The sequence below is a fragment of the Pogonomyrmex barbatus genome, unplaced genomic scaffold (assembly GCF_055798465.1).
Source record: "Pogonomyrmex barbatus isolate J1 unplaced genomic scaffold, ASM5579846v1 scaffold26, whole genome shotgun sequence".
NCBI lineage: Eukaryota > Metazoa > Arthropoda > Insecta > Hymenoptera > Formicidae > Pogonomyrmex > Pogonomyrmex barbatus.
Genome location: NW_028297123.1, coordinates 191,279 through 263,367, shown reverse-complemented (window position 1 = coordinate 263,367; position 72,089 = coordinate 191,279). Strand labels below are relative to the sequence as shown.

The following is a 72,089-nucleotide window of genomic DNA, read 5'->3' as shown; positions in this document are numbered from 1 at the left end:
GTTGGAGGTAGATCAGAGAATAGTTTTCGCTACATTGTTGCGAGAATTTCGCTACATTGTTGCGTGACGTGTTTTCGGAGCAAGCTGTTGCAGGAAAGTGTGAAGTCCTTCAACATAAAATTGAATTAACGGATTCTCGTCCTATCAAACAGGCTCCTAGGAGAATTCCAATTCATATGCGTTCATAAGTTGAAAAAATTATGGAAGACATGAAAGAACAAGGGGTAATTGAAGAATCTTCAAGCCCTTGGGTTTCTCCAGCAGTTTTGGTAAAGAAAAAAGATGGATCTCATAGATTTTGCGTTGATTTTCGGAAATTGAATGCGGTTACAAAAAAAGATTCTTATCCGCTAACAAGGATTGACGATCTTCTTGATCAGTTATCGGGAAATGCTTGGTTTTCCACTTTGGATTTGAAGAGTGGTTATTGGCAACTGAAAATTCGTCCCGAAGATAGGGAAAAGACTGTTTTTTCTGTGGGGAATGAACTTTGGCAATTTGTTGCAATTTGATCTGTGTAATGCCCCGGCTACCTTTGAACGTCGTATGGAACGGGTGCTTCGGGGTTTACTTTCGAAAATTTGGCCTGGTTTATTTAGATGATGTGATAGTATTTGGCAAAACCTGAGAAAATGAAAGAGAATTTAAGAGAGGTTCTTCTGAGATTTCGTGCTGCGAAACTTTGTGTTAACCCAAAGAAATGTGATTTATTTAAGAGACAAGTAAAATATTTGGGTCATGTTGTTTCTTCCGGGATCGCTATGGATCCTGAGAAGACTGAAGCGGTCACTGAGTGGCCAGTTCCTCAGAATAAGAAACAGGTCCGAAGTTTTCTTGGATTTTGCTCTTATTATCGGAAGTTTAGGGATTATATATAGATTATATATAGTTAAGGGATTTTCTTCAATTGCGAAGCTTCTGTTTAAGTTAACTGAGAATTTGACTAAATTTGAATGGACTGAGCAATGTCAAGAAGCATTTTTGAGGTTAAAACAGACATTAACGTCTGCACCTCTTCTTTCCTTTCCGAAGGGGGAAGGAAAGATGATTTTGGATACGGATGCTTAGGTTTTGGAATAGGGGCGGTACTTTCACAAGTTCAGGACGGCTATGAGAGGGTCATTGCTTATTATAGTCGGGTTTTGAACAAACCTGAGCGGAATTATTGCACAACAAGAAGAGAGTTATTAGTTTTAGTAGATTCGATGAAACATTTTCATCATTATTTGTACGGAAAGAGTTTCTCTATTCGAACTGATCATGCTTCTTTGAGATGGTTGATGTCCTTCAAAGACTTGGAGGAACAATTGGCTCGCTGGATGGAAAGGTTACAACAATACGATTCTGATGTTATTCATCGAAAGGGGATTATACACGGTAATGCCGATGGTCTTTCGAGACGCCCTTGTGTAGAAGAAAAATGTAGATTCTGTACTAAAGTGGAAGTTCAGAGAGGGCTTTTTGAGGATAAAGTAGTTGCTTGTATTGTTTTGCGTGAGGATTCTTCTGAGAATTGGCGAAGGACTCAAATAGAGGATCAGGAACTGGCAATGTTTTTACTTGCCAAAGAAAATGATTTGCGACCTTCTTGGGAGGAAGTTTCCTCGAAAGGATTGTCAGCCAAGATTTATTGGCATCAATGGCATGCTTTGGAAGTCCAAAATGAGATTTTGCATAAGAGATGGAAGACTCCTAATTTGAAAAACAGTTTTCTTCAGTTGATGGTCCCGCGAAGCAAAGTGAAGCAGATTTTAGAAGAAGCTCATGATACTCCTTCTGGAGGGCATTTCAGGATCAATAAAACGCTGGAAAAGGCCGGAAGCGTTTTTATTGGGCAACCTGTAAAAAGAATATTGAGGAATGGTGCAGAACCTGTAAGATTTGTATTGCGAAGAGGCGTGCTGCAGATAAGGGGAAATCTCCTTTGCAGATCTTTAATTCGGGAGCTCCTTTTGAGAGGATTCAAATGGATATTTTAGGCCCGTTACCCGTTTCTTCTTCAAGCAATAAGCTCCTAGTTGTTGTAGATTGTTTTACTAAATGGGTAGAGGCTTTTCCTTTGAAAAATATGAGAGCTACTACGGTAGCAGAAATTTTTGTTAATCAGGTTGTTTCTAGATATGGGGTCCCGTTGGAACTTCATACTGATCAGGGAAGGAATTCTGAATCACAGTTTTGAAGCTATGTAAAAAAAAATGTTTACAAGTGATACAAAGATTTTAATGAGAAGCAGTTGAACCTCGTTCAGGAAGACTTTCCACGTCAACCAATAAAAAAAACATAAAATCAAGGATCTTATAGTAATCGCCGATTAAGTATTAGAGACATTGTAGATATTACTAGAATATCATTTGGATCAATTCAATCAATTTTCGGCGACAACAATTTTTAACAATTACAAAAGATGCTATAATTTTTAACCTAACAAGTGAAACGATATGAAACTTCTATCAGATGTCAAGGACAGTTATATCAATTTGGAAAACAAATGGTTATATCGATACGTAAAACGCGCGAATTTTTAAAACGAAAGTCACCTTACTTTTTGATCATAGTAGTATTAGGATTTAGAAGGCATTAACTACTTTAAATTCTACGAGGAGGAGAACGAGCAAAGCATACAACGATTGAAGCGCTTGTTGACGGAGCTGGTTAAAGAGGCTCGATCTAAGCTTGTGGCGATCACTGCCATTCGACGTAATCCCGCGCAGCACAGTGGTTCGCGCGCCCGCCATTAGATGGCGAGTCGGAGAATCATTTTCTCGCATTCAAAGCGCCGCATCGGGACTATATAAGAGCGGCACTTAGCATCGCTTTTCGCCTCAGTCGCCTCCAGCCTGTTAAAGGTTAAGAGTTGTACTGCGACGCCCTCCGAGCTCTGAAGGCCAACTCTGGCCTCAAGCTCCACTACACGGCAGTTTTTCTGCTGGGAAAGACCGACCGATCTTCGACCGTATTCCCCGCGGCAGTAAACGCCGCGGCAATCCGTCCGTGTCCGGACGCACCTCTCTGACGACCGTGAAAGCTGCCACTCCAATCCGTCCGTTTCCGGACGCATCTCTCTGACAGCCATGAAAACCGTTCAATCCGTCCTTTCTCCGAGCGATCCTTTCTCCACGGTGGTTAACGCCGCGACTTTCTTACGCGGCCGTGAACGCCGCAAACAGCACGTCCGGGAAAACCTCGCACGGCCATACAATCCGCCTATATCCGGGCGACTTGATTCGACTCCGCACGGCCCCCGTCGCTTCAATCTCAGTCGCCTCAAGAAGATGCCGCACGCGGATCTCCGCAGGCGCCTGAATATGTGTATGTCTCTTCCGGCACAAACAGATGCTGAGGGACGGCAGACAGTGAACCAGGCGCTCGTCTCGCCGGTTCAAACAGCGACTCTTGGACCTTTTCGGGTCAGCATCCTCCCCGGAGGCTAGCCCGCCGAGACCGCCAACGCCGTAGGAGGAGCCGACAGTGACCGAGCGACCACCCACTCCTGGTCGCTCTCTGGAGCAAGGCCACACGCCAGAGAGGCCATGGTGCCTCTACGCCATCGAGCTCGCCACATCTCCAATCAGCCACCGCGACGCAACTCTCGCCACTTTTATTCCGAAGTCGCCACGCAAACCGAGGGCTGCCGCCGATCCACGCTCCGCGGATACGCACCGCCCGGCCACGACGAGGAGGAACCGGAGCTCGGGAAAGGCGCCGAGAACGACTATAGGAGTTCGCACGCCTGCGAGCAGAAGTAGATGCGCTAGACGCACTCGCTTTTCTCGCGAGACTCAAAGTCCTGATAACCGAACGTATCTATATCGGTTTCTGTATCTGCCTTATCGTATAGAATATATATCATGGCTTTTGATTAACTCTGCAATTTCTTGATTATTGAGCGTGCATGCAACTTTTTTTATCCCGCACGTCCTTCTGCTTGCGCTGCCGCCACAGCGAAACTTGCGAAACATAGCGACGATTGGCTGCTTATCTTTCCGCCTTGCTTGGCACCGACACCTGCATCGTTGGCCTGTCACAGCTAGTCGAGGACTGAACATCACTCTCGAGAAAAATCACCAGCTGTCAGCCTATTCAGCCAATCGCGGGCGACGTAGTACGACAGGTCACACACACACACACACACACACACGTACGCACGCACGCACGCACGCACGCACGCACGCACGCACGCACGCACGCACGCACGCACGCACGCACGCACGCACGCACGCACGCACGCACGCACGCACGCACGCACGCACGCACGCACGCACGCACGCACGCACGCACGCACGCACGCACGCACGCTCGCTCGCTCGCTCGCTCGCTTCTCACACATTAAGTCTTCGTCTTCTCCCGAGACGCGTGGTGATACACAACTCACAAACAACTACATATCCACATTTTCTCCCCATAAACTTAAATCGTTAAAAAAAAAAAATAAACAAAATTCTCTTCTTAAAGGATAACTGTACGAAGCAGGAATAGCAGATTAGAGGTAAATTTAAATTTATTTAAATTTATTGTTTTTATAAACGAAAAAAAGTTACTTAAAACTTTAAACGCGTTTTTCTCAAAAGGACTTTTTTCCGAAATAGCGGACACATAATTCAAACAAATATTAACCGATTAACTTGAAATTTGGTGTGAATCTTCAAATATATATATCTCAGAGAAATATGTAGGGATTTTTTTATTAATTACAAATTTTTCTTTTTATAGAACAAAAAATTACGATTTTTTTCCATTAAAATTGAATGTTTTTCAAGAAAATCTTCACTATTTTCACAAAAATCAAAATTTTGAAAATTCTCTACGTAGTTCCCTGACAAATTTAATGTAGCTTTCAAAAATCTTTTTGTTTTTCTTTTAGCTCAAAATTTGCAACTGCTACCTGTCCGTTAGTACCGCGCGATCTTTCAAATTTGGTGGTATGTTTACAGATTTTCATAGACTTTAAAATGTATAATAAAATGTATAATAAAAGACAAAAAGCGAATAATTGTTTACTTTATTTATTTTTATACAAAAGATTTTCAAAGTTTAGACCCCAGGGTGGTGTTACCCCTTAAATCTACGTGTGATATATCTTAAGTAATACGTGTGTGTGTGTGTGTGTGTGTGTGCGCGTGCGTGCGTGCGTGCGTGCGTGCGCGCGCGCGTGTGTGTGTGTGTGTGTGTGTGTGTGTGTGTGATGTCTCATTTCGTTGACGTCTTATTTCGTGGAAATAAACTCAAATTTTTGAGAGTTCAGATTTCCGTTTTAATAATTTTAGAGTTCTTGATAGGTTAGGCAAATAGTTCTGTTAAAGCGAAAAAATCGGTTAAAGCGAAAAATTTCGGATAAAGTGAAACGTCAGGTTCACGCTGCATCTCACTTTATTCTAAACGAGTTCCGACATCTGTCAACGCAAGATTTTAAAAGATTTACTGTTCTACAAGAGTTCTATAAGAAGTTCTGCCAAATGAAATCTTAAAAAATTATTTAAACATAAATTAAAAGTGATCATCAATGTAATAACAGCCAGAGCTGAAATACAAAAACTCGGAGTTCTGATTTAACAAACATACTTTTTGTGTAGCTCTGAACATATTAAAGCATTTTTTAAAGAATTCTGGACACTGCCGATGATGTAGGATTTTTAAATAAATAAAAATCGGCCAAGTACTAACAGAAAAGTATAAGACGCTGGTTGAAATGTAGAAGATTTGATTTAAAAAAATATACTTCTATTACTTTTTTTATTACTATTCTTTGTTTATTTACTTTTATTAATTTTTTTTACAAAGAAAAATTGGGGGGAAACTAACATTCTCTCCGACAACCTGCGTGCGATGGAAGTGCCTGAAATACTTCTTTTACAATGGTAAAGGTAAAGGTCTCTTCTATACAAAAAAGTGTGCATTGGTCACGAATTTACAGAATTTTTTACTTTGTGCATTTTTTTTATCTGAATGAAATATACTTTTCGTGACTTGGTTTGGTCTCAATGTCTGATTTTTTCGCTTAAACAAACAGAACTATTTGTTCAATCTATCAGGAATTCTAGAATTATTAAAAAGGAAACTAAAACTCTAAAAAATTTATGATTTTCCATAAAATGAGACGCTAGCTTCACACAAACGCATGGTGTGTGTTCACTCATGTGCATATGTATTTAAACATTCTTGAATATTTATAAATAGTAATACATATTAATATATGCATATGTAATACATATATACATGTATTAATATATATATATATAATTAAAATCATAAAAACATGTTATATATTATATGTTATATATATATTAGATATTATTATGTTTGTTTCAGAAAAACATTTAAGAAGAGGATCAAGATATTGTATTTAGAATTAAACAATATATAAAATTATTTAAAATTACTTTTTAATATTACAGTTTATATTATAAAAATTAAGTAATTTAAATTATTTTTTGTTTAAATAGATCTTGATATTTCAACAATTTATATATTTAAAATGAAATAAAAATCTTTAAAATTTTTAATATAATAAAAATATTATTGTTATTGTTCTTGAAAATAATATTGATAATGATGACAAATTAATTATTAATTAATGATTATGATAACATATGATGATAATATTGATAATATGATGATATTATATGATGATAATATGATACTGAAAATTGATTATTAATTACTGATTATTATTGGTTACTGATTATTGATTATTGATTATTGATTGATTTTTGGATATTAATTGATAATTAATTCATTTTTGATTGATTATTCATTGATTATTGATAATTATTGGTCCTTGAAAATTGATTATTGGTTATTAGTTATTGTTTATTAATTAGTAATTATTGCTTATTAATTATTATTTATTAACTATTGATAATTATTATTTTTAAGAATGTTATTATTTATGGAAACTTTTTCACAAATTTATATTTTAAATACCTGAACGTAAAAAATTAATATAACAATTATAAAATAAGAAACAAAAATAAGATTCTTTTAATTAAATAAAATAAAATATTTATATGTCATTTTAAATAAGATATTTTTATATTTAATTTATAAAAATGCCAAGACGTAAAATAAATCGCACTTCAGAAGAAGAAGAACAATTTCAACGATGACGTCTTGAAAAAAACATCGAAAATCAACGTCGTCGTCGTCAAACTGCAAAGACAGCAATTACTAATATTAATTTACTGAAAACAGTTCATCAAACAACTTACAATGTTTATATGAGTAACACAATATATAATAACCAATATATAATAGACAACGCAATATATAATAGAACTAGATAATGAAATAGTTGGACAAAATTCTGCAAATAATATATCATTAAATGAACACCGTGCAGAATATCAATCCCATTTTAAATCTCAGAGAAAACAACAATCTCATTTAAATAAATTTAAATAAATCTCATTTAAATAAATATTAGTAATACAACATCAATTAATGAAATAGTTGAATACTGTTACGTCCACACCCCGGAATTATTAGTTAAAGGTTGAAGGGATGGGGCAAGGAAGGACGCACCGAATATCCTCTCGCAGGTGGCCGCTCTGGAGCGTACCTGCGAGTCGAACGCACCGTACAAGTCAACCGATACGGGTCAACGTCTTGAAAAAGACGCTATGACTCCGACTGCGTGACGTACATCCGTCGGTCCGTTAATTTAAGCAAGAGAATTTAATTTCTTTTGCCTGGGATAGGACCATATGCGATCCCCGAGAGCGGGCGGGAATGAGCATGACGAGAGAGTTAAATTATTAATGAATAAATTTATTTTATCGTTAAAGTAATCATTTAATTAATTAAAATGAAACGAACAAAGTACAAAATTAAAACACAAAATACTTAACATAAAGGAAAAATGATACGCATAGTGATTACTCGGTAGATAATGATAACGGTAATATCATTTTAATAATGGGCGCATGAGAGTAGAATAAAATTACATGTAAGTGTAGCATGCGGATGTTACAAAAGTGCGAAAGTCGTCGAGCAGTTCGAGGTAAGGCTCTACGTCAAAATATTTAGGGCCATGCCCGGTTTTTATAATATAAATAAATGAACAAAAAAAATAATAGAATATTTTAAACAAACAATTATATAAGTGTAAAAGTGTTAAACCTTAAGCACGATAGGCTCTCTGAGGCTCAGAGAGCCTATCGTGCTTAAGGTTTAACACTTTTACACTTATATAATTAAGAAGGAGGAGAGCAAGGAGGAACAATTGATATTTAAGTGTTGATGGGTAGATCATATTAATCCATGCGACTTATGATGATTATAAAGAAATGTCGTTGCAGGTTGATCGGCTAGAGGCAAGCGGGGGTCGGAACCAGCGGCCAGTAGTTCTCTGCGGTGCTCCAGAAGAAACAAGGGGCGCACAAAAAAAACACTTTCGTTTAGAAATAAATAACAATTTAAAGGAATTACAAGTTTATTTTAATTCACCCATCTCGATATTAGTACTTGAATAAGACTCGATATTAATACTGAATCTGCGGTTACTTCGGCGAGAACCGACAAAGCTAAACCGAGAGTTAAAGCGAATGCGAAATGGACGGGCAGGTACACGAATGTCCAAAAAAAAAAGATTTAAGATTCTTCGTGAAAAAAACTAACGAATCAGAGCGCGTGAAAACTGTCGATCAAAGAGCAAGTGCGAAGTGCGTTTTCTCCGGGGAGGATTTTAATAAAAAGCTGTCGCGGGGTGGAGTTTCGGTTCGGGGATTAAAAATATTTCGCGAGTCTTTAACGAATAGGAATTAGCGAGGCATTAGGGATGTGGGGGGAGTTAGCCTATTATAGTTCAGAATTTTGGAAAAAGAATCTGATTGGTACGGGGAGAATTTTTAGGAATGATAGTTAGGTAGTGGGCCTTTATCAACATATGGCATTATCTAAATATTTGTGGTCGAATGGGTGGTCGGCGGATTAAATAACCGACGCCGGCTGTTCGAGTACGAAATCATGCCATGAGGGAAAACAGATACCTACTCTGACGATTTATGATTTTCCGTCGTCGCCAGTGCACTAAGGATTTCTTTGCGTTCGGCATATGACTCAAGTGTTATTTTAGCTTAGTGTCAATTCAATCGGATTTTATAGTTTATTTGTTAGTTCGAAAAACGAGCCGTCAACAGTCTAAGGTTCACGTGTTCGGCAGACTTGTATCCACGGAGCTAGAGCGCGTAAAAATTATCTTAGTTTACAGAATGATTTTTTTTAATGCTGTATCGGAGCTCGCTCGTTCGCTCCGAAAAGAGAGAAGAATCGTGAAGTCCGCCGAACGTAACAAATACTATATTGGTTCTATGGATATACTTTGTATCCATTGCAAAGCAAAACATTTTATAGCAGAAAAAATATCTAATAAGGGAAATTCATTTCATGATTGTTGTAATCACGGTGCAGTTTATTTGGAAACCATTATCTCCACATCCATAATTTCTTCGTAGTTTATTCGAAAGTAATCATACAAAATCCAATAATTTTTTCCAACATATTTGTAATTATAATAGTTCATTTTTATTTAATGCATCATTTAATGCTAATTTGATTAATTTTCATAGTAGGCGATCAGGTTCGTATTGTTTCAAAATACAAGGACAAATTTATTATCAAATAAATACAGCATTATATGCTATTCAAAATGAAAATCCAACTTATGGTCAGCTTTTTATTATAGATTCTAATAAAGCGATAAATTATCGTCTTACAGAAAATTTAGAATTAGATTTTGAGAAATACAAATCTTGAACATATAATGCGAGAATAATTAATGTATTTGCTCAATCTTATCAAATAATGGGTGAAAAAATAGAAAATCAACGACGATTAGAAATAGAATCTGGAGAATTATTGCTAGAATTATTGCCAGAATTACAATTATTATTTACATTAAGATCAGGTATGGATCGACGGCGATATAATGTTCAAAGGACTAATGAAGTTGCAGCTGTTTGAACTACTGCTAATGGAGAAATTCCAGAATCTTATGTCACGATACGTAATAAAAATACCAAAATTTTACAAAGTATTAGTACCATGGATCCAAATATTGAATTATGGATATATCCATTGTTTTATCCATATGATACTCAAGGATGGCATTGTAATTTAACAAAATTAAATAGCAATAAACGAATAACTAGAAGTCAATATATTATATTATTTCATGCTAATTCTGGATCTGAATTTGGGCGACACAATATTTTTCTTGAATAGCACGTTTATGGAACGACATTCTTGCTGTCCCTTCTCCTCACTTTATTGCGCCTAGCGATCTAACGCTAGCCCGAGCGCGCTTAACTGTTGCCCGCGGGCATTCGGGCACCCGCAAGCAGTGCCCACTTGTTAATCCCTGCCTTAGAACGTCCAGTTATACTTGTGTACGTACACAACTTTTATCAACAATTTAGCTTCTTGATACACCAAATTCCTTCAGGTTTGTAGCTAATTTTCAAGCTATAAAAGTAAAATTAAGCCTAAATAATACTTATAATAGATGTAATGATATGCCTTCCGCGTACTGTTTAATTTAAGTGCGTTCAGATTTCGCGCCCAAAAACAGCCGACGCGCATTGAACGCGCCGACCACACGAAAACACGCGCCCGCTACGCACGCGTCGAAACACCGCCGACAACCCGCAAAATATTCGACATCAAGTCAGGTATATAAACCCGGCCGATTTTTAGGAAAAGAAACCAGGCCGATCCGATCCTCCGACCTGTATCCGTCTCCGACCGATACTAGGCATTATCAAGACCAGGCATTCCTGATCTCCACCAAGCATACTCGACACTAATATACATCCTCAGAGAGAAAATCGGAACCGAATATTTTCAGTCCCCGTCAAGCATACTTATCTCTCGCTTCTCCGAGAAATAACTGAGCATTCTCAGACTACGGATTCCTTCCACACAATCACGAGACGGATTATTCTCAGTCTCACGTCTCCTTCAAAACACGAGCAACCTCAGTCCCCGGGGACAGAGCATCCTCAATCCCCGACAAGCATACTTGTCTCTCATGTAAGAAGTTAGAATCAGGAGCGACCATTCTCATTCCCAATATTCAAACTTTCTCATCTCATGCGACAATCCGCACGGCAAATACCGGGTGCGTTTCTTTATTCACTCTGAGTATTCATGCTATGACGTAATGGAAGTGTACTGCAACTATCGTTCCGTTTTAATTTCGTGTGCTTTCTAACTGCTTCAAGATTATAAAATGAAATACAGTTGCAGTACGTTTTCAAGCTCCAACTGAAAATGGCTGGCATATGTAATATTAAAAAAAAATATAATTTTATTATATATATTAAATATAATATATATATTAAATATATATAAAATAATTAATAAAAATAAACAATAATAAATAATAAAAAAATTAATACTAATATTAATATTAATAACAATAAAAAAATAATAATAATAAATAATAATAAATAATTTCATATTATATAATAATTTCATAATTTATATTATATTATTTCATATTGTACTGTAAGAATTAGACAACCGTAAGCGTCATGAAAGAGATTCGGAATATAAACAGCTAACAAAGAGGAGCCGTCGTGGTCGTTCAGACTAAATGTCGGATTGGTAGACGAGGGATCCCGAGTTCAAATCCAGTCGGTCTCTGTTAATTTTTTCCGAATCTAATAGATATCTTTCAATCTCAGAAGTGGGATTCAGCCCATGTTACCTCAGAGAGGATACAGCCTATGTTACCTGACAGGGAGAATTCAGTCGATTTTGTGTGTGTCGTTTGTGTGTTGTTCGAAATGAACCAAGTCGGGGAGTTAAAATACTCCAATGTCGTGTCGATCGTTCAAAAGTGAACGGAAAAAGTCGTGGAGTTAAAATACTCCAAAGTCGTGTCGATCGTTCAAAAGTGAACGGAAAAAGTCGGGGAGTAAAAGTACTCCAATGTCATGTCGATCGTTCAAAAAAGTGAACGAATTCGGGAGCAGAAACTCCAAGTTTCGGATAAAATACCGGGGGCTCGAGCCATGCTTGATGCAATCTCTCCTGTCGTGCTCCAGGAGGATTATTTGTATATTTGCCAATGGCGTTGGAGGGTGTCGCCGCTGCAGTCCGACCTGCATCCATCAAGAGAATAGGACCATCATCTCTCTGGAGTATCGGTCGTGGGGATTCGAAAGAATACATGTATATATGTATATTGTAATATATATATATATATATATATATATATATATATATATATGTATCATTGTATTGTTGACGTGTTATTCTAAACACGTTATTTGCGATAAATATCATCACATGCCTCGGTAGTCAAAAGAATAAGATGCCTGCCCGGTAAGCAGGAGATCCAGGTTCGATTCCTGGCTGAGGTGGTATTTTTTCGCAAAATAATTACGAGTTTTCACGACTGGTTCGTGGTCGAGCTCCGCCGTGACGCACACCCTCCCTTCTTATTTCCGATAGATGAAGACTCGGTACATTCGGGACGAATGTAATACCAGAATGGCCGAGCTGTAAGAATTAGACGACCGTAAGCGGTCATGAAAGAGATTCGGAATATAAACAGCTAACAGAGAGGAGCCGTCGTGGTCGTGCAGACTAAGTGTCAGATTGATAGACGAGGGATCCCGAGTTCAAATCCAATTGATCTCCGTTAATTTTTTCCGAATCTAATAGATATCTTTCAGTATGCTTCATTTTCTTCAGCATTAATCAAGGTTATTTCAGTTTCCATGGAAGCAGCCATCTTTATGCTCTAATTGCTTTACCTCGCTTGCAGTAGCCGCAACAGGAAGTAAAAATCAATGACATCATAGAATTCAAAGCAGTACTTTCGGAGTGCACTATACTTTATCGGAATGCTATTTGTAGTACTGACAGTACTTAGAATGAATAAAGAAACGCATCCACTGCGAGTCCAACGGATGGACTAACGCTCGACTAATCGGGTCAACTCGCCCGTTAGGCCACGTAGTGAACTTATAGTTCGCCCCGACGTATGCGTCTGGCGTCACAAGGTGCGCACTGCACATCTTACGCGCACTCCGAGCCACATCGCAATAAATATATATATATATATATATATATATATATATATATATATATACATATATTTTTTTTTTATATAAACAGAACGCAACGCGACTGTGCTGCTCATTAATTTCTTTTCTTTTTTTTTTACATAAATGTATAGTAACAACTTAAATAAACTGAGATTCACAGCGCTTGAACTGTGTAAAAATTCTAAATGCTGGCCTCTGTGAGTGACTAGATCAATCGGGACGTCAAACGGGTGTCACCCAAAAAACTTAGTGTATTCAAAAACCTGAATCATATAATTCAGTTAAATACCGAACCCCGACAGACCGACGAACACATCCGCGCATCCGCCATCGCACCACTGCACGGCGAGGACAGACCGTTATACAAACATATGAATTTCCTATAGATCTGTGAATGAAAAGTTCGATTTGGGCAAATCTTCTTTGAATGAGTGTGTTGTCCAAGCGTTAAACAATATTGCAAGTAAAATTATTAGATGGCCTACAGATCCAAAATTGATACCAAAGAGGTTACCAAAGAGAAATTCATGCTTCTCGGAAGAAATCCTATGCCTGGTGTAATAAAGACTATTGATGGATGCTACATGTTTATAAAGAAATCAAACATTGAAATATTTTCTTTTTTTATATTTAACTGTTATTCAATTTCTGATTTTATTTGAATTTTATTTAATAAAAATGTAAAGGTGTATTTAAGTATACTATATCTAACTTTACTATATCTAACTTTTTAGTTTTTAGAAAGTTGCTGTTCGTTATAAATGTAGAAAACTATAATATGTTGTAATTCTGCAGACATCTAAGATTTACTCTTTATACATTGTTTTGCAAGTTATCCAGGATCAGTAGGAAATTATCGAATTTTCCAACTCAGATCTATATAGAGATATAGATCATAGAGATTTCCCTGCCTTTTTTCCTAATGGAGAATTTATTATTGGCGATAAAGCCTATCCCATTTTGACTTGGTGTATTCCTCCATTTCGAAATAATGGACGTCTTACACAATTAAATATAAAGAAATAGCAATATTAAACATTTTTCTACACTAGAAAATCAAGAATATAATAATAAAAAACATGAATTTGTTGATGGCAAGGTCAAACGAAATTATTTATGTCTTCAAGTTGCTGGAAGACAATAAAGATAAAATTTATCATTTCAACTCATTAGATGAACACTGTTTGCTGCATGGAGCTCAAGACGCGTTGTACGAGATACTACTCAGTGCAAATTATACTCCTGCGCGTGTTTCCTCCGTTTTAGTATGAATTGTGTTTATGTGATGAGTGACAGCCCTTTAGTGACCATTTTTTTGTTTTTTTTAAAGATGATATAGATATGCATGTCCATAATAATTATTAATCAAGAATTTTATCATCATTGGGCTCTAGTGAACACAGGATCATATTTATTTATTTTATATCTATCGAAGATGATTCAAACTTGAGTCGAAACGTTTGGAGTTTGTAATAAAAATTGAAGTTTGTAATAAAAAATGTTAATTACGCACTGTTAACAGTGCCGATTCTTATTTGCCTTATTGTTTCCATTATTTTAATACCAAGAATCACTTTTGTTAATTTTTAATATCATTCATATATTATACTAGATGATACAACTATTTCATACATTATATAATTAATTATAAAATATTATAATTAATTATATATAATTAATTATAAAATATTCAGTTACAACGTGTAAATTAAATAATATATACTAAATATATAAAATACTTAATACTGTCTTTTAATATTAGAATATTCATCTTAAGGGGTCATTCTGGTCTAAAAATCAAAATTTTTTTATTATATTTTCTGAAAATACACTATCCCAGAAAAATGTAGTTCAATTTTCATAAACAAATTTCAAGTATTTTGAATTTTACAGCTATTTTTATACAGGAGTGCAAAAGTTGATTTTTGTAAAAAACAGCAATTGGATTCATCTCTATTTATTGTACTCATAATAATCAGTTTTTATAAGTTTTTGAAGAGATCGAAGATATCCTGTATGGAGCTGAAATTGCTGATTAAGAGACAAATAAATATAGACAAATAATGTATAAAAATGTTTATCGAAACTTAAGTGCTTTTTACTCAGTGTTTTCCGACCTGGCGGAATAAAAATCTCTGAAACTATGCATCTGATTGATTTAAAATTTTAACTGCTTACTTCAATATATCTTTGGCTATCGCCAGAATCGAGTTGATTGATTCATTTTAACCTACTTTTTATTTAGAAAACCCCGAAAAAAGAAAAGAAATTTTTAAAAAATAAAAAATTTAACAAAACTATTTTTCGTTAAAACATCCACTATTTCGTCAATTTTGCAGAAAAGTGATTAATTTTAATTCCTGCGATAGCCATTGACGTGCAAATTAAGAATCTATTTGAATTTTTCAAATCCGTTGAATCTACGAAAATATATTCATTCCGCCGCCGAGGCAATTCGCATTTTTCGATACGCACGGGTTTGATTAAAAAAGGACTGAAATGGCGTACATTTCTGTATTATAATAGTTGTTTTTTTTCTCAAAAGTTGAAATAATAAAGGCAAATGAGTTTTCAATCATATCTATGTCTATTTATTTTTCTATTAATTATTTAAACAATTACAAAATTTTGCAAGCATAGACCAGAATAATCTCTTAATTATTGAAAATGATATTAAAATACTATATGATAATAAAATGCTATTTTATAATCATAAGGAAAAAAATTTTAGATAAAAATATTATGATATTATTGATTTAAAAATTTTAATATTATGCTTTTAAAATATTTTCTTAAGCTTTCTTTTTCTGTTTACTTAACAATTTAATCTGTGATTTCTTGGATGGGAATATCACAAAAAGAGATAGTTGAGCTATGCCAAGTATAAAACCAACTGCATTCTGAAACTTAATCAAACAATTTAAACAATAATTTGTAATATATATTAGACATTTATATTTAATATTTTTAAATATTTAATTGCTTGCAATGCAAAGATTACTTACAATAATAAAAACATTGTCGATGATAAGACCATATAGTAACCACTGAAATGAAACTAGTGTACCCATAAAAATAAGCGGGAATGGAAGAATTTCTGTATTCTTTGTTTTTATAATCTGTTTCTAAAATATTTTAGAAATATTTAAAAAATTTTAATTAATAATAATATCTGTCATAAACGTGATTAAAGATCCACTTTAACCAATTCCGATTAATTTTAATTCACAATTAATCGAAAATATCGCCAACAGCAAGACTTCTAACTGATATATCGTTGCTTTGCCTTAAGAAAAAAACCTCATGTAACTTCATGGATAAAAAAAAATCGAATTTTTGTGTATAATTTAATAATTTAATGTCAAAAATATGTCCCTGAAGTTTTATAACAAAATTTGAAAAATTAATGAAGCTGCAGACAGTTTTTCTATCGAACGTCGAACAACGAGCGCGCAGCGCATCGCTTCTTTTTGGATATAATAGCCTTCAAATAACAACTGGCCTAAAAGATCAGTATATATCTGTGTATGCTACTCGTGTATGTATGTGTTGTCATGTCTTTATATGTATTCTACAAAAACATAGTTCGATTTTGTACAAGTAAAACTTTACTCTTATATTTTAAAATAATAGAAATCACTAGTTTTATAGTTGCTTTTTTAATATGAGCTATAATTTTACAAATTATGAACTCATTAGATATCATTATTGGCCAGAAATACAAAATATTTGCTGATAATTACGATTCATAGCGATTACGATTAAGAGCGCTGCAGCCTTAGCAGAATTCTAAAGAGGCTCGATCAGTTCGTCAAGAGAATAATGCAACTTTACGAGATTTTTTTTGAAGAAACGAAAGATTTGCTATATAGATCTGATTCGAATTAATGCAAAACAACTGTAAATATTCGAAAATTATTAATTATCTATATCCAAAACTTTAAACGTATCGTTTTTCTCAAAACTACTTTTTTAAAACGGGACGCTCTCTTTTAAAACAGCCATATAAGATAACTCAAACACCATTCATCCGATTGATTTCTCCTTTTGCATATATCTAATATTCTGTATAAATTTCTTCTGTATAAATTGAACCAATATTTATTATTGTATTGTTTATTTAAATTATTTTTATTCCATAATTTTAATACGAATTTTAATACGAAAATTTTGCGTAAAATCGCTATTTTTTTCCAAGAGCCATTTTTATAATTTTGCATTATTTAAAAAAAAATAGATTCAATTAATAAGTGAACTCTCTCTTAAAAAAGGTCTTTTTATTTTTTTTTCAGATAAATTCAAATGACGCCACATTGCACACTATGAGACCAGCTCATCGCCGACGCGCCAGACAAATATTATTATTTTTCTTATAATAAATATTTATTTCTATTGAAAATATATTTTTGATTATTTTAATAGTATATTAAAATAACTTATAAATTAAAAAAAATTGGTCGTACAGTTTAAGCTTAATTTTCAGCGCATTACACGAGGTTCTCCCTTTAATCTTTATTAAAATCTTAATCTTAATTAAAACGTATTTATTTAAAATATATTGAGGTACAGTTCCGAAAATGACATCCCTCCGATTTCGATGAAACTTTGTGAAAACTTTCTCATTCGATTAAAATGAAAGTTTTTAAAAGGATTTTTAGTGATTTTCAGTTTGGAAAAATCATTTTTCACCAAATAGTAAAAATGTTTTACGAAAGATTTGTAATAAAAGCTAATAATATAATTCTAAATAATTCCTAAAAGATTTTAGCCGTCGCTGATTGTTTATTAAAAAGTTATTACTAAAAAAATTTGAATATAATAACAACTAAACTTGTAAAAATAAACTTTGAACTAGTGTGTCAATTTCTGATATCAGAAAAGCAACAAAAAAAGTTAAAGTATGTAACATCTGGCATCGTTAAACTATAGCCAGAAATACGACAAAGTTAACACGTGATCGATCATATATATAAAAACCGAGCAGAGTGCTGATCTAATCTGCCGGAAGATTGGCAGCAGAAGATTGGAGCAAAACCTGCGCAATGCCGTTTGATATCAGATATCAGACAACTGAAATTAAACAGGATCTGTATAACGCAGTTTATAAAAGATAAATTAATAACAGAAATCGAATAAACTGCATAGTCATTAAATACAATATATAATTGCAAGATTATCGCTAGATTGTGTCCGTACCTCGTATGTAAAATTTATTATATATAATTTAAGTTCTCTATATAATCGAAATTGTTATAAATAAAATTCAAATATAGTATTATGTATAAATAAAATTCAAATATAGTATTATGTATTTACCCAAATAGCAAAATACCAGCAGTGCCAATAGATCCGATCATGAATTTGCAACAGATTTCAAGCTATTGCTTCCCAATTAAGCTTAGTTTTTTGCGACACACCTTCTTATCATAGAATATTACAAAAATGCGATAAAAATCGAGCATTGCTTGCTATCTCATTGTGGCAGCAGATGTAGCAGATATCGTATAAATTTGCCATATCAGATACTGGCAGCAGAAACGCAGCAGGAATCGAGCACAATGTACCATCAAAACGTGACGGCAAAATTACAGTAGGTATACGGCGTGATCTGCTTTAGCAATTGTGTCGGCAGAAACGCAGAAATCGAACATAGTGTGCCGTCACGATGTGACGGTAAAAACGCAGCAAAAATCAAATAGGGCTTGCTAACATAACTTGTTAGCAAATTAACAACAGAAATCAAGCAAATTTTGTTTCGTAAATATTTAAATTGTGATATTATTACTAAAAAAATTTTGAAAAATAATGTTCATTATTTTTTTTACCTCTTATTTTAAAAGAATAATTTTTAATTATTTTACTAATAATGAAAGTAATATATTTTTTGCAGCACAAATACGTTATAAACAATTTTTTAAAGATATAAAGTATGTGTTCGCATGCGCGTTATTGCCGCGCGCACGAATTGGGACGCAGATTGGGAGTTCGTCTCGAGCGCTCGCGTTTCGGGCGGTCTTGCTCAGCTGAGGCTAGATTCGCAGCGTTCACGCGTCCGTGTAATGACTGTATGCATAAAAACGATTTTGGAATTTAGCTTACGTGCCTTACTCCTAACTTTCTTCCTCCCGTACCTTGGCCTGGAACAGTCTCTGAACTTCGAGCGAGTCTCGAGCATTCGTCGCGTAGGCCTCAGTCGGACGCTCATGTATCACTTTCGTATCGATCTTTGCACGGATATTAATTTTCTTCTTCTCTAGTACCTTCGATCTATGTATCGCATTTCGCGTTTCTTGTTGCAAATTAAACCTTTGATTTATTTTGGAAATGAGACATTTATTTTCCCCACTCTGCTTCTTCTTCTCTTGTTTTCTTTTTCTCATCTCCTGCTCCTTTGATTTATCGATAAGCTGAGTGTAAGCATTTCTAGTGCCTTATACATCAGTGCAACGGCATCTTGGTGAAAGATTGCTCTGGCTCACTGCTGAATATTTAGTTGGTTCTCGATAAAACAAAAATTCGAGCGAGCCATCAATAGAAATTTGATTATGATTCTTTTAATTTTTATATAACGTATCAAAGATATATCAAACATCATGTATCAAACATGTATCAAACAATTATACATCTTATAATACTTTCCCAGATACTATAGTTAACTATCTTGTTGGACAATTACGTCTTGCATCAAACGCATACATAAAAATACGTAAATAGTAAATGCATGTTTAAATTTTAATTATGATTTCGCTTATATAAAAAATTTGATAAATTTTGCATGCAAGAAACGGACGCAATCTAGCGGTAGTTTTCTAATTATTGTGTTTAATGACAGATGCAGAATTTTGTACGATTTATGTTGCCGAGTTGCTGGCAGATTATGCCAGCGGACTCTATTCGATTTCTGTTACAATTTTGCCGCCACATGATGGCATATTATGTTTGATTTTTGTTACTTTTTATCTACAACAATTGATAAAACAAATCGTGCCATATACCTGCCGCAATTTTGCCGTCACGTCGTGACGGCACACTGTGCTCGATTTCTGCTGTGTTTCTGCCGACACACCGATAAGGCAGATCATGCTTTATACCTGTCAAAATTTGCCATCACGATATAATGGCACACTGTACTCCGTTTCTGCTGTGTTTCTGCTGCAAGTATCTGACGTCACAAATCATGTTGCATTTTTGCCACATTTCTGCTGTCACAGTGTGAAAGATATGCCAGATTTTTTACTATATTTTTGCAACATATTTTGACGACATATCACACTAAATTTTGGAGTATTTTCTGTTGAATAATGTAGCAACACAAAATACTTGAATTCTAATGTATTTATAACGATAAGTTTTGTTCAATTTTTACAGCATTTTTGCAATATATTATGATGCAGAGTTTACGCGATGTGCTGCATTTTTACTGCCAGTGTCTGTTTTCATTCTGGATTGCTGCGCGATTTTTGCCGGCATAACGTGTAGCATAACTTCGCAATTTGTGTTTTTTTTTGCATGTTTTGCTGGGTATGTATTTTTTATGTATGCATTTGATATAAAAAGGGGCTGTATCTTTGTACTAAGGAAGTTAATAGTATCTGAAAAATAATTATTGATACACATAAATATCAAGAATCACAATATACATCTTTAAACAGATTTCATAACTTCCCAGATGGCACACAGAGTTGAAAAAAAATTCATTTGTATGTCATCTGTATGTCATCAATTTTGAATTCATTTTCAGATGCAAAAAGAATTTTTTGCATCTTGTAATTAAAAAAAGAATTCCTTTTGCATTTGAAAATGAATTCAGAATTGGTGACATATAAGTGAATTCTTTTTGAACCCTATGTGCCATCTTGGTTAGGTGTGCTATATGAAACGTAATGTTATATTAATTTTCCTATCAATAAAATAATTAAAAATTATTCTTTTAAAATGAGAAATAAAAGTAGTAATAGAAATTAGAACATTATTTTTCAAGATTAAAACTAATAATATCACAATTTAAATGATTATGAAACAGCAAAACTTGCTGGATTTTTGCTGTTAATTTGTCAGTAAATCATGTCAGCAAATTCTGTTCGAGTTTTATCTGCCAGTAAGTCGTATCAACTCTGTTTGGTTTCTACCACTAATCTGCTACTTAAATTGCGTTCAGAAAACGGCCGTACAATGGTTGAATAATTCATTAACATAATTGGTCTAAATTTAGTCTAATAATAAAGTCTAATAATAATAATAATCTAATAATAAAGACCAATAATCACTGATCGCTCACTAATCGCTTTATCCCGTTGAATGTTCTAATATGTTCTATATATATATTACTATCAAAATATGGACGCAGTTAATATCAAGCTGTTGATTGAATTTATTAGCAATCTGCCAACATATTGTTAGTACTTTGCTTAGTGAAATACATTTTATTTATAATAAATATAATATTTTATATTTTGTATTTATTTTGAACTTAATATTATACTTTAATTAATTTTGTCTCAAATATTTTGATGTCTTTTAAGATTTGATCAAATGGATCCATATTTAATTTACATATGATAGCGCATATTTGATTATTTCTTAGTATGTAACAGACTCATCAATATACAAAGATGAGAAATTTGAGTTTATATTCCTTAAATTCATTTAGCAACTAAAATCTTGAGAATGTTACTTAAGGTAATATATCTAATATCTAATAATAATCTAAATGTAACTATGGTAATATATCTTAAAATTATTAAGTTCGGAAGATTATCTCTATTTTTATGTAATTACTATTTTTAATAAAAAATAAAGTTCATTTAAAAAAATTCTAATTTAATTTAAATTTATTTGATTTGAAACTAAAATTAAAATTAGGATTGGATTAAAATAGATTTTCTCAGAGTGGGATTGCGAAACTGTGTATTGTATCTACACAAATTTTAATCAAATATTAACACAAATTATATCAGTACATTAATATTGGTATAAACTATTATATATTATATATTTTTTCTTCTCAAAATTTTTTCTTTTCAAAATTTTCTGCTAATAATTTTTTAATAAACAAACGATAACTAAAATCTTTTAAGGATTATTCAGAATTATGATCTTGATAAGTCAATCACATTAAAATCATAACATTTGTCTTCATTATTATAAACTTTTACTAAATGTTTTTACTATTCGATCATAAAAAAAATGATCTTTTCGTAATAGTCATCAAAAATCTTATTAAAACCTTTCATTTTGACAAAGAAAGTTTTTTGAAAGTTTCATGAATTTGATATGTTGTTTTCGGAACTTTATCCAAACTTTAGTTTATTAACAATTATACTTACATTACTTAATTTGCTATTTAATAGTACATATATCATTTCCGATTGTAGTAGATTTTGATCCAGGTTAATGTCATCATACTGCACTTCCTACACTCGCTCTTTCATTCTTCCTTTTTTCAATGTTTGTTCCTATGTCCTGGCTATGTTATTTTGAACAGGTATTGGAAATGCATTACGATGGCATAACTCGGATCAAGACTCATTGCAATAAAAAACGTTAATATAATATTACACACTGCAAAAATTAAACATTAAAAACAATAACAATCAATTACAAACTTGCTATTGGTAATTTTGCCAATAAGATTAAAATAATTGATTAAAATTAATCGGAGTTGATCAAAGTGTCTCTGAAGCCTGTATCAAACTATCAACTGAAATCAACTACCAACTTATTAGAGTCTTAGATTGGAATCTAAACATAAATTTTATAGTCAGTTTGATCTCTTGTGATTGGTCTAAAAGTCGTTATGATTTGACAGTCGATTTTTAGAGTCGATAATCTGAAAAGACTTAAGATATGCAACAGATAAGCTTAAGATAGAAAAATTTTGAATATTTGCTTACCAGATGTATAAGAGGAGCTGCAATTAAAAGGAGAAGAAGTATTGTAACTACAATGCCGAATCTGAATTCAACATTTCTTGGATGTTCTACTTCTGCATAGACAAGAACAATTATAACAAGGATTGTCACTTTAAATGTTAATTTAAAAGCTTCTTTCTAAAAAAATAAATTTAAATTACATAATAAATATAAAAGTTTCAATTAATCATAAATCAAATATATTTCATAATGTCAGTATTAAAAAAAATACCATATTTGATGTATAATAGTAATAGACTATCATATAAATCACATTTGTTAATAAACCAAATATATTAACATTTATCATATTAGAATCTTGTAACATCCAAGCATATCGAAGCATCAAAATGCATCTAAAAAATTTTTTTATTTAGTTTTTATTAGTTATTTAGTAATTTACATATTTTTAATTTTTTTTTAATAATTTTTCAAATATTATTATAACATAATTATTATAACATATAAACATTTTGTTAATATAATCAATTTATAACTAATATAATAAATTTATAATAATCTTAAAAACTACAAAGGCACACTATCTATGATATAAATGTTATGAAATTTAATTTGTAAAACTGATATAATTTAATTAAGGATATTAATTTATATATATATATATATATATATATATATATATAATTTATGCTTACTTACAATCCTATACCACCAAGAAAAGGCATTGGATCAATTTCTCTGGTTGAACCTTTCTTGTACATATTATGGCATATTAACCTACAAATAGTATAGAAAATGTAATTAAATATAAATATTTTTTTAAAAACATTTTCTGATTACATTAAATTACATCTAACAACAGTTTATAACTATATCTTAACAGTAAGTAAATATTAAATTGATGTATCATGAAACATTAAATTCTAATAATATTGGAATGTGTAATATTATTTATTTTATGTGTTATGGCTACAAGAAAAACAAAATTGATGTAGCTTGATAATTAAAGAACACATATTTTTTCTATCTTTTATATCTATACCTATCTTATTCTATCTTTTATATTTAACTCTTTCTAGTTTGACTGCATGATAAAAGTGACACCTAATCATTAAGTTATTTATAACAGTTAAGTACATATTCAGTATTATTAGAATTTAATGTCATAAAGTTAAGGTTGAACAGCAACTAGTTAATTAGTTACAAAATAAATAATAAAAATTAAAAAGTTAAGTTTAAATTAATATGTTTAACTTAGTTAATTTAAAAAAAGTTAATTATTAACTTTAATTAGTTATTTTGTAAAAATCAATTTTAATTTTTTCTAAGTTAAATAATTTGTTTCTTTCATAACTATTTTATTGTTTAAAATCTCTAATTTTAAAAATTACGGCATTTATAATTTAATGTAAATAAACTTTTTAAAATTAATTTTTAATTTAACTGAACTGAAAAATAACAACTAGCTTACTTTTTTCATCACTTTTAACATAATTGAATTAATTTTAGATACTATTAATTTTAATTTAACTTAAACAAATAAATTAATTTATCCACTATATGATAAAACTATTATTGCAGTGTACCAATACAGCATATCAATCTATTATTATATGTTATCGAGAAAATTCAATATAATATACAGGATGTCCTTAGATTTTCCATACAAATTTTATATATTCTATAAGATGAAATAAGAAAAAAAAATGTTACATAAGTCATTAAATGTTTTATTTAGAAATTACAACAAAAATTTACAAGAAATAATTCTTCACTTAAATTTGCATTTCAAAATGTCTTCTTTCTATGCAAACTTGGCATCGACGTAGTACTGAATTTATTGTTATAGAAATTTCATGCTGATTTTGTTTAATCTCTTCAGCTACGTCGAGGATTGTATTAATTAGTCTCTTGATGCAATTTGCGTTTGATAAATTTTGTTTTTCATTGTTCCCCACAGATAGAAATCTAAAGACATTAAATCTGCTGATCTTGAAGGCCAAAATATCGGTCTTTCTCGACCAATTCATCTTTCGGGATAATGTTCGTTCAACCATTATCGGATAACATATTATTATTACCTTGTGTATCACTTAATCTTGCCGCATCGTTTCAAATAATAAATACTAAATTTATCGAACACAAGCACGTCAGAAATGAAATAATACAATTATCGACATATTTTGAAATGCAAATTTAAGTGAAAAATTGTTTCTTGCAAATTTTATACTTTTGTCGTACTTTAACCTCTAAATAAAGCATTTAATGACTTATGTTCATATAACACTTTTTTCTTATTTTGCTTTATAAAACACATTGTCAAAATTTGTACGGAAAATCTAGAGGACACCTTGTATAATATAAAGACAATATAAAGACTATAAGTTTAAAATTTTTCAATAACTTTTTAAATATTTCTTAATATGTATAGAGATCAATAAATATTTACACGAAACTAAAATTTGATAAATATTTTATATTCTATTCAGAAGCGCTATATTAAATTTTCTTAGTTTTAAAGAAAATGAATTTTTATTATAGTACTAAAAACATACACATACAAAGTATTTTCTGTAAGTCAATCATTTAGAACATTTTTGTTTTTAAACTTTTTATTGTTTTTTATAAGAAAATACTAAAGGGAAAAATTGTTCGTTACAACAAATAAATAAATATTATGATAGGCAACATTTCTTTTAATGCCTATTATTTTATGAGATTTATAATTTCTCACATTTTATTATTTTAAAAATATGCATAGAGTATTAAGATACAGAGAATACAGGTATCAAAGAATAGTTTACAAAATATTTTATATTTTATGTCAGAATACGCGAAAATAAAATATAAAATATATCATAAACTAAAGATTTTTTAACATTTGTATTTTAACTTCTTTATCCAGAATAACTAGAAAGATCATATTACGTAAAAAATATGATTTTATTTTATAAAATGGCGACCATAGAAAATCTCCACAATTGCGTTATCTGCGAATGAATCGTAATTATGTGTGATCCTCACGAAATTCTTCAACTTTTATCTTTTTTTAAAATATATCATATAAGAAACATTTGAATGTCATTTAAAGATACATGCATACACAATACACACAGGATATTCCAGCAATCGTGATATATACAACAGAGAATAAGATAATTTCTTATAAAAAAATTAATCAAAAGTGAAAAATAAAATTTCTCATATAAGACCGTTTTTGAGAAAAATGACTTGAGAAGACAATTTTTGAAAAACAAAAAAAAATTCATTAAGTACATGTATAAATCTCAACGATCTCCGTCTGTTACGCGCGCGCGCGTAGTGTGTGTGTGTGTATGTGGTGTGTGTGTGTGTGTGTGTGTGTGTGTGTGTGTGTGTGTGTGTGTGTGTGAAAAAATGTGGTGTGTATGTGTGGTGTGTGTGAAAAAATATTTATTAATATGCTTACGTTCCTGATAACATTTGTGCCATGGTAGTATACATAGCACAAGATCCAACAATTTCTTTATAATCTTCCAAAATCATTTTTTTGCTCTGCTTGTTATGTTATACATTAATATCCATCAATTATCATAATTGATATTAAAGTCACGTGTAAAATAACCCAACAATTCACATGTATTAACACTGAACTCAAGAACTTTTGATCACAAGTTATATTATGAATATAGATTTCAGGATTATCAAACTCTTATGGAAAAATTTGCACCTAGAAACACTATAATCAGAGACTGGCCACGAAAAAGCAACTTTTGATTGGTCCGCCATCTTTTGGCTATTCCCACTTATTTTCAAATACATTAATTACATTAATCTTAAATTGTAATATTATAATTTAAAAACATAAGCGTTTTAAAAGTAATAAAATGTGTATATTTTAAAACTTTATTTTACATTTATTACCAATTTATTAATGTATTTGCTTTAATTTTAACGATTTTAAATGTATTTCTTTTTTTTCACTATTTATCTTTTTTAAAACAAGAGCAAAAATTAATATAATGCTATTATACTACTGTTACACTATAATATTTTTAACTTTTTAATACACAATTCTAAAAACGATCCTCCGTGAAATCAATATAATGATAACTATTCACAAAGTTAGCGCAGCGAGAGAACCCATCGCGAAAAAGCGTCAACAATAAACTTCGAGCAAATTTCGAGAGATGCAAGTATCGATGTCATGCCTTTCTTTAGAAAGGATTATTACATATTTATTATTATTATTATAAACAAACTTTATTACAATATAAAATAAAATTAAAGTAAACAATGAATATTCCATTTTTTATATTGATTTATCACGATTAATTTATGACTATATTTTGCAATTTTAGTATCTCTATTATTTAATAATATATTATCACGCTTTCTACGTGTTTGATACACATGCACAATACACTTAAATAAATGCACATGCAAAAAATATCTATTGATTAGAGTGAGATGGTGTACATTTCTTTCTTCTTGTAGATTTAGCCAAAACATGGCTGATTAAAGTCTCTAATTGGCGGATCAGAATCATGGTCAATCTCTGATTGTAGTATCTCTATTTGCACCAATATTTTACCGCCGTCTAGAAGTTGACTTCAACTAATTTTGAATTATGTCAGCCATATTGTCACATGGCGGGCAATATAAACATAAGAGAATAAGGGACCCAGCATTGAAGTTTCCAGTGACATTTTAGAAATGTTACAATATTGCGAGTTGCAATGTAATATGCAATTGCAGAGACATACGATATCAATATTTCGTGGAAATGTTCCAGCAATATTGCAAAGATATTATAAAAATTTTAGGATATATTATATATATATATATATATATTGTTGCGGCCGTGCGGTGTTCCATTCGGCGCTGCTGAAATTAATCAATATCAATCGATAAGAGTTTGAATAGAGGATCGGCCCTTGGCAACGCGTCGTTCTCCGACTGTTATACAGATTTGACGGCCAGATTCCGCGGTGGCCGGATGCGTTTCTGTACCGTTGTACCGTTGGTTTAATAAAGAGCGAGCTTTTCTTTAAACAGTGTTCTTCCTTTCCGAAAGCGCTCCGCCGAGTATCGCGATCTCGGGAAGTAACGCCGCGAACGCGACAATTTTGGGGGCTCGTCCGGGATCGAATTTTTCGATTCGTGTGTGTGTGTGTGTGTGTGTGTGTGTGTGTGTGTGTGTGTGTGTGTGTGTGTGTGTGTGTGTGTGTGTGAGATAATGGCGGAGCGACAAACAGAAGAGACGGGGACTGGACAGAAAGAGGCGAAAAGTCGGAGAGTGATCTCTGCGAGAAAAAGGCCTGTACTCGAGCGGAAGGGCCGGAGGCGTCTCCGAACTTGGAGGAGATTCTTCGCTTAACGCTGGAGGAGCTTCGCTCTCTGAGGGAGGAGCGCGCTCATCGAGAGACGGAAACATTTTCAATGCCCGGTCCGTAGGAAGAGATTTCGCAACGTCCGATATCAGGCCAGTCATTTCCTTTTTCAAATTTTAATTCCGACTTGAAACTTAAGCCCGATATTTACGACGGTAGTGTTCCGTTGCGCGAATATCTTACGCAGTTTAATTTAATTGCGCGGGCGAATAATTTGGGAAACGCGGAGAAGGCTGTCGTATTAGCGTCATGTCTCCGAGGAAAAGCGCGTGCAATTTTGGAAGGGGGCATGGATTTTGAGAACTCTGAATTTGAAAATTTGGTCGCGTGTTTAGAGCTACGTTTTGGAGAAAATTTATCCTCGCAAAATTATTATTATCAATTTACGAATCGAAAACAGAGATTCGGAGAAGATTTAGCTGCATTAGGCTCGGATATCAAGCGTTTATCTCGATTAGCTTATCCTGAATGTTCTCCCGGAGTTCGTGACAAAATTGCTTGTTCTCAATTTGTAATTGCATTGTCTGATGTGAATGTTAAACAGACATTGCAGCTAGAAGGGTTAACATCTTTGAGGGCCGCGGTAGAAAGAGCTTTGGCTATTAAAATTATTAGGGAGAATTGTTTAAAAGAGCGGAGAAATTTTGATTTTAAAGAGGTTAAAGATTGCTCGAATTATAAGAGCAATCCTGATTTAAACGGGTTCAAAGTAGAATCTCGTGGAACGAGGAGTTTAAATTTTAAGAAAAAGAAGAATTTTAAAATTCAAGAAAAAAAGGAATGTTGGCAGTGCGGAAAACAAGGGCACTTCCGTTCCGAGTGTCCATCACTTTCTGTTTCACAGCAGGGAAAATAGGTTTTGTCGAACTTTCTGGGGCGGGCTCGACAAATGGAAGAAATGCCCCGGGTGTTTGTAGGCGTTTTGAGAGAGGGTGTGAAAAATCAGGAAATTTTGTTTTCCAAGGCTCTCTTAATGGGAGAGACTGTTTTTTTAAATTGGATACGGGCTCCGTAACCTTGGTGAGTAGTAAATTTATAGGGAGAAAAGGGAAGCGTTTTTCAGCAAAGAAAGAAAATTTGAGGTATCCTACGGAAGAAAGGTCCCGATCAGTTTTAAAATGTTTGCTAAGATAAAGTTAGGGAGATTTAATTTAGAGTTACCGATTTTCGTTGCTGATATTGGAGAGGATTGTACTTTGGGCGCGGATTTCTTTTCACGAATAGGAATGCAAACTATAAATATAACTATAACTAAAATAGAATCTTTTCTCCGTGGAGGTCATAGGGAAGATTTTTGTCGTCGGATTAAGATTATTCGGGGTCAAGATTACTCGAGCCATGCTTGATGCAATCTCTCCTGTCATGCTCCAGGAGGATTATTTGTATATTTGCCAATGGCGTTGGAGGGTGTCGCCGCTGCAGTCCGACCTGCATCCATCGAGAGAATAGGACCATCATCTCTCTGGAGTACCGGTCGTGGGGATTCGAAAGAATACATGTATATATGTATATTGTAATATATATATATATATGTGTGTGTGTGTGTGTGTGTGTGTGTGTGTGTGTGTGTGTGTGTGTGTGTGTGTGTGTATCATTGTAGTATTGTTGACGTGTTATTCTAAACACGTTATTTGCGATAAATATCATCACATGTCTCGTTAGTCGAAAGGATAAGATGCCTGCCCGGTAAACAGGAGATCCAGCTTCGATTCCTGGCTGAGGTGGTATTTTTTCGCAAAATAATTAGGAGTTTTCACGACTGGTTCGTGGTCGGGCCCCGCCGTGACGCACACCCTCCCTTCTTATTTGGGATAGCAAGAGGACGAAGCTGTGCCCGCGGAGTTGGAAGAATTCTTTAATAATAATTCCCGAGAGTTGGAGGAAGATCAGAGAATAGTTTTCGCTACATTGTTGCGAGAATTTAGTGACGTGTTTTCGGAGCAAGCTGTTGCAGGAAAGTGTGAAGTTTTTCAACATAAAATTGAATTAATGGATTCTTGTCCTATCAAACAGGCTCCTAGGAGAATTCCAATTCATATGCGTTCAGAAGTTGAAAAAATTATGGAGGACATGAAAGAACAAGGGGTAATTGAAGAATCTTCAAGCCCTTGGGTTTCTCCAGCAGTTTTGGTAAAGAAGAAAGATGGATCTCTTAGATTTTGCATTGATTTTCGGAAATTGAATGCGGTTACGAAAAAAGATTCTTATCCGCTACCAAGGGTTGACGATCTTCTTGATCAGTTATCGGGAAATGCCTGGTTTTCTACTCTGGATTTGAAGAGTGGTTATTGGCAACTGAAAATTCGTCCCGAAGATAGGGAAAAGACTGCTTTTTCTGTGGGGAATGGACTTTGGCAATTTGTTGCAATGCCTTTTGGTTTGTGTAATGTCCCGGCTACCTTTGAACGTCTTATGGAACGGGTGTTTCGGGGTTTACTTTCGAAAATTTGCCTGGTTTATTTAGATGATGTGATAGTATTTGGCAAAACTTTTAAGAAAATGAAAGAGAATTTAAGAGAAGTTCTTCTGAGATTTCGTGCTGCGAAACTTAGTGTTAACCCAAAGAAATGTGATTTATTTAGGAGACAAGTAAAATATTTGGGTCATGTTGTTTCTTTTGCCGGAATCGCTACGGATCTTGAGAAGACTGAAGCGGTCACTGAGTGGTCAGTTCCTCAGAATAAGAAACAGGTCCGAAGTTTTCTTGGATTTTGCTCTTATTATCGGAAGTTTGTTAAGGGATTTTCTTCAATTGCGAAGCCTCTGTTTAAGTTAACTGAGAATTGGACTAAATTTGAATGGACTGAGCAACGTCAAGAAGCATTTTTGAGGTCAAAACAGACATTAACGTCTGCACCTCTTCTTTCCTTTCCGAAGGGGGAAGGAAAGATGATTTTGGATACGGATGCTTCAGGTTTTGGAATAGGGGCGGTACTTTCACAAGTTCAGGACGGCTATGAGAGGGTCATTGCTTATTATAGTCGGGTTTTGAACAAACCTGAGCGGAATTATTGCACAACAAGAAGAGAGTTATTAGCTTTAGTAGATTCGATGAAACATTTTCATCATTATTTGTACGGAAAGAGTTTCTCTATTCGAACTGATCATGCTTCTTTGAGATGGTTGATGTCCTTCAAAGCTTGGAGGGACAATTGGCTCGCTGGATGGAAAGGTTACAACAATACGATTTTGATATTGCTCATCGAAAGGGGATTATACACAATAATGCCGATGGTCTTTCGAGACGCCCTTATGTAGAAGAAAAATGTAGATTCTGTTCTAAAGTGGAAGTTCAAAGAGGGCTTTTTGAGGATAAAGTAGTTGCTCGTATTGTTTTGCGTGAAGATTCTTCTGAGGATTGGCGAAGGGCTCAAATAGAGGATCAGGAACTGGCTGTTTTTACTTGCCAAAGAAAATGATTTGCAACCTTCTTGGGAGGAAGTTTCTTCGAAAGGATTGTCAGCCAAGATCTATTGGCATCAATGGCATGCCTTGGAAGTCCAAAATGGGATTTTGCATAAGAGATGGGAGGCTCCTAATTTGAAAAACAGTTTTCTTCAGTTGATGGTCCCGCGAAACAAAGTGAAGCAGATTTTAGAAGACGCTCATGATACTCCTTCTGGAGGGCATTTCGGGATCAATAAAATGCTGGAAAAGATCCGGAAGCGTTTTTATTAGGCAACCTGTAAGAAGGGTGTTGAGGAATGTGCAGAATCTGTAAGATTTGTATTGCGAAGAGAGGTGCTGCAGATAAGGGGAAATCTCCTTTGCAGATCTTTAATTCGGGAGCTCCTTTTGAGAGGATTCAGATGGATATTTTAGGCCCGTTACCTGTTTCTTCTTCAGATAATAAGTATCTCCTAGTTGTTGTTGATTGTTTTACTAAATGGGTAGAGGCTTTTCTTTTGAAAAATATGAGAGCTACTACGGTAGCAGAAATTTTTGTTAATCAGGTTGTTTCTAGATATGGAGTCCCGTTGGAACTTCATACTGATCAGGGAAGGAATTTTGAATCACATCTCTTTCAAGAATTGATGAGAATTTTGAAAATTAGGAAAACGAGAATGACCGCTCTTCATCCTCAGTCCTGATGGTCAAGTTGAAAGACAACATCAGACAATTCTACAGTTATTTGTCAAAGTTTGTTGAAGAGAATCAAAAGAATTGGGATCGTTGGATTCCCATGTTTCTTCTTGCCTATAGGACCTCTAAACATGAGGCTACAGGCGTAACTCCTTCAGAATTGTTTTGCGGAAGAGATCTTACCTTGCCGATGGATTTGCTAAGAGGTATTCCTCCCAGTTATGGTTTTTCCGAGTCAGCGGAGGAATACGTTCGGAATTTGCGGCAGAAGCTGGATGAAATTCATCAGAGAGTAAGAGAGAGATTAGAATCAAGGTCTTTGAAGATCAAATGCCGCTATGATCGAAAGGCTAGGCATCCCGTTTTTGAGGAAGGACAGAAGGTTTGGTTATTTAATCTTCATCGTAAGAAGGGTAGGTCTCCCAAACTATAGAATATAGAACGATTGGGAGCCTTTTGAGATAATTAAGAAAATTAGTGATGTAGTTTTCTATATTTCTCGTTCAGGTGGTCGGAAAAGCAAGGTTGTGCATGCCGACAGGTTAGCTCCGTTTAGAGAAAGGGAAGAATTTTAAGTAGAGGGTTTCGGGGCCCGGTTTTCCAATTTTGACATTACTTTTATTTCTTGTTAATTGTTTTGAGTTACTGTGTTCTGTTTTATCTTTCTTTAAGCTTCCTTCCATCGTGAGAAGCGTCGTGGGGAGATCCTCGAGCCTGAGCACCAAGCAAGATCTTCAAGCTCGTGCTTCAAACTGAAAAGAAGTCTGCCTCGCCCCCGGTTTTCCGAGTCGTGGTTTTTCCGGGGGACGATGGGCGAATGCCGAGGCAGGGGCTTAGTGTGTCTTTTAGAAAGACGTAAGGGTCTATGACGATTACCCCCACTTTACCCGAAAAATGGAAGAGAGAAGTGCGCAAAGCTCAAGACGAAGAGTCAAGAGTGAAACGCGCGAAAATTTCAAGAACAAGATTCTTCTGAAGAGTAGAGAAGACTGGGATTAGAAGTAGCGGCGTCCGGTAATCTGAGGCAACAGCCCAGGGTAGGACAGGAAGTCGCCAGGAGCCCGGAAGTCTTTTCCAAGAGGAAGTTCTTGAAAGAGGAAGAATTGTCGGGACGACAATTTTATGAAGAGGGGGGCAGTGTTGCGGCCGTGCGGTGTTCCATTCGGCGCTGCTGAAATTAATCAATATCAATCGATAAGGGTTTGAATAGAGGATCGGCCCTTGGCAACGCGTCGTTCTCCGACTGTTATACAGATTTGACGGCCAGATTCCGCGGTGGCCGGACGCGTTTCTGTGCCGTTGTACCGTTGGTTTAATAAAGAGCGAGCTTTTCTTTAAACAGTGTTCTTCCTTTCCGAAAGCGCTCCTCCGAGTATCGCAATCTCGGGAAGTAATGCCGCGAACGCGACAATATATATTAAAAAGCCTTGAATATTTCCGATATGCGTATAATTTCGTGTAATAAGACATTTGTATTGTATTTGTGTACATCTTTTTATTCGTATAAGTGTCGGTCCACAATAAATATCTTAATCTTTAAATCGTAAAAAATTGCGATCAATCAGTCGATTTTTCTTTTCATATTCGATTATAATTGGTCAATTTCTTACTCGTTAAAGCTTAAATCTATCGTGGACCGACACTAAGAGATATTTCGATTCATGCTGCGTTCGTCGCGCACACACATACACACACACACACACACACACACACACATATATATATATATATATATATATACAGAGTGTCCCAAACCTAATGTACCACCTGCTAATGACAGATTCCTAATGTCATTTAGAGACGAAAATTCTAATACTAAAATGTTAAGCATACAATAGTTTTCAAATAGGAAACATTTAAAAATGTCCAATCGGGTTGTCTGTTATTCGCGCGTTCAAGTCCATCGCATAGGCGAATTGGGCGGCGTCTCTGGCCGCGAGAATCTTTCCCGGACGTAGTGTCTGCAGCGTTCACGCCCGCATAGGAAGATCATGGCGGTAACTGCCGCGGAGGAAGGATTGCCCGAAGACAAGACGAACTGAACGGCTTTTACGGCCGTCAAAGAGATGCGCCCGGAGGAAAGGATGGGTTAGTGTGGCGGCTTTAACGGCCGTCAGAAAGATGTGTCTGGATGGATTACCGCGGTGTTTACTGTCGCGGAGAGTACAGCCGGAGATCGGTCGGTTTTCCAAGCAGAAAAAAAAACTACCGTATAGTGGAGTTTGAGACCAGAGCTGGCCTCCAGAGCTCGGAAGGCGTAGTACAACTCTTAGCCTTTGACAGACTGAAGGCGACTGAGGCGAAGAGCGGTGCTGAATGCCACTCTTATATAGCCCCGATGGGGGGTTTTGAACACGAGAAAGTGATTCCCCGATTCGCCATCTAGTGGCGGGCACGCGAACTGTGTTGCGCGGGCTGCGCGCGACGGTGTGTCGTGATGCGGTCGCGTGGCAGTGACCGCCACAAAAGTATATGAGACTATAGCTGGGACGGTGGGATACAAAGCATAGAGTAAGTACAATAATTACTCCAAAATTTATATATTATATATAAACAAAAAAGATATATATATGTATATATATTATTTACTATATCTATATGATACTAATCACTGGCAAATAAAATCACATGTACGTGACAGCAGTCATCAAAGTATTAACTAACCAAACAGCACAGAGTTCAAAAAGAATTCATTTTTATGTCTCCAATTCTGAATTCATTTTCAGATAAAAGAATTTTTTACATCTAGAGAATTTTTTTGAATTCTTTGTGCTGAGATCATATTTTTGAACTGATTTCAAAATGCTTTATTAATATTTCTATTTACATTAAAATATTAAAATTTTTACACATATATTTATGTATTTGTGTATTTAAAATTTACTTTTTCTAAAAACATGTATAGTGCACGAGAAAGTAATATTGATATTTCCAAACGTCATGCGAATTATTGCATATGAGACTGCGATAGATATTGCAGATTCTTCCACACAAGTAAAGTCATAAAATTTTCAAATTCTATGAATACTTCTGTTGAAATAAATGATAATCCAGTCTAAATGAAAAAAGTCTAAATGAAAATTTTCAAGAAAACATTATACATTTAGTTTCATATAATAATAATAGTCATTATGAATATGTTAATAATAATATAGAAGAATATAATGGCAATAATAATTACTTAATATAATATAATAACTTATTTAAAAAACAACACATAATATAAAAATCATTTATTTATATATTTATTTAATTTAAAATTAGATACATTACAGATTTTGTGATGTAGATAATGTAAATGACGATAATATTAATAGAGAAGTATTTAAAAATGCTATAACTGAATGGAATAAAGTATAATATTCGTCACAATGCATGTAATGCATTATTAAAGATTTTACAGGAATAGAATATACATCTTGTAATTTCTTTAAAGATGCGCGGACATTGTTAAAAATTCTATGACAAACAGAAATTTTAAAAATGTGTGGAGGCGAATATTTTTATTGGGGTTTAAGTAACATAATTAGAATTATGTTATTGAAATGTAATAATTAACATATTCATTTATTATTCAATATTGATGGTCCTCCTTTAGCCAGATCGTCAAATGCATCTTTATGTCTATTTTATGTTCTAACACAACACATAACGATATGTATCTTGTTGGTCTTGTTTTTTGGATATAAGAAACCGGAAGATTCAAATGTTTTTTTACAATCTTTAGTAAATGATTTAATTTATTTTATAAATGAAGGTTATTTTTATAATAATAAAATAATAAAAATTAGTTTCTTTGGTTTAATATGCGATGCACCGGCAAAATCTTTTGTATTGTGTACGAAAAGCTATACTGGATTTCACAGTTGTACAAAATGCATTATAAAAGGAGAATATCTAAAAGATAGAATGCTGCTTTTCAAACGGAAAAGTCAGAGTGAGTCCCAGTTGCGTACAGAATAAATCGGACACAGCAGATTGGAATGGATCGGACATAGATCCAAACAGACACAATAAGGAACGGACACAAGGTCGAAATCGGACACATTGAAAATCGGACACAGTGTTAATCGGACACAGTAGGAAACGGACACACGGTGATTGCAATTGGACACAACAACAATCGGACACAGTGATAATCGGACACATTGAAAATCGGACACAGTGCCAATTGGACACAATAAGAAATGGATGCACGGATAGTTAAGTAGATAAATAAATAAAAGAATCTGGCAAAAAACGCGGTAGTCCGAAAGCGTTAAAGTTTATTTTTTTAGTTAGGAAATCTGTCATAGCGACTCGATACAGCGCTAAAAAAGTATTAAAAATAAAAGTGTTAAAAGTGTTATTATATTCTAAGTGCAAGATGCAATCTTTCGTCTTACTAAATTGATGAATCTATCATATACTAAAATGACGGATCCTAAAAAGGTTGGCAAAGATCGCAAGGTTTGGGTGTGAAATTTTCGCTGAGCTTTTCATTTTGTTACAAATATAATTTTGTGTTAGTAATAGAAGGCGCTTAAATTCATAAATAAAAGATCAAGAGTATAAAAGCGAAAAACAATATGTGTGAAAACATTCATATATAATTAGTGAAAATAAATACATAAATTACTAAAAGAATCTAATAAACAACATTAATAAACTAATTTAATAAACAAACATCGTTTCGACTTTATATTAGGTCATCCTCAGTGTGAAAAATTGAAATTGATCGAAAAACAAGACTTAAAATCATAATAATCCTAACGGTACGTGTCAAATCAAAAGAAAAGCTTCGCACATTAATTATCTAACTAAGTATATTTCATTGGTGAAAATTGTATAAAATAAAGTTAAGAACATGATTATGTATTAAAATTATATAAAGACAAAAATTACACAGCGGAGTCATCGATAGTGAAAAGAATCGGAAAAACAAATCTTTGCCTCACGGTCCGATAAATTGTCGAAATCGATATTGCGTCGGAGCATCTATGTGGGTGTATCGTGACTAATCACCAAGTAAAGATACCATGTTTGAACACCATGCGACGTCACAATTAGAAAATCGAAAGTTGGTCATAAATAGTAAAATCAAAAAAGAAAAAACTAATCAAAATTGATCAACACCAAAAAGTAATCGAACATGGATGGCAATAACGTATTAAAAAAAGAATATGATAATAAAGATGACTAGAATATGCCAAGCAAAATAAAATACCTTGGAGACAGTCAGTGGCGCAAGTTGAATAATCAGAAATTACAATATGGTATAATATAACGACAATATATGTTAGTTAACTACTGAAAATAAAAAAAAAAGACTGTTCTATCGATCATTCCGAAAACAACGCCTCTTTTGTGAGCTAGCGGATGATGAGAGTAAAAATTAAGGTTTCCTCTGAATTAGTGTCTTTCTTTTCCATCCTGAATACTACATCAAGAATCTAGTAAATTCCATAATATTCTTCTGAACAATTCTTACCCTCTACAATTTATTTTCACAACGATAAATAATTAAATTAAACATTTATCACATAGAAAATTGCAGAGTTCAAATCTTGATTCCAGTGTGGATATCATTGATAGTTCCGAAAATTACACTCCTGGCAAACCTTTCTTACGTCAAAAACGTATCCGAGAAATTTTCAACAATAACTAATAGATTTAATCTTAAACTAATTTATTCTATAACTAATTCTCTCAGCACATTTATCAAAACAGATAAAGACACACTAGATCCGATGGCATGCCCTGAAGTGGTATATGAAATTAGTTGCAAAATTGCGGTGCGACTTATGTTGACCAGACAAAAAGACTACTTAAAACAAGAATTAATGAGCATTTCCGAGATATTAACAAAGGCAACAGTTCTCTTTCGGTTATTTTAATTCATAGAAGAGAATCGCATCACGAGTTTAATTGGGATAATATTAAAATTTTGGACAAAGAACCGTCCTGAAACAAAAGAATAATTTCGGAAATGATTCATATTAAAAAACAATCTGGCCTAAATAAGCAAAGTGACACGGATCTTTTATCTAATTGTTACTTCTCCATTCTCAATTTACCATCCTCCCTCCACAAATCCCCTTCCTCCTAACATTACATCCCTTCCTAATCATGCTACTCAATTTTTATTTTGTACAAGGTCGATCTTGGTCGTATTTCTATAGACTTTCAGTAGTTAACTAACATATATTGTCGTTATATTATACCATATTGTAATTTCCGATTATTCAACTTGCGCCACTGGCTGTCTCCAAAGTATTTTATTTTAACAATAATGATAATTACAGCCGATATATGTTTCAACAAATAGACAATAGAGGCTTCCATCGGTAGACTGGGTCTTCGTGTCGAACAATTTTTTACTTTTCTATTTTATTTTACTTGGCATATTCTAGTCATTTTTATTATCACATTCTTTTTTTAATACATTATTGCCATCCATGTTTGATTACTTTTTGATTGGTTTCTTTCAACTTTGATTAGTTTTTTCTTTTTTGATTTTACTATTTAGGACCAATGATTCGATTTTCTAATTGTGACGTCGCATGGTGTTCAAGCATTGTATCTTTACTTGGAAATTTGCCACGATACATCCACATAGATGCTCCGACGCAATATCGATTTCGACAATTTATCGAACTGTGAGGCAAAGATTTGTTTTTCCAACTCTTTTCATCATCGATGACTCCGCCAAATGTTGCGTAATTTTTGTCTTTATATAATTTTACATAACCATGTTTCTTAACTTCATTTTGTACAATTTTCACTAATGAAATATACTTAATTAGATAATTAATATGTGAAGCTTTTTTTTTTATTTGACGTGTATCGTTATTATGATTTTAAGTTTTGTTTTTCGATCAATTTCAATTTTTATCACACTGAGGATGACCTAATATAAGGTTGAAACGACGTTTGTTTATTAAATTAGTTTATTAATGTTGTTTATTAGATTCTTTTAGTAATTTTTTTAGTATTTATTTTCACCAATTGTATACGAATGTTTTCACACATACTGTTTCGCTGTTATGCTCCTGATCTTTTATTTATAATTTTGTTGTTTTCGTAATTAATTCTGGATAGTGGGGAGGGGGCTTCGCCCCCCTATCATGCGTAGAGTCACAATGCAGTTCGCTGCATTATGTCACTGACAGATTTCTTAACCAAAAAAGTGATCAACTTTAATGCTTAATATCTCAATTCGCGGAGCAGACCGCCGCATTTTTTTGCCAGATTCTTTCATTTATTTATCTATTTAACTATCCGTGCATCCATTTCCTACTGTGTCTGATTAGCACTGTGTCCGATTTTTAATGTGTCCGATTGCCACTGTGTCCGATTGTTACTGTGTCCAATTGCAATCACCGCGTGTCCGTTTCCTACTGTGTCCGATTGCAGCTACCATGTGTCCATTTCTTATTGTGTCCGATTAGTACGATTTTCAATGTGTCTATTTCATTGTGTCCGATTTTCACTGTATCCGATTTCAATCATCTTGTGTCCGTTTGAAATCTGTGTCCGATTCATTCAACCTGCTGTGTCCGATTTATTTTGTGCGCAACTGGGACTTCCCCGAAAATTATATCCTTTAAGAGGATCTTAAAGTGACAGGAATTACCGACACATTACAGTGCACCAAAGAACTTTTTATTGGTTTGACAGATTGCAAAAAGAATATGCGGAATAATCGATTTAACAAGTAAATAAGAAAAAAATTAAAAAATTCACGTAATTTTAGCTCGTACAGCTGTTACATTAGATCTTCGTTTTCTTAATACAAAAATTCTATAGCTCATATATATGAAATGAGTACGTTCCGCACTTCGAACTAGATGAATAAACAATATTATATTTTTGGATTTATGATTGAAAACTTAGAAAAAAATTTTGAGATTTGAACAGATTGTGTATGATTTTATGCGTTATATATGTTTGGCGCAGTATAAAATGATAAGTAGAGCAGTAATTGTAGTTGACAAATCTTGCAATAGATGACGGATTGCAGAGGAAAGATAAAGATCAACGAACAAACGATCTATGGGACCGATAAAACATTCAATAAGCCTGCTTGCTAGAATAAAGTGAATTTAATTTTTTATCGAAATCGACCATCCCGCACTTCTTTTTTGTGCTATGTTTCAATTGCACAAAAGGATTTTGTAATCTGTAAAGCCAATTCAAAGATGCCGGCTGTAATGTGTCGATACTCCTGTCAGTATTTTCAATAAAAATAGTCAACATATAATTTGTGTTTTTACTTTAGATATATATATATATATATATATATATATATATATATATATATATATATATAAGTTTTACAGTCTCGTATGGACAAAATGATATAATTCCGCAGTTTAATTACTTTAAAGAACAATATTGAGCTTGTAAAATTACAATCCGAAGCCTAACAAAAAAGATCTATACATCAACAGTATGTGTATAATCATTTCTCATTTCGACGGAATGAGAATGAAGGACTCTGATTGGTCCATTCTTTCATGCCTTACACGTTATGCAAGGGAAAAACACGATGTCTTATTTCGATGAATATAAAAGTTTTGCAGCTTTGTATGTACAAAATGATACAGTTCCGCACTTCGGATTAGTTTAAAGAACAATACTGAGCTTGTAAAATTACAATCAAAAGCCTAACAAAAAAGATCTAAGCATCAACAGTATGCGTATAATTATTTCTCATTTCGACAATATCGTCTTTTTTTCGTGTACTTATTCTTGTCTTTCATCAGAATTAGATTGCAACGCTATCTACCATAAAATCAGGGCGTTGTAATCTGATTCTGATGAAAGACAAGGATGAATACACGAAAAAAAAGACAATATTCCTGATATCGTCGAGAATACAACAATATTCCTATTCTCTACTGTAAGAATTAGACGACCGTAAGCGGTCATGAAAGAGATTCGGAATATAAACAGCTAACAGAAAGGAGCCGTCGTGATCGTGCAGACTAAGTGTCAGATTAGTAAACGAGGAATCCCGAGTTCAAATCCAATCGGTCTCCGTTTATTTTTCCGAATCTAATAAATATCTTTCACTATTCACTCTCGCTTCGGTGCGAGAGAGTAGGATAATATTTTTATTCTCTTCGGCCAACTTAACGTTGCCGAGCGCCGAGCGCACATGTACGTGTCTCGTCTTTTATGTGCATGCCTCGCACACAAATAAGAAGGGAGGGTGTGCGTCACGGCGGGGCCCGACCACGAACCAGTCGTGAAAACTCGCAATTATTTTGCGAAAAAATACCACCTCAGCCAGGAATCGAACCTGGATCTCCTGCTTACCGGGCAGGCATCTTATCCTTTCGACTACCGAGGCATGTGATGATATTTATCGCAAATAACGTGTTTAGAATAACACGTCAACAATACAATGATACACACACATATATAGAGGAGAAGAATACATGTATATATGTATATTGTAATATATATATATATATATATATATATATATTACATATATTACATATATATATATATACATATATATATATATATATATATATATTACAATATACATATATACATGTATTCTTTCGAATCCCCACGACCGGTACTCCAGAGAGATGATGGTCCTATTCTCTCGATGAACCCGCCGTGGTATAGTCAAAACAATTAGAATCGAGACAGAGCGTGACACGAAGTTACGCTCGGAAAAAAGCGCTCTTTTCATAACTATTTTATCCACAATTATATTCTTATAATTAATACAATGGTGAAAAGTGTTTCGTCAATATCAGAAGCGTCTATTTGGAAGGTACTGATAAAAATTATAATCAGAAACGTCTGTTCTGACGGTACTTGTAAAATATATGTCAGAAGCGTCAGTTCTGACAGTATTGATTATTACAAATAAATTATTTGTAAACAATCGGAGAGACAACAAAAAAGTTATCAATTGCATTTTCATGAGAATGAAGAAGCCGATTCAATATTTTATATTACAGTATGATTCGAATAATAAAAATCAGAAGCTTTTATTTGGACGGTACTGATAAAAATTATAATCAGAAGCGTCTGTTTGACGTTACTGGCAAAAATGTATGCCCAGACGATACCGATTATTACTAATGCATTTTATTTGTAAACAATTGGAGAGATACCTACACACACACACACACACACACACACACACACACACACACACACACACACACACACACACACACACACACACACACACACACACACACACACACTAAAATTACATAGTGTGTGTGTGTGTGTGTGTGTGTGCGCGTGCGTGCGTGCGTGCGTGTGTGTGCGTGCGTGCGTGCGTGCGTGCGTGTGTGTGTGTGTGTGTGCGCGCGCGCGCGCGCGCGCGTGTGTGTGTGTGTGTGTGTATGTAGTGGAAGAATATGCAATGTTATCGCAAAATCTAATAAAATTATATGTTTGTACTAGATATCGTAGTCAATAGCAATAGTACGAAAGTAGTCTGAAAAGTTTTGAGCCTTAACATGAAGATGATGTTACTCGTCAAAACCATTCTAGTACTACAATAGTATATGCTTTGAAAGACTTTTGTGAAAATTTCAGTCATTTTGGACGCTCAGTTGTTGTTTGATAGTCGTTTGTGTCAGTCGATGTCAGTGTTTTTGTAAAAATGGAAAAAATTGAATATCGTGCCGTAATTAAATTCTTACATTTGAAAGGCAATACGCCTGCGCAAATTAAAATCGAGTTGGACGAGTTTACGGGGGACTCTGCCTCATCATTTGCCACCGTAAAAAGATGGGCAGTTGAATTTAAACGTGGTCGTACCAGCTTCACTGATGATGATCGTTCGGGACGACCAAAAACTGCGATCATCGCTGATAACATCGAAAGTGTTCACCAAATAGTACTGGACGACCGTCGAATCAAGGTTAGAGAGATAGCAGAGGCTATGGGCATATCGAAAGAACGCGTTTGTCATATATTGACTGAAGAATTGGATATGCGCGCTATCAAGCTATCCGCGCATTGGGTGCCGCGCTTGCTCACTTTGGACCAAAAACGAATTCGAATGAACATTTCCAAAGCCCTGTTGGAACGGTTCAAGCAAAACGAATCAGATTTTTTGCGTCAATTCATAACTGTAGATGAAACTTGGATTCACCACTACACTCCAGAGACAAAAGAACAGTCAAAAGAGTGGACTGCAAATGGTGAACCTGTTCCGAAAAAGGTGAAGACGGTTCCATCAGCTGGGAAGGTAATAGCGATTGTTTTTTGGGATAGTCACGGAATTGTGTGTATCGACTATCTTGAAAAAGATAAAACAATAACGGGAGCGTATTACGCATCATTACTTGATAAGCTGAAGGCAGAAATTACAAAAAAACGGCCGCATTTGAAGAAGAAGAAAGTGCTGTTCCATCAAGACAACGCACCTGCTCATACTTCGGCGGTCGCCATGGTCAAAATTCACAAACTGCACTTCGAATTGGTTGACCACCCACCGTATTCATCAGATCTGGCCCACAGCGACTTTTTTTGTTTCCTAAGCTTAAAGTTTCGCTTGGAGGACAGAGATTTTCATCGAACGAGGAGGTCATCGCATACGTAAACGTCTATTTTGCGGAGCAAGACGCCAACTACTGTTTGGAGGGGTTAAAGAGATTAGAGTATCGATGGGAAAAGTGTATCGACTTAAAAGGAGATTATGTTGAAAAATAAAACTATATGACTGAAAAAATATTTGTTTCTATGTTAGGCTCAAAACTTTTCAGACTACCCTCGTACAAATAGTTCCATGTCTTTTTATAGCAAAGAGTCGTTTCACTACATGTGCAATATATACATGTTCTCTTTGAGAAAAATACATGTAATGTCCTTCGTATCCTGACTTATAAGGATATTGGACAGAGCGAACGTCATGAAGAATGCATTGACAATACAATATTGTGTAAGAATTAGACGACCGTAAGCGGTCATGAAAGAGATTCGGAATATAAACAGCTAACAGAAGGGAGCCGTCGTGGTCGTGCAGACTAAGTGTCGGATTGGTAGACGAGGGATCCCGAGTTCAAATCCAGTCGATCTCCGTTAATTTTTTCCGAATCTAATAGATATCTTTCAATCTCAGAAGTGGGATTCAGCCTATGTTACCTCAGAGAAGATTCAGCCTATGTTACCTGACAAGTCGATCGTTCAGGAGTGAACGGAAAAAGTCGGGGGTAGTACTCCAAAGTCGTGTCGGTCGTTCAAGAGAAATGAACGGGAAAAAAAGTCGCGGAGTAGTACTCCAAAGGAGTCGTGTCGGTCGTTCAAGAAAGTGATCGAAAGTCGGGAGCAGAAGCTCCAAGTTTCGGATAAAAGTCCGATAGAGGAAGACTCGGTACATTCGGGACGAATGTAATACCAGAATGGCCGAACTGTAAGAATTAGACGACCGTAAGCGGTCATGAAAGAGATTCGGAATATAAACAGCTAACAGAAGGGAGCCGTCGTGGTCGTGCAGACTAAGTGTCGGATTGGTAGACGAGGGATCCCGAGTTCAAATCTAGTCGGTCTCCGTTAATTTTTTCCGAATCTAATAGATATCTTTCAATCGTAAGAAGTTCCTAAGGCAACTGGTGGCGCCAAGAATGCTGTTCATGATTAAAAAGAACGCCTCTCGATCGATCACAGCGCTGTCGTGCGATACATCGAGACGACCAATCAAAAAAGGGCTGATGCAATCCGTATTTGTTTTAAAATCATCGAACGTGCTCCAATTGTTCGGAACAGATGGGCACTCTTTCTCCTCAGTCGGCGGATTGGATAGATGTGTCATCCGCGAGAATACAAGTCGGATAGTCGAAACCTAGTCATAGTCGTAGTCGAGGTATCGTGTGAATCGATTATTATAACATTATTGTTATATTTCGAGCAGAGCTCGTCAGTGAAAATACATCAGTATTATATTGATAAATTGCCTACAAGTTATTGTGTCTACTCCATTATCCATCATGTGGCGGTCAACTCCTCTGAGTGCGCGTATTAATCGAACAGACAGTATTTGAAAGAACGGACACCAATTCCTGACAAACTGTTACTTTATTCAAATATTTAAATTCAAAATAACAAAGAATCTTACAATATATACATGTGTTTTCATTTATTTAGTAAAATGATAAGATAAAAATTAATATGAGTAAATGGAATTAGTCATGTCGATAATATAGACTTTTTAAATTGTTGATAATATCGACTTTTTAAATTGTCGATCGTTACCGACATTTCTTTAATTCCGTTTAGATGGCATTCGGACGGCCATCGGAGTTCGTCCTTTGCTTTAGGATCCCCTTAGTGTCGGTCCACAATAGGTGATTTAAGCTTTAAGAAGTAAGAAATTGACCAATTATAATCGAATATGAAAAGAATAATCGACTATGATTGGTCAATTTCTGACGACTTAAAGATTAAATACTTATTGTGGATCGACACTTAAGAACAGATAAATTGTTTGCCATGCAGGCTAAAGATTTTCAAATCGATTACAGTATTTTGAATAATATTCCACAGTTCTTACCTATAACTAACTCCATTAGATTACATGCACTTAATATGTTTAAGCATTATGAAAAAACTGATTCTTCTCTGGATAAAAAGCCGCTGTGTATACGTTTAAAGAGAAAATTAAATAAAATATCACATTTGTTGCTTTTAAAAGTTCAACGCCAAAAGAATTTGTTAGAAAGCCAAGATCTATTAGCGAGATTAAATATTAGAAAGCAGTAGAATTTAGAGATTTCCTTTTATATACAGGACCTATAATATTACGTCATATATTAAAGAATAATCTTTATAATCACTTTCTCATACTCCATGCAGCTATGACAATTATTATATTCCAAACTTATGCCAAGAATATTTTGTAAATTTTGCTGAAGCTTTACTTCACAATTTTGTCGTATCTTTTGAAATATTGTACGGTAAAGAATACGTATCACATAATGTTCATAACTTATTACATTTATATTCTGATGTTAGAACATTTGGCTCAGTAGATAATTTCAGTGCCTTCCGTTTTGAAAACTTTATGACAAGTATCAAAAAACAATTGAGAAAAAATGAAAAGCCATTACAACAGTTAATAAAGAGATACCAAGAGACTAAACATTTATCATCATTGTTATTTAAAAATAATTCCAATAATAAAAAATTGTATGTAATAACTTGCATAATAATGGACCAATGTATAATAATAATATTAAATCACAATATCTGCAGATATCGAATGACAAATTTTATAAAAATTATAAAAGTTTTGCTAATAATTGCTGTATTTTAAAAAATGGCATGTATATTTTGGTTTTAAATATAATCAATGATAAAAATAATGATATATTTTTTATTGATAAAAAGCTTACATATGTAAAAGATTTATATGATAAACTTTATGAATCAAACTAATTTGTCATTAAAGTAATGACTGTAAAAAGCGATGATATATATTTCTGGCCAATTACAGAGTTATTATATAAAGCGTGGAAAATTGTATATGGCAATGATTCAAACATTTGCAATATTTCCCTTAAAGCATGTAATTTGATATAGTGCACTTTTGTTATAAAACTTTTTTTATAAAACTTCTTTGTATACTCAAATATATTCATACATAATATATTCTTTATATACGCCATCAGAATGAACTGTGGATATATAATTGTGGAGTTTCATAATGGACTACAGTTAATACCATCAATATGGTATAATGCAAACAAGCAATCATGTATTTGGTCTAGCCATTATAAATTCGTATAAACACAGCAATAATAAGACAAGAAGTACTAAAAAATGAATCAGATTGAGAAGAATAGCGGTAAAAAGAATTTTTGGGGTAGCAGGTCAATAAATAACATTTTCTTTAAGATGTATGTATGGATATATAAGTTGCTTATTAAATTCTTTTTGTTTTAAAGACACTTAAGAAAAGGGATTTAAAAAATTAGTTGCTGCGCAAGATACATCTAATATAGAAAATGAAATTTCATCTGATAAGAGAAAGAAAAAAACAAAAACAATAAATGCAAAAAGGCACTTTTCATCCTCTTCAGATGAAGAGAATAAAGAAAATCATACTCAAAAAAAAAAACCAATTACCTTCTTTTCCAAAATTATAAGATTTTATATCAACGACGTTAATAAAAAATAAAATTATAGAAAATATTGAGAACACATCACACGAAGGGACTTCTGTTAATAAAACGAGTAATAATAGCAACAGTAAGTAGAAACTGTAGACCTTATTAGTTACTATTCGTAAATAATTTGTACTAAATTTTACTCTTTCCCTTTTTCTTCTTTTTGTATCTAGGTATTTACAAACAAGGTAATCCAGATATTCCAAATGGTTCAGGATATTCTGTTAGAAAAACTGTTATTGATGTCGATGAAGAAAACTATGTACGTGATACGTCTCTTGTTCGTCCATGGTATGTGTCTTGTTAATCCTGATATTTTTTCTTGTATTTTTATGAAAATGATATTAACAAATATATTTTATGTATAATATTTCAAGTGCACGCGCGCGCGCGCGCGCGCGCGCACACACACACACACACACACACACACACACACACACACACACACACACACACACACACACACACACACACACAAAATACTAAAATCTCATAATAATTTATTAGGTGTACAAAAAAGTTCTGAGCTTTAGATTTCATACAACCGAAATAACAATTTAAATTTTATATATCTTCCCGCCCTTTTGCGGTTTTAAAGCGTTGACATTTGGCCTTCTAAAATGCCATACGGTTTGATGTTTGATGCACGTAACCTCAAAAATCAGTAGTGTTCACGATGGCAATAACAAAAGAGCATATTCGATTTTCCATCCACTTCGCGTTTCATCTGAAGAAAAATGCTGCTGATGCCACTGTAATGATTTGTGTTGCGTATGGAGAGAACGCTGTAAATCATACTACATGTAAAAGATGGTATCAAAAATTTCGCCAAGAAGATTTCAGTCTTGAAGATGAACCGCGTGCTGGACGCTCTCAAAAGATTGAAACGGACGAATTGCAAGCACTGCTGGATATAAACTCTGTGCAAACTGAAAAGGAGCTTGCACACAATAGAAAATCGTTTAATTAAACTATGATTCGACATTATTCACAATTTTGCAAAAAAAGTTGCTATACACAAAATTTAAAGAAAAATGTTCAACAAATCGATCACAGATCACATGATCACAGATAGATAAAATTACTTTTGATGCCATGACAAAATTACAAAACCATGTAATATTTTTGATACTTTTTCACATATTATATCCTGTATTCATCATTTTCTATTTGTAGTACGTAGAAACGAATTTAATGAATATGAAAAATAACAACAGAGAGAGTAATAGCTATTAGGTTGTCGGAAAAGTTATTACGCATTTTTGTAACAGAGCGCTAGTTCATTTTTAGAAGTAGAATCATTCGCATCTATGTTATTGCTATGTCATTTGACAGCTGATATAGTTCTACCTTTATTCTAAAAAAAAATTGAGCGATTTGGTTGAGTTTTGGAGATTTTATAACAAGTTGAAGATGAAAGATCAAACTGTGCATTTTCGCCATATATTGCTTCCGTATTTTATTTCCGTAAAGAGAAGAACGCTCATCAAACTTGTGAAAAGTTGCGTAAAGTTTACGGTGACAATGCTCTACAAGAACGTCGGTGCCAACGATAGTTCACGAAATTCCGTGCTGATGATTTTGACCTCAACGACGCTCCTCGGTCAGGGAGGCCCACCGAGGTTGATGATGACAAAATTAAGGCATTGATCGAGTCAAACCCACGTTACACGACACGAGAGATTCCAGAAATTGAACATCCATCATTCAAGCATTCATGATCACCTGAAGAAGCTGGGATACGTAAGCAAGCTCGATATTTGGGTTCTTCATGAACTCAAAGAAGTTCATTTGACGGCGCGTATAATCATCTGAGATATGCTCAAACGTGAGGAAAACGATCCTGTTTTGATGCGACTGATAACTGGTGATGAGAAATGGATTGTTTACAACAATGTGATGCGCAAACGGTCTTGGTCCCGACATGATGATTTGATATCAAAAGCAAACATTCATCAGAGGAAGGTTATGCTCTCAGTGTGGTGAGATTTTAAAAGTCATATTTTTCGAGCTTCCAAGGAACCAAACAATCAATTCGAATGTCAGCAATTGGACAATTTGAACGAACCCATCATCCAGAAACGTTCAGAGCTCGTTAATCGTAAAGGAATTGTGTTCCATCACGACAACGCGAGACTACACACAAGTTTGACCACCCGTCAAAAATTATTGGAGCTTGGATGAGATGTGTTGCCACATCCATCATACTCGTCTGATTTTGCGCCGTCAGACTTCCACTTGTTTCGCTATCTTCAAAACTCCTTGCATGGTATAATGTTTAATTCAGATGAGGCTGTAAAAGCTGTATCAGCGTTGAGAGACCAACATTGTTCTGGAGTACCGGTCGTGGGGATTCGAGAGAATATATATATATATATATATACAGGATATTTCATTTTAAGTGATATGGTCGATTATCTCGTGAATCGATTTTATTGAAAAATTTTTCGAACGAAAGTTGCTTGAAGGAGGACATATGGTGGACTTGACCTTGAGTGATCTTGTCAAAATCAGGTCAAATCAGGTCATTAAGGTCAAATTTTTTTAAAATGGAAACCTCTATTTTTTATTACATATTCTTGTAGCTTATCTCGAGAGCTTTCCAAAACACTATAATAAAGTTACGTTTCACTAAGTATTTTCCGAGTTATGGAGCTTGAAAGTTACAGTACCGTCAGCGTTATCCATGTATGCATGCACGTGTGAGCGGGATTTTTACGCGTGCGCGTCTTCGCAATCTATCTACTGCTTGATATACGCTCACGCGCACGGAATTGAGTCCAATCCTTCCCAATTAAACGATTCAACTTTTCTCTTTTTTTCGTATAGCTTTTTCTTTCAATTTTTTTACATTTTACTGGGCTTTTTTAAAGTTTTTTTCAAAATGGCCGCTTATAGTTCAAATGAAATCGTTGATATTATTCTTATGCTTGGTGAAGCTGGACGAAATTATTGTAGAGCAGAAAGACTGTATCGTAATAGATATCCGTTTAGACGACATTCAAATGCAATGCAGATAAGAAGAATTTTATTACGAGAGCGTAGAAGAATCCGTAAAAGAAAACCGCAAGCAAATAAATGCTGAAGATGACGTTAATAATCCGCGTGTATTAACAGTGCTAGCAATGATAAACTTGAATCCTCGTATTTCGACTAGAGAACTGCAATGTAATTTAGGATTTCCTTATGTCACTATGTGGAGAATTTTACAAAGACATAAATTCCATCCCTACCATATCACTTTATCCCAAGATATAAGTGAAAATGATATGAGGCTAAGAAGACAATTTTGTGGTTGGATATTACGAATGGGTATTACGAGAAGATCCAACTTCTTTCCAGTATGTTCTCTTCAGTGACGAAGTCTCATTTCATAACAATGGATAACTCAATAGGCATAACTGTCATTGTTGGTCCAATCCTCACTGGGATCAACGTTGATAATCAACATCGTTTAAACACTTGGTGCGGAATTGTAAATGGATATTTGATTGGTCCATATTTTTTTGATAACTACTTAAATGGGGAAACTTATCTTTCTTTCTTGCAGAATAAATTGCTTTTAGAAGAGGTTGATCTTGCTACTCGACAAAAAATGTGATGGCAGCAAAATGGTACGCCACCCCATTCTCATTGTATTGTGACGGAATACCTCATTAACATCTTTCATGAAAGATAGATAGGGAGGTATGGATATATTCGATGGTTTCCATGATCTCCTGATTTAATTTCGTGTGATCTTTTTTTGTTGAGCTACATAAAAAATATTGTTTACAAAACTCCGCCGACATCCGCAGGAGACATGAAAAATCGAATAACTAATTTATCGTTGCATTCCTCAAAATATTTTAATTTCAACAGTAGAAAATTTTAAGAAACGATTGAGGCTATGTCTGCAAGAAAATAGAGCTCCATTTGAACATCTTATCAACGGCTAAAGACATATTCGAATTGATCTTGTTTTAATTGGCCGAATCGGTAATCGGTCTTGCCTTATAACTTAACAAGTACTTAATGAAAAGTAACTTTATTATAATATTTTGGAAAGCTCTTGAGATAAGCTATAAGAATATGTATAATAAAAAATAGGGGTTTCCATTTAAAAAAATTATTAATGACCTTGACCTGATTTTGACAAGGTCACTCAAGGTCAAGTCCATATTTCAATCATATGTCCCCCTTCAAGCTATGCAACTTTCATTCGAAAAATTTTTCAATAAAATCATCGATTCGCGAGATACTCGATCATATCACTTAAAATGAAACACCCTGTATATGTAAATTGTAATATATGTATATTATTGTATTGTTGACGTGTTGTTCTAAACGTTATTGCGATAAATATCATCACATGCCTCGGTAGTCGAAAGGATAAGATGCCTGCCTGGTAAGCAGGAGATCCAGGTTCGATTCCTGGCTGAGGTAGTATTTTTCGTAAAATAATTATGAATTTTCACGACTGGTTCGTGGTCGGGCCCCTCCTTTCTTATTTGAGCGTTTAAATTAGCACCTTGTTCAGTTTTTCGCCGATAAAGACAGGTCCTTCTACGAACGAGGAAATTATGAAACTCACTGAAAGATGGCAAAAGGTTATCGAACAAAACGGGCAATATATATATTGATTGATCTTTGTCCTTTATATAAATAAATAATCTTTGAAAAACATAGAAAAAATATATGTTATGACTTTTCCGACAACCCAATAATTTCTCGACAAGCAGGATCTTGGTTGCTAAATTTCTATATGAAATAAATTTAATTATATTATCAACCACTATTTTTGCAGTGCCACTATTTTTAGCAGTCTTACAATTTAGCGGTTTTATAATAATTCGATAATAAAATATTTTTTAAGATTAAAAATTGAAACAAAAGGGCATTAGGAATCGCGCAGTGAATAAGACACAAATAAATTATCCACTCAATTCATTCTATTATATTTACGGTTCTCTTACATTCAGATCTTACATTTCGATCCATTTTCGGATCATTTTTAGTAGATAATATCTTCATATTATGAGTTATACAAATATTTTTATATCGATTAAAATCTCTTTTATTATTCTCCCATGGGAAAAATATCATTTCAGCCAGGGATCAAATCTGGAACCTGGAGGACAATAAAATGGATTATAATCGATAAAGAAATATTGGGTCTATGCATAATTCCGTAGCGAAATTCCGACAGATGTCGTTCGCAGTTGTTTTTCCGCTCGCATATGTGTCAAACATATAAAGTGTCGTACACTAAGTGAAAGCTGAAATTTGTGCCGACATTTTAAGAAAGTATTCATCGTGATCCATGACGTATACGAAGTTTAATTATATTTTGAACATGGAAGGAAAAAACGTGTATTTTCGATGTATTTCGCTTTTTTATTTCCGAAAAGGCAAAAACGCGTTGCAAACTCACAAAAAGATATGCGTCGTGTACGGAGAGAATGCCGTAAGCGAAAGTGTGTGTCGGAAATGATTTGCGAAATTTCGTTGCGGAGATTTTGATCTCCAAGATGCTCCTCGCTCTGGTCGGCCAGTCACTACTGATGTCGATCAAATCAAGGCTTTAATCGACTCCAACTGGCATTTGACGACTACAGAGATTGGACATAATCTTAACATTGATCAATCAACTATTTCGAAACATTTACGGAAGCTTAGGATAATAAGCTTAGGATAATAGATAAATAAGCTTGATGTTTGAGCGCCGCACTGAGCGAAAAGAATTTAATGGACCGAATTTTAGCTTGCGATTCGCTGCTTAAATGCCATCAAAACAAACCATTTTTAAAGCGGATGAAAAGTGGATTGTCTACAACAATATCAATCGAAAAAGATCATGGTCGAAGCGCTCAGAGGCTGCTCAGACGATCGCAAAGACTGGATTACACCCGAAGAAGATCATGCTCAGTATCTGGTGGGATTGGAAAGGAATCGTTTATTATGAACTGCTGCCACTCAACAAAACGATTGATTCAACCAAGTACTGCTCACAACTGGCCAAATTAAAGCGAGCAATCGATCAGAAACGGTCCGAATTGGCGAACAGAAAGGGCGTTGTGTTCCACCAGGACAACGCTAGACTATACGTTTCTTTGATGATCCGGTAAAAATTATTGCGGCTTGGATGGGATGTTTTGGTGCACCCACCATATAGTCCGGACCTTGCACCTTCAGACTATCACTTGTTCCGGGCGCTACAGAACAATTTGAATAACAAAACCTTTAGTTCTCTGGATGTCCTTAAAAACCATTTGGATGACTTCTTTGTCCAAAAATCTCAGGACTTCTATGAAAGAGGGATAATGAAGCTCGTGGAGAGATGGCAGAAAGTTATTGAACAGAATGGAACATATTTAGTTGATTAAAATCGCTTTTTTTGCTAAATATTTTGCGTTTGAAATTTACTCGATTTTCGCTACAAAATTATGCATAGACCCAATATTTTATCGATAAAAAAATATTTGATTGAAGGGATTATAATCGATAAAAAATATTTTATTGAATTATTATAGAACCGCTAAGATTACTAAAAATAGTGACATGTAGTTGGTAATACAATTAATTGAATTTATTTCATATAGAAATTTAGCAATCAAGATCCTGCTTGCTGAAGAATTAGCTATTACTCTCTCTGTTGTTATTAACATATACTCGGTCTACATTGAATGTGAAAAAGGTAGAATTGACGAAATGCATCGGACGGAAAACAGTGTTAGGTGTATTACCCGGATTCTAGATTGATCTCACAATATGGAGCTTAATGGAGGAGATATAATAAGGGGATATGCGTAGATTTCGCGGAATAAGTATTGTTTATCGGGTTAATTTTAGACATTACTCAAATTTCGATTTTGAGGATTGAGAGAGAAAAAGAGAAAGAGATACTTGTAGAGAATTTCATAGCGCTTCTTTTTGTGTTTAAACCAAATTTAATTTTTTTGTTTTTAAGTTATTAACGAAAAATATAATTTGTAAGATGAAAAAATTCAATGCATTTTTGTGTTTAACTCATCATATCTTAGTCAAACACGAATATTTTTTTTAAATTTCCACAGTATAATCTTCAAAATATATCTGGAAATATAGGGCGTATAAAAAGTTTTCGAAACATTTCAGCCAAATGCCAAATTTTTCAAAATATTTCTCCTAATTCGTAGTTTTCTTCTTTCGATCGCAAAAGTTATTGTACGAATTTTCGAGTTGTCAACTTGTACCTATATTACTTTTATTTATTAATTAAGGAAGTTTTTTGGAAAGTTTCAGATCTTTAAACATTAAGGTTGTAAAGTAATTACGATTTATACATTGATGCAATTATGTAGCGCGCGGGAGTCCGGGCCGTTCGCCGCGAAATGAAGACAGTAATGCTGTTTCTCTGATATTCTGTTTATTAAACAAAGAACTGTATCCTTATTTGTTTTTTCTTTCTTGAATTGTAGACAAAAAAATAAATCATTTCTTTTCTGTTTGTTCAGAAATGCTGAACATTTGCTCATTTAATCTCTTAAAAATAGTTATATGTTATATGTTTAACAATTTTGTTATATACATACGTTAAATATTATTCTTCATAAAGTAATTTATTAATAAGTTATTAATTTAAAATAATTATTTTAAAAATGACAAATGTAGTGCTATCAATTACTGGAAAAGATAGGAAACGAGTCTTACAAGAGGACCTTTGGACAAGAAATTATAAACATTTCTCATCTAAAATTTTCTTGTAAGACTTGTTTTCTACCTTTTTTAATGGTTGTCAGCACTATATTTGCCATTTCAAAAATAATTACTTTATAAAAATAATATTTAACGTACGTATATGCGTATATACATATAAATAAAACCGTTTAACATATAACTTTTAAAAGGCGAAATGTGCATTTCAACGAACAGAAAAGAAATGATATTCTTTTGTCTACGATTTAAGAAAGAAAAAACAAATAAAGATACAGTATAGTTTGTAATTTAATAAACAGAGTTTCAGGAGACACGGTAGTGTCTCGGGTGTCAAGTCAACCAAGAACACTCCTGTAATTTTACGCGAGTCGATAAGATGGGAGCATCCGAAATTATCGGATCTCAATAAGGGCTAAATCGAATCAAGTTCTAAGCTTGATCCGTAACTTGAGTTCGACTTGCATCATAAAAGTATTTTTATTTTTCTGCTACATATCCTACGAGATATTGCCACGCAAAGTCTGATTTGGAAATTTTTATTTTAAGAAACATCGTCATTATTGTCGTCGCCCATGTACGGCTACAATGTCTGTCGAAATTAAGAAATGTCATTATTAGTTTTATCGATACTCAGCGGATCATCAGATTGATAAGTCAGGGTCACTGTAGAATCTAGCGAATCAATGTTCGCTTATCGGCCTGATTTATCCATAGGGTCGATAAGACTGTTAATGTTAATAAATATGCTGGATTCAGATCAGAGCGATGACGCGACACGCAATGCAATATCCAATGAGCGTACAGCTTTTAAGAGATAATATGCTTGTTGCTCTTTTTCCAGCGTCCGATTGGCAGTCAACATTGAGTTTCGCGGCGAATTTGATGGTTGGTGATAATTTGTTTTGGAGTATGATTGATGTTTATGCGCCATAATCTGTTATTTTGCAGGTAGGTTTTAAGAAGCAATATAAATACTGTCATTTTAATATTGTTCTTTTACGTACGCGTTTGTGTTTTTTTTCTAGAAATCAAGACTAGAAGTTTTCAGATATTATGATCTGTTACGTCCGGTGGATTTCTTCTCTCTTTTCGGAGCGAATGGGCGAGCTCCGATACAGCAAAAAAATCATTCTGAATAAATAAACTAAAACAATTTTTACGAGCTCAAGCTCCGTGGACGCCAGTCTGCCGAACACGTGAATCTTAGATTGTTCAGGGCTCGCTTTTCGAACTAATAAATAAACTATAAAACTCGATTGAATTGCAACTAAGCTAAAGTAATATTTGACAGCCATATGTCGAACGCAAAGAAACTCTTAGTGGCGACGACGAAAAATCATAAATTGTCAAGTAGGTATCTATTTTCTTTCATGGCAGGCTCCGTACTTGAATAGCCGCCTTCTTGGCGTCGGTTATTTAATCCGTCGATCCATTCGGCCACAAATATTTAGATAATGCCATATGTTGATAAAGGCTCAGACCCATTACCTAACTATCATCCCTAAAAATTCTCCCCAATCAGACTCTTTTTTCAAAATTCAGAACTATGATAGGCTAACTCTCTCCATATCCCTAATGACTCGTTAATTCCTATTCGTTAAAGACCCGCGAGATATCCCTAATTTTGAACTAAAGCTCCACCCTCACGACAACTTTTTACCAAGATCCTCCTCGGAAGAAACGCACTTTGCATTTACTCTTTGACCGACAGTCTTTACACGTTCTGATCCGTCAGTTTTTTTTCACGAGCAAATCTTTTTTTTTACATTCATTTTTACGGACATGTGCCTTCGCGTTCGTTCGCATTCGTTTTTTTTCTCTCGGTTTAGCCTTCGTGATTCGCGCTGAAGTAATCGCAGATTAAATTATTTAAACTTTAAAATTAACGGGACGGGTAAATTAAATAAGTTTGTAATCTCATTCAAATATCACTTTTGTATTCAAAAGCACGGGAGGCAGTGATTCTTTTTTTGTGTGCCCTCGACCTCACGAGACTTCAGGAGCATCTTGTGGAGAGCCAACCGCTGGCCGCTGGTCCCAACTCCCCCGCTTGTTTCTCGCTGATCTATCTACAACGACCTTTTTTGTTATCATCACAGTAAGTCGCATGAATATGATCTATCCATCACCACTTAAATACTGATCGTTTCCCCTTGCTCCCTTCCCCCTTACTTACCTTTTCGAGCCTACCGCTTAAGGTTTAATACTTATAAATGTTTATTTAAATTATTCCATTATTTTTATTCACTTATATTGTAAAAACCGGGCATGGCTCTAAATATTTTAATGTAGAGTCTTACCCCGAACTGTCATGCCCGATGATCTCCGCACTTTTGTAACACTCGCGTGCTACACTTACATACTCTTTATTTTTTTTCTACTCTCATGCGCCCATTCGAAAGAATATTAACCATTATCTATTACTATACATTACCTTATACATTACCATTATCTATCGAATAATCACTATGCGTACCATTTCTCCTTTATATTAAGTATTTTGTATTTTAATTTTGTATTTTGTTCGTTTCACATTAATTAATTAAATGATTACTTTAACAATAAATCAATTTATTCATTCATAATTTAATCCTCTCGTCACGCTCGTTCCCACCCGCTCTCGGGGATTGCATATGGTCCTATCCCAGGCAAAAGAGATTAAATTCTCTTGTCTAAATTAACAGACGGACATATGTCACGCAATAGGAGTCATAGCGTCTTTTTCAAAACGTTGACCCGTATCGGCTGACCTGTACGATGCGTTCGACTCGCAGGCACGCTCCAGAGCGACCATCTGCGAGAGGATATGTGGTGCATCCTTCTTGGCCCCATCCCTTCAACCTCTAATAATTTCGGAGTCTGAACGTAACAGTCTGTACAGATTGTTATGCAACTCTTAACCATATTATGGTATATTTGTTTAAACTATAACGGTCCGTCCTCGCCGTGCGGTGTCATGCAATTTCGGCGCAGACGTGCTCGTCGGTCTGCCGGGTTCGGTAGTTAATAAAATTATCTGACTGAAGTATTGGATAAAGTATTTATTCAGATTGGTAGTATATAGGTAGTATACAGTGGAATAAATTCGTGCTGTTGGTATATAGTATAGTTCTGCTTCTTTGTGTCTCGTAATGCGCGTGAAGTGTGCGCTTTCAAATGTTAGGCGTGAGACTCGCTCTTGACTTTGAATTTTACACCAAAGACAAATATGCTTATCGAGGATTGAGAATGTCCCGTGTGCTAGTGTAATGGTAGAAGTGGTGAGACTGAGAATGCTCCGTCTCGCGGTTGGTGGATAGGAAAAATGAGAGACAATGCTTGTCGGGGATTGAGAATGCTCTGCGCCGTTTGGTCGTATTGTTGGAGGAAGCATTGAGACTGAGAGCGCTCTATCTCGGAGAGATGAGAGCCAAGTATGCTTGACAGGGATTGAGAATGCTCGGTCCCGATTTTCTCGCTGTATGGAGGATACCAGTGTCGAATATGCTCGGCGGAGATCAGGATCTCGTTAGTATCGGGAGACAGATCGGAGAATCGATTCGGCCTGGTTTCTTTACCGAGAATCGGCTGGGTTTATATACTCCCGGTTTGACGGTTATTTTGTGAGTCGCAAAATATCGCGGGTCGTCGGCGATGTTTTAGCGGACGCGTGCTTTTCGCGCGCGCAACGATCGATGCGTTCGGTCTGCGCGTCGACTATTTTCGGGCGCGGAGTCCGAATGCACTTATACAAGAATGGTGCGCGGAAAATGTATCGTTACACCTCTTTCTCGCTTTACAGAAGAACAAAAGAAATAAACAATGTCATAATAACAAAAGATATATTTAAACAAACTCGTGAATATATTTACATTGGCCGTCTTGGTCAAATCGCAGCGTGAAGCGTGTGGTGAGGGCTGTTTAATTCGCGGCCGTGATTTAAATAAGGGGGAAATCGCATTTGCACACAGAATAAATTGGACAGAGCAGATTGAATGAATCGGACACAGATTTCAAACAGATAAAATAAGGAACGGACACAAGGTGATTGAAATCGGACACAGTGAAAATCGGACACAGTGGCAATCGGACATATTGGAAATCGGACACAGTGACAATCAGACACAGTAGCAATCGGACACAGTAACAATCGGGCACAGTAGCAATCGGACACAGTAGCAATTGGACACAGTAGCAATCGGACACAGTGCCAATCGGACACAGTAGGAAATGGACACACGGATAGTTAAATAGATAAATAAATAAAAGAATCTGGCAAAAAAATGTGGCGGTCTGCCTCACGAACCGAGATATTAAGCATTAAAATTGACGACTTTTTTGGTTAGGAAATTTGTCATAGCGACGTAATGCAATAAACTGAGCATGCGTTGTGTACTCTGTACGCATAATAAGGGGGATTCGGGGGGTAAAGCCTCCCGAACGAGAGTCCAGGGGACGAAGCCCCCTAATGGGGGGGTTGGGAGGTGCTTCGCCCCTCCCCACTATCACAGAACTAATTACGAAAACAATACAAAATTATATTTATAACAAAATGAAAAGATCAGCGAAAACTTCACACCCAATCTTTGCGTAGGGGTCTTTGCCAATCTTTCTAGGATCTATCATTTTAGTACATGATAGACTCATCAATTTAGTAAGGCGAAAGATTGCATCTTGCACTTCGAATATAATAACACTTTTAACACTTTTTTAGGAAAACTGTCACGATTGCAACTATCCGTGCGTCTATTTCCTACTGTGTCCGATTGGCACTGGTCTGATTGTTACTGTGTCCGATTGTTACTGTGTCCGATTGTCACTGTGTTCGATTGTTACTGTGTCCGATTAGTACTGTGTCCGATTGCCACTGTGTCCGATTGCCATTGTGACCGATTTTCACTGTGTCCAATTTCAACTACCTTGTGTACGTTTCTTATTGTATCCGTTTGGACCTGTGTCTGATCCATTCAACCTGCTGTGTCCGATTTATTTTGTGCGCAACTGGAATTCATTCTAAATAAGCAGGGGTATATCTGATGGTCTCGTGTCATGCGGTATTGTTGCGAATTAGAATGCGGAGATGTAATGATCCCATCGCCGATGGTTTTTCTGTATAAAGTGCTTGATCACAGTTTTGATTGTTTGTTCCACCGGATTGTAATGAGGAGCGTAAAGCAGGAGTGGGTCGGTGCCTTACTTAATGCCATAAGTTCGTAACACGTTTTTGAATTGCCCCGCGATAAACTGCCGGCCATTGTCGGACTTTACTTCGCTGAAGCATCCATGGCGGAAGATAATCTGATTCCATCAGTGTTACTGCCGTGGCAGTTGCTTAGCGTAAAGGTCGAAACCCCATCCATTGGTAAATCGATCTTGCATGACTAATAACCACGAATGGCTATTGGTCGAACAGGGCAGCGGTCCCACGAGATCGATTATAATCTTTCGCCATGGATCTGACACGTGCGACGGATGGAGAAATCCGGCCAGGCGTTGCTACATTACCTTGTGTGCAAGACAATTTTCGCAGTTTCGTACATAGCGGGCGATATCGACGAACATTCCGGGGCAATAATAGAGGCGGGCCGTACGCGCGATCGTTTTTGCTATTCCTAAATGTCCCATTTGGTTCGTTGTACATTCAGTGCAGTATTTCGGGTCGGTGCTCGCGCGGAACGCATTCCTTCCATTAGTTTGTGATCAGCGTGTCGCGGAAATCTGTCAAACAGATGATACAGTCGGTTCTGGATGCGATAATCTTTGAATTCACCCAATCTTTCGTGGACCTTCTTAAATTGACGATATCATCATGGGCAGATGACGCAGAGATGGACGGTATTGAAAAGCGGAACGTTTTGAAAAAATGTCTGCTATGCGGTTGAGTTGGCCTCGGCGATATTTTACGTCAAACCTGTATTGCTCGACATCCGAGCCGTAACTCCAGCCGCTGGAGCCATCGGAGAGCCTGATGGTAACAATTGTGAATTCGTATCCTTCCAAATAACTCCGCATGTGACGGATTCCTCACACGACGGTCAGGCACTCGAATTCGATGGCGCCATAAATGCATTCAGCCCTGCAAGTTTCAAAGTACGACTCGCGTAGGCAATTACGCGTTCTCCCTCCTTGAACTGTTGAGTTAGCACGGCCCTGAGGCCGGAGGAACTTGCGTCGGTTTGTAGAATAAAGCGATTGAAATCGGGACAAGCGAGTATCGGGGCGGAAGTTAGCGCTTGTTTTAGTTTTTAAAAGGCATCGTCCTGCTCTGAGTCCTATTGCCACTTCGCGTTTTTTTTTTGTTAGTTTAGTTAATGGAGCCGCAAGGGTAGAGAAATTCGGTATAAAACGTCGGTACCAGGAGACCATTTCCACGAATTGTCTTATTTGTCGAATATTCGTGGGCGACCAGTGTGTGACATCGCGTACTTTATCTGAGTCAATTCGGATGTCTCATCGGTCTATGATATGCCCTAGATATTTTAACTTGGTTACACAGAAATGGCATTTATTGGAGTTCAGGCGGAAACGAGTCTCGCGCAACCGTCGAAACACTTCCGTGAGGTGTTTGAGATGACTTTCAAACGAGAGGCTGATCACGATTATATCGTCTAAATATACGAATACGTGAGGCTCCAGCTCGAGACCTAGTATACTATCTAGCAGACGTTGGAAAATGACCGGGGCGGAATTCGAATGGCATCACTCGGAATTGCATTAAACTCCGGCCCAGTACGATAAAGACTGTAATTAGACGGCTTTCGGGCGATAGGGGTAGCTGCCAGTACCTTTATTTAAGATCGAATGTGAATAAATATTTGGCTCCGCAGAGTTTATCTAGGATGACTACTATATATGTGGTAGGGAGCACGCGTCGCGTTCGGTAACTTCGTTGACTTTACGAAAATCACTGCAAAAATGTGGCTTGCCATTTTTCTTTTTGACGATTACTGCTAGTGAGTTTCATGCGCTCTTAGACGATTCGATTATACCTTCCGCCTCCATTTCTCGCACCTCGTCGTCGATGATGCATTGTATTGCGGGGGATTTCGGGGTCGATAACGCCGTTTTAGTGGAATGTTTGTTTTAACCCGGATGATATGTGATATTTTGTTGGTGAGGCCGCGGACGTCATTGAATTTCACCAGTTCGTCAGATAAAAATTTTTGCAAGGCGCGATTTTCCTGCGCGGTTCGCGCCGCCAGTTCGGGCCACGTGTGCGGGGAATGATCGGAAGTATAATTGTGGGGCTCGGGTGGCAAGATAATGAGATTTAGAGTGCGTTCCTTTATTCACTCCAAGTATTATCAGTACTACGAATAGCGCTCCGATATAAAGAGCAGTGCACTACAAAAATACTGCCTTGAATTCTATGACGTCATTGATTTTGACGTACTTTCTATTGTGGCTATCAGGGAAGTAAAGCAATCAGGACACAAAGATGGCTGCTTCCATGGAGACTGAAATAATCTTGATTGATGCTGAAGAAAATAAAGCATATAATATTGTCGCGCTTCCGCGGTGATTACTCGCACAACTCTCATTCACGCGACATGTGTAAATAAATAGCGGTCATTTATAAAGAAGGAACTTTAATAAGCACAATTAATTACACTGTTCATGATACAATTTTACACTCGCAATCCGCTCGCGTGTCACCTCTCAAAACCATCCCGCACGAATCTCTGTCATCTCTCTAATCAATAAATCAATAGTACATAAACAATGGCGCGTTGGCAAGGAATCTTCTCAACATTATTCGGGGACCAAAAGCGAGCGGACCACCGCTCGGCCACAACACTGCTCCCTTTCTCCACAAAATTGTCGTTGACAATTCTCTTCAGGAATTGCTTTACAGAAAGCGATCTTCTTCTCTTCTTTGGTAAAGATTCCTGGGTACCTGCCCAGAAACCTGCCCAGACGGCTTCCTGGCTTACCCTGAGTTGTTGCTACAAGTTACCGGGCGCCGTACTCTTGGTCCCAATCTTATACCCTCCTGGAAGTACTGAGCCGTTGCAGAGTTTCGTTCTCACTTCTTTCTTGATTTCTTTTTTCTTTTTTTCGAATCTTATTCTTGAGTGTTTCTTTTTTAAATCTTGAATTTTGAGTTTTGTGCGCTTCTTTTTTAATTTCTTTGGACAAGGGGGGGAAGGTATTTATCATGGACCCAACATCTTTAAAGACTCCCCAAGTCCCTGCCTCCGCATTCGCCCTAAGTCCCTTGGAAAAAAACCACGGGTGAGGCAAACCGAAGATGAAGCAGACTTCTTCGAATTATTATTCAGCCAGATGTTCGGGCTTCGGAAAAGAAGATCTCCCGCCATAGACGCCAACTGAACAGCAAACTTTAAAAAAAATGAAAATGAAAACGAGTATCTATTTCTTTCAAAATTTTTAAATATTTTCAAAATTCACTTTTCTTTCTACGGACGGAAAGAATAATCAACTCCTCACAGGCTTCGATGAAAACCACGATCCAATCTAGAACGCCTTCTCGAAACAGAATTTATACATCTAAAGGAGTCCCATCTAACAGATACGATCATCCGGACATTCGGAAAAACTTTGAAGATTATTTAACTTCCTATTTCCTTGATTTCCTTCCTATCTAAAACCGAGACATCGAAGCCCAAATTTAATAAATGTACGCATCCGTCCGACAAATCAAACCATGCCAAAAAGTCAATGTAAAAGCATTTTTTTTACTTAATACCACGCAAATGCGAATTTAAGGAAAAACAGAATGTATTTTATTTACTTTAAAAACAAAAAGAAATTAGTCAATTAATGACTGACATTTAACGCTGACATCCAATCACCGCTCGCTCTTCTCGGAAAAGACGGAGTTCCTCCTGCGTAGAGCGAAGAACGGCTTCCAAATTCGACATCTCATCCTTCTCCGGTGTGCGCGTGCAAATCCTTTTCCTCGCCATGCGACTCGTCCTCCTTACGAAGATCTTCGAGCCTCATCGTTTTCGATTGGCTTCTTAACACTTCCCGACGCGACGTCCATTGTCCGTTATCCCGGACAAGCCCTCAAAAATGTCGCGTTTCCGAGGCAGTCACTTGCACAACTCTTACTCACGCGACACGCGTAAATAAATAGAGGCCGTTTATAAAGAAACAACCTTAATGAGTACAATTAATTACACTGTTCGTGATATAATTTCGCGCTCGCAATCCGCTCGCGCATCACCTCTCAAAACTATCCTGCATGAATCTCTGTCAAATCTCTCTAATCAATAAATCAATAGTACATAAACGACGCGTTAGCAAGGAACGATCTTCTCAATATTACTCGGAGGCCAAAAGCGAGCGGACCACCGCTCAGTCACAACAATATGAAATAATTACGAAATAATACATTCGATAAGTCAGGTAAATTTTTGCGAAATAGCTACAATGACTGTGTAGTATATGGCGAGTAAGTAACACTATTCAAACTGTCTCATATCAAGTTTCAGCCAAAAGTGACGTTTAATTTACATGCGGCAGACGTTGGAAGTGAGCATGGTAGCAGTTGTCGTAAAAATGGAGAAAGACGAATTCCGTGCAGTGATTAAACATTTTTATTTAAAGAAGTGGGCGGCTGCACAGATTAAAGCTGAATTGGACGGGATTGGATTTTGCACCAGTGTTGAAAACGTTTATTTTCGGATTAATGAATTCAAAAGAGGTCGACATCTCAGGACATCAATCAAAGATGAAGTGCATCCCGGACGTCCAGTTGAAGTCACATCAGAAATGATTGAAAAAATCCATCGTATGGAAGATCATCGAATGAAGGTGCGTGACATAGCTGAGATTAGGCATCTCAGTAGATAGGGTGCATAATAACCTGCACAAAAAATTAGAAATGAAAAAGCTTTGTGTACGATGGATGCCGTGATTGCTGACCATCGATCAAAAACGCATGCGAAAAGACATTTCGCAGTAGCGATTTGTCGATGCTTAAGCGCAATCCACAAGACTTTTGGCGTCGATTCGTGACCGTAGACGAGACTTGAATTCATCACTACACTCGAATTAGAACAGCAGTCGAAGCAGTGGACAGCGCCTGGTGAATGTACGCCGAAGAAGGCAAAGACTGTTTAGTCGGCCGGGAAGATAATGGCCACTGTTTTTTGAGATTCTCAAGGAATCATTTGCATTGACTACTTACAGAAGGATCAAACAGTCACAGGAGGATATTATTCTGAGTCGTTTATACGAAGAGCTGCAAACGAAACGGCCGAGACTGGCGCGCAAAAAAGTTATTTTTCACCATGACAATGTTCCGGCTCACACCTCCACAGTTGCAATTATACGGGCAAAATTGTATGAATTAAGATTCGAATTGCTGCCCCATCCACCCTATTCTCCTGATTTGGCCCCTTGTGACTTCTTTCTATTCCCAAATCTCAAGATTTGGCTCGGAAAGAAATTTTCATCCGATGAGGAGGTCATCGCTACTGTAGATGCGTATTTTGAAGGCCTTGAGACTTCCTACTTTTTCAAAGGGATCAAAAAATTGGAACACCGCTGGACTAAGTGTGTAGAGCTCCAAGAAGATTACGTCGAAAAGTGAAAAAGAATTTTCCGGAAAATAGGTGATTTTATTGCTTTTTTATCTGACTTATCAAACGATCCTCGTATAATATAATGAAATTATTATGATATTATATAATGTTATAAAATTATTTATCATTATTAATTATTATTATTATTATTAATATTATTATTAATTTTTTATTATTTATTATTTATTTTTTTATTATTATTATTAATTATTTTAATATTTTTTATTATTATTATTTATTATTTATTATTATTATTAATTATTTTATATATATGTTATATTTAATACATATATTATTAGGTGTACAAAAAAGTTCTGAGCTTTAGATTTCATACAATCGAAATAACAATTTAAATTTTATATATCTTCCCGCCCTTTTGCGGTTTTAAAGCGTTGACATTTAGCTTTCTAAAATGCCATACGGTTTGGCGTTTGATGAATATAACCTCAAAAATTAGTAGTGTTCATGATGGCAATAACAAAAGAGCATATTCGATTTTCCATCCACTTCGCGTTTCATCTGAAGAAAAATGCTGCTGAAGCCATTGCAATGATTTGTGCTGCATATGAAGAGAACACTGTAAGTCATGCTACATGTAAAAGATGGTATTAAAAATTTCGTCAAGGAGATTTCAGTCTTGAAGATGAACCGCGTGCTGGACGAATTGCAAGCACTGCTGGATATAAACTCTGCGCAAATTGAAAAGGAGCTTGCAGAACAGCTTGGCGTTACGCAGCAAACTATTTCCGTACGTTTACATACGATGGGAAAGGTTCAGAAGGAAGGCAGATGGGTTTCTGCATGAATTGTCCGAAGACAACAAAAATCGTCAGCGTGACACTGCACTCACTTTGCTTTCAAAGTTCCGGAAAAAAGATTTTCTGCACAAAATCATTACAGGCGATGAAAAGTGGATTCTTTATGATAACTCTAAACATCATGGAGAAAATCATGGATTGACTGGTCAACCTTCGACATCGACGCCAAAGCTCAATATCCACGCCAAGAAGGTTTTGCTCCGTATCTGGTGGGATTGAAAAGGTGTGTTGTATTACGAGTTGTTACAACCGGATGAAACAATCACGGCAGATCGCTACCAACAACAATTGACCAATTTGAGCGATGCATTAGAAGGAAAGAGGCCATTTACTGGCCAAGGACGTCGTAAAGTGATCTTGCTTCATGACAATACTCGATCACATGTTGCGAAAGCGACTCAGGACCATATCTTTGCGTTAGGCTGGGAACTTCTCCCGCACGCGGCGTATAGCCCAGACATGGCACCTTCCGATTACTACCTATTCCGGTCGCTGCAGCATCATTTGACTGATACACATTTCGTGAGATTTGAAGAAATACGAAAATGCATTGATGACTTTATCGCTTCGAAGCCGATGAGCTTCTATCGTCAAGGAATTCGCAAGCTACCCGAAAGATGGCAAAAGGTCATTGATGCAAACGGGGAATATTTCGCTGATTAATATTTTTATTTTTTGTGTTTTTGAATAAAGATTGAATTTTACAAAAAAAAGCTCAGAACTTTTTTGTACACCTAATATATTTAATATATAATGAAATTGTATTTTTTCTAATATTAGATATACCAGCCATTATTTCAGTTGGAGCTTCAGAAAACATACTACGTTCTGCTTTATAATCTTCGAATAGTTAGAAAGCGCATGAAACTAAAACGGAACGATAGCCGCAGTACACTTCCACATCGTAGCATTCGGAGTGAATAAAGGAACGCATCCTTAGGCGGGATTATAAGTCCGTTTCAATAAGCATCTGGCTTTCGAGCGTGGGCATGGTGTAAGAAGAAAGGTGAATCATTGCGCATAATGGCGGAGGTCTTGATTAATCAGAGCTTGAGCATTTTTATGCAGCGCGCTGTTTACAAGTATCAAAAATGAAATAAGATTGTCTAATGCAATTTAATAAAATATGTTGTATTTAATATTATAAAAATTAATATTATAACTATATAAATTGTTGATTTACGCTTTTAAAATTCTTATTTATTGATCAAATTTAATTTTTATTATATGTCAAAATTTTAATCTGTTAAGATGTGTCATTTATGAGTTTCTGTTGGGGGATTTTTTAAACACATTCTCATATTTAGAAGCATTCTGTCTTTTATTTCTTTTGTTCATATAACACTTAATTACATTGAAGAAGACTCTATGAGTCGAAAACGTGACGTTTTATATTGTTCGTTTTTTTAAATAAAGACATTGTTTAGGAAGAATTAATAAAAATATATTCTGTTAACAAATTATTGTTGCTTTTGACTTTCAATTTTATTGTTTTATAACGTATAAGTATTATATAATGTATATTTATATTACAAATGTATGTTAAAATAAAAGATAATTAATAGGAAATATGATTTTGGTTTTACAACAAGAATGTATCACTACGTAGCTATTTGTGACATATGAAATATGAAAAAGAAAAGATATATTTATAAGCATTCGGAATATAAACTTACTATAGTTGAATTTTATATGCTCTTCCTTTCGTTGATACTCTTCGAGCCTCTGTTTTCGTGGTTTATGCTTTTTGGGAAAATAATATAATACATAATTGTAATTTTCCCTGTTCCCTTCCTACGACCGGCTGTTGCAATTTTAAACGCAACAAATTGGCATTTTTTTAGCCTAATATCACATTGTTATTTAAAACGAAACTCAATAAGCAACCATATTGAATTTTGCATAAAAGTTCAAAGCGTAATTGGTTGACTGTCCCTACTACCTTTGACCTACTGCGCATCCATCCGAATGGTTCACCTTTCTTCTTACACCATGAGTGTGGGAAGGATGTGGAAGATGTGTTCGTAATATTGCCCCAGTATTTCGAGCGGTAGCTTAATTTCTCCCAGTGTCGTTGTGAATGTGCCATCGGCTATGTGCACTTGCTCCTCCTTCTCTATCGGTCGTACTCGCAGATTTCTTGCTATGTTCGCGATTTCGTAATTTATAATCGAGATCTCGGATCCCGTGTCTAACTACTGCGCTGATTTGGTAACCGCCTAGAAACACGGTAAGATGAGACCGTGGAATATATTCTAGGCTTGCTAGGCTTGCTCGGTTCGCGATCGAGGTGTGTTCGATGTAACCCCGGCCGCGGATGACAATTTTTTGTGAGCACTCCGTCTCTTCCGCATTGAAAGCAGAATTTCTTTGGTGGTCTTTTACAATTAAAGTGGTCGTGTCCGCGTTGTTTGCAGTATGTACTATCTTAATCGTATATGGGTGCTGCGATTATAATATTTGTGGTGTCACAGGTTAATTGTTTCTCCCCATTTTCTTCTTGGGCGCGAGCTTTTTGAATGTCTTCGTATTTCTTTAGTCCACGAGTTCATATAAGTTGGTGGTATCAGTGAGTCGGAGACGTAGATTTTATATTCGGCGCGCATATTCTCGTCGATGGACTTTTTCTTGTCGTGAAAAGTTCCCAGCGCGACGCATCATTGTGAGTACCGTTGTAGAATACTGTTTGGATGTTTCGTCGCGTTTTTATCGGCGATCTTTCCACGGAATGGCCTTCGGGGACTCGAGCCATGCTTGATACAATCTCTTCTGTTGCGCACCAAGAGGATTATTTGTATATTTGTCAATGGCGTTGGAAGGTGTCGTCGCTGCAGTCCGACCTGCATCCATCGAGAAAATAGGACCATCATCTCTCTGAAGTGTCGGTCGTGGGGATTCGAGAGAATACATGTATATATTGTAATATACGTATATGTGTGTATCATTGTATTGTGACGTGTTATTCTAAACGTGTTATCTAAAATCTACGTGTTATTTGCGATAAATATCATTACATGCCTCGATAGTCGAAGAGATAAGATGCCTGCCCGGGAAGCAGGAGATCCAGATTCGATTCCTGGTTGAGGTGATATTTTTTCACAAAATAATTAGTTTTCACGAGTTTTCACGACTGATTCGTGGCCCCGCCGTGACGCACACCCTCCCTTCTTTTTCACGCGTTATACGAGCCTGAAAGTGTTTCGGTCGATATTGCCGTCGGAAGGCGTGAAAGAATTCTTATCATTCTTCCCATGTTGACCATTCGTCTACGTTATTGCGATACCAAGCTAATGCGTTTCCTCGTAACAATTCGGGTAATCCAGCTAGCATTGATGCATATTGCCGTTGTAATTCCGTGATTCGTTCGAGAAAGGAGAGAGTGTCACGTCCGTCGAAATGGCCCACTTTCTCATTTGGTTTATAATCTTTGCGTGTATTAATTCATTGGGTAGTGAGTTCGGGTGGTGGTGATTGGCGGTCGGGGCTTCAAAAAATATGGACGGATTTTGTTCGAGGCTAATTGAAGATCCGGTTTTCTGAGTAGTCATAGTGCTGGATTTATCTTTAACGGTCTGGCGGAGTCGACGGCGCAGTTGGGAGTGCCGGTTATTTCGAGGTTTAATAGTTGTGAATTGCCTCCGCTTTGTGAATTGCCTCCGCTTTTGAGAGTGATTTTATCCACTGAGTCATTTATTTTCTATTAACTCAGAGAACATTACGACGTCTTAAATAATATAAGACGTCTTATATTATTTAAAAGTCTTAAAAGTTGTAACGGCAGGGCTGTTACGAGTGTACATACATATATATATACACATATATATATATACATACACGTACGTAAATATACACACACATATATACAGAGAAACGCTTGGCTTACTATCCTGCACTATCCATCCCGCTTGCACGTACACCACTCGCGCTACCGCATTCGCTTGCCTGCAGGGCGCACGCGCCGTTTCGCTCACGCTATCTCGCTCGCGATGTCCCCACGCGATACCGACTCCCCGCCACCGGACCGACGGCGCGTAGTGGGGAACGGCGGCCGGGTATATAAGCCCGGCCGGCCGAGACATCGAGACCAGATCCTATCCTGCGATCCGACTCCTGATACCTAACTAGTACCTACTACCTCTCGGGGCCAAGGTTTCTCTTGGCTCTGCCGGGTTTCACCGGCTTTCTCTACCTACGGGCTGAGGTTTCACTCAGCTCTGCCGGGTTTCACCGGCTTTCTCTACCCACGGGCTGAGGTTTCACTCAGCTCTGTCGGGTTTCACCGACTCCTGTCACCGCTCCACGGGCTGAGGTTTCTCTCAGCTCTGTCGGGTTTCACCGACTCCTGTCACCGCTCCACGGGCTGAGGTTTCTCTCAGCTCTGTCGGGTTTCACCGACTCCTGTCACCGCTCCACGGGCTGAGGTTTCTCTCAGCTCTGTCGGGTTTCACCGACTCCTGTCACCGCTCCACGGGCTGAGGTTTCACTCAGCTCTGTCGGGTTTCTCCGACTCCTGCCACCGCTCCTCGGGCTGAGGTTTCACTCAGCTCCACCGGGTGTCACCGGTTTCCGTTGCGAAGGCAGGGCTCGACGTGGCACTCGACCCTGCCCGCAATATCTAACCGTCCCGCCTGACATTAGCTCGTAAGTGCATGCGATAGAGATTAAGGCCGCTAGTTATAAGTCCGTAATCCTAAGATCCCTAGTGATAACCACGCCGTGTAAATCGACCATTGCCGACCGCACACCGCACCTGTCCTGCGCATCTCATCGCCTTGCGCCAACCAATTGCGTCCCCGCTTCGCTACCGGCGACACTGCGACATCTCCTGGCCCTGCACGCTGTATCTCTCTTTCGCTAAAATAAACTATCTTTTTCACGCCGCCACTTGTGTTCGCGTACGCTTGAGTCTCCCCTCCTCTCGAACCCGGACACCGACGAGCCGATCCGAGCGTCGAGCGAGGTGACCGCGTTACAAAGTCTTTAAGATATTTTTTTTAAGATGTCTTGTTACTTAATTTATGATAATTTATGTCTTTGGGATGTCTTAAAGACGTCTTATTTTTCAATAAATGACATTTTTAAAACGTCTTTCAGATGTTTTATTTGAAATTTTTTGGACATTCTATAATGACATAAAAATTAATTATACAGAAAATATTGACAAAAAAAGAATACGACAGAATTTGGAATTATTTAATAAATTGGTACATCATTGAAATAATAATTACACAACTTTGATTTATCTATTATAATCAGAAATAAATTTTGTCATTAGAAATGTATAGATATTAAATCATTGATATACCGATTTATTAAGTAATTTCAGCTTCTGTCTCGTATTTTTCCTCTTGTCAATACATTCCGAATAGTTTTATCTTAATTGCATTCTTGTATATTATAATAATATAAAATATTGAAGTACTAGATAAACTGACTGTCAATATTTTTATAAGTTACATTATATCGAAATTGGTCATGTCATTTATTCCAATCAATAAATATGCAGTCGCTTCTCGATAAATATCACAGTCGGTAATGTAAATAAC

At 35.6% G+C, this 72,089-nt stretch overlaps 1 protein-coding gene, 1 long non-coding RNA gene, 1 other non-coding gene and 2 pseudogenes across 5 annotated transcripts; 4 read left to right on the top strand and 1 right to left on the bottom strand.

Annotated features, from left to right (window-relative positions):
- Positions 1-1,280: 1,280 nt before the first annotated feature.
- LOC148936243 (uncharacterized) lies at positions 1,281-14,078 on the top strand (annotated as a pseudogene).
- A 1,542-nt stretch (positions 14,079-15,620) lies between these two features.
- Positions 15,621-26,613, bottom strand: LOC105427298 (sugar transporter SWEET1). Of its 3 annotated transcripts, XM_089078640.1 has the most exons (6): positions 26,373-26,607; positions 23,624-23,701; positions 23,196-23,319; positions 22,946-23,101; positions 16,058-16,177; positions 15,621-15,958 (listed from the first exon to the last, which is right to left on the bottom strand). In XM_089078640.1, the coding sequence occupies exons 1-6, from the start codon at positions 26,447-26,449 to the stop codon at positions 15,845-15,847; spliced, it is 669 nt and encodes a 222-aa protein (XP_088934766.1). In that variant the 5' UTR covers positions 26,450-26,607; the 3' UTR covers positions 15,621-15,844. The 3 variants fall into 3 exon arrangements, with proteins under 3 accessions (XP_088934766.1, XP_088934768.1, XP_088934767.1); XM_089078642.1 differs by lacking the exons at positions 15,621-15,958; positions 16,058-16,177 and adding an exon at positions 17,327-22,613 and having other exon boundaries at positions 26,373-26,611; XM_089078641.1 differs by lacking the exons at positions 15,621-15,958; positions 16,058-16,177 and adding an exon at positions 22,636-22,890 and having other exon boundaries at positions 26,373-26,613.
- Positions 26,614-32,386: 5,773 nt separating this feature from the next.
- Positions 32,387-47,705, top strand: LOC148936242 (uncharacterized; annotated as a pseudogene).
- On the top strand, positions 46,908-58,009 carry LOC148936240 (uncharacterized). Its single transcript, XR_016139672.1, has 4 exons — positions 46,908-47,595; positions 47,687-47,804; positions 56,032-56,138; positions 56,216-58,009. It is a non-coding gene; the product is annotated as an uncharacterized LOC148936240 (long non-coding RNA).
- On the top strand, positions 51,867-51,938 carry TRNAT-GGU (transfer RNA threonine (anticodon GGU)). The gene has a single exon. It is a non-coding gene; the product is annotated as a tRNA-Thr (tRNA).
- Positions 58,010-72,089: the final 14,080 nt, after the last annotated feature.

Bases quoted from the DNA above. Each gene is read 5' to 3' on its own strand.
- LOC105427298 (XM_089078640.1), bottom strand. From the start codon at position 26,449: ATGATTTTGGAAGATTATAAAGAAATTGTTGGATCTTGTGCTATGTAT. The intron at 23,702-26,372 runs GTAAGCATATTA...TACTATTTGTAG, and splicing joins GCACAAATGTTATCAGGAAC to GTTAATATGCCATAATATGT. The intron at 16,178-22,945 runs GTAAGCAAATAT...AAAATATTTTAG, and splicing joins CAGCTCCTCTTATACATCTG to AAACAGATTATAAAAACAAA.